At 38.3% G+C, this 72,089-nt stretch overlaps 1 protein-coding gene across 1 annotated transcript; it reads right to left on the reverse strand.

Annotated features, from left to right (window-relative positions):
* Positions 1-34,624: 34,624 nt before the first annotated feature.
* LOC149216362 (uncharacterized) lies at positions 34,625-35,356 on the reverse strand. The gene has a single exon (XM_089389920.1). It carries the CDS (start codon positions 35,354-35,356, stop codon positions 34,625-34,627), a length of 732 nt encoding a protein of 243 aa, XP_089246046.1.
* Positions 35,357-72,089: the final 36,733 nt, after the last annotated feature.

Here is a 72,089-nt window from a genome sequence, read left to right on the forward strand (position 1 = left end):
TTTGTTTCTAAGCTTTGGTAAGTTGCCTTGTTTCTAATCATAGTCTTATAAGTTTTGAGTCAGCTCATCACAATAAGTGTCATTCTCATTTACAAACCCTTCTTTTATTCATGGTGTTAAAGGGTCTCTAGGTCATTTCATGCTTTAAGAGTTAGGTCATAAGGTTAGAAGTCTTTCAAGGTCATATCTCTTTTCCATCAAAGTTTGACAGCCTCATTCCATGTCCTAGAAGCCTCACCATGAGTTTGGAAGTCATATCTCACATTACTTTGGAGAAATTTTCAAACTAGCTTCGAAATCACTGAACTAGGCGTTTTCGTAGCGCGCTACGAAACCCCTGTAGCAGCCTGTTTTAGCAGAAAAACTCTGTTTTCTGCTTTTACTAGTCAATTTCCAAAAGCTTTCCTGAGCAGCTGAGAACTTAATTTTGCAAAATGAAAGAGTCTTTTCTTCCTAACATGCTGCACTACAAAAACCTCTTTCAGTTTCTTCAAATTCGTTCTGAGGTGGGAGTAATTTATGGTTAAACTTGCGCTACGAAACTGCTGAAAGTCAAGCTTTGTCTACTGGTTTTAGTAGTCTTTTTCAAGATCAGCTTTTGGTCACATGAAAGGGTATTTTGGAATTCTAAAGGAGGTTTATCTTCATAAACTCTCCTATTACAATAACCTATCTCAATTTATTCATAAGTGTTTTCAGTTGGGAGATAATAAGCTTTATTTGAAACCCTAATTTCAGAAAACGGATTTTTCCTGTTTGCCACGTGTTTTTCAAGGACAATTTCTGGACAGCTGGAGTAATGTTTTCAAAAACCAGGAGAGGTTTTTGTTCCAGACAACATGGGCTACAAAAACCTCCTTCAGTTTCATAAAATGTGTCATGGATGAAGAGATAAAGGCTCTGTCCCACGTGCCATTTTCAGGGATCCTAAACCTAAAAACAGGGAAACATGTTCCCTAATTTCTAGGGTTTGTCTTCAGCAGTCAGATGACCACGTGGGAGGCTTCATCAAATTAGAATTCATGGAGTGTTAGGTGTCAAATAATGCTTTAAATGTTTAGATAAGTATGTTGTAATCATAATAAGGAGTTACACTCCTAGTTGTATTAGGTCACTAGCACTCCTAGTTAACAGCTAGTTCTAATTAATGGTTGGTTTTATGGTTAGAATAGGTGTCACTAATGAAAAATTCGAATTCTCTTGATGAGGGATGATGGAATCCTAATTGTAAATGCTTTATATAGAGCAAGAGGTTGAATTAGCAAAGGGTTGGAGACTTTTTGGCTCAGCTGCTGCTCTATGTGCAGACTGTGTATATTTTTAACCTAATGCAGATTTCTACTTAGACAACTCAAGATTCATGAAGAGTTCTTGTATGTTCTTGTTATGATGGAATCTTCCAATACTTACATTGCAGTGGTGTTTACTTATGATACTCAGAACTCATCACTGATGCTCTGACTTCCTTCATAGATAAACTTACTATGTTTCACTGTTTTGTATTGTCATTTCTACACTCGAACTCTATAATGCCTTGACTTCCATGCTAGGTAGAATGCTTTGGCTTCACTACTCAAGATTCATGAAGGATTTCTTATATTCAGAATGTGTGTTGTCCTTTCCTTAGTTTTGTTTATAGTGGTATGGATGTATAATCACTCAGAATTCACTGAATGTGCTCTGATTTCCTGTATGCATCTATAAACTGTGTGGTTCCATATGAGTGTATGTTCTGAATATTCAAATGCTGAATACCCTGACTTCATGTTAAGCTGATCTTGTTGTGGTACTGAAACATACTTTGACTCCATAGCCCAATGGTAGCCAGCCTTCATCTTTCAACCTATAAACATATACAATTACAAACCATAGAGTTAGCCATCTATTCATATATTTAATCTATATCATTAACCCTTTGAGAGAGCCCTCTCAGGCTGAGGAGGCTAAGCCTCAACCTAAAGTAGGTCTGAAATAGTTACTTGAAGTCTTCCTGGTCTGCAGCCTTCCAGGGCCTGATTTTGAGATAACATTTTGGTGCGTCTGCCGGGAGCCTGAAGTCTATTCATTCCCGAAATTAAGAGGTTGAACTTCTGAAGGTAGCAGGAGCTCAGACATCTTTTTGAGGCTGCAAAACTACCTTGGCGACTCCACACATCAAATAACAAATTGGAAGGTGACTCCACTGCTAGAAGATCAGTAGCTTGATGAAGTTCCAAGATGAGTTCCACTGCAAGAATGAATGCCAGGTATGCTCCTATGAATCGGTCTCATATCCCTGGTTTTCCAAATCCTATGCCAAAGGTTGATTGGTTAGAGGATCTTCCGATATTCAAAGATGAAAAGAAAGACAATGCTGCTCTTCATTTGGTTAGGTTTCATATGCATGTACGCAGTCTTAAGGTTCACTTTCCTGAGGATTGTCTCATGAGGATGTTTATGACCACTTTAGAAGGAAAAGCATGGTCTTGGTATAAAAGTTTGGAAAATGGTTCATTATATTCTCTTGCTGATTTCCATGATGTGTTCTATGCCATGTATAAAGAATGTCATCCTTCCTTATTGTTGCTCAAAGATTGCTGTAGACATTCTTTAAGTCTTATTCAGTACTTGGAGGATTGTTATGATGATGATGAATTTATGGATGAAGAAATTTTAGAGGCTCATAACAATGCATTTCAATACCAAGAAGAAAGTATAACATCTCATGAAATGCAGCATGAAGATCAGCAGGGGTTTACTTATGAAAATCATATTACATCCTCTGAGATTGATGTAGAGATGTAGCAGACTTCTCAGTCTTCGAGTCATAATGAAGATGAAAATGATTACACACAGCAAGAAGAAATACTGGAGGAAATTTTCTATGACCCTCAGGCGGAGGAAAAGGTTGTTCATTTTTGTGATTCCTTGCAGCAGCTTGCATCAAAGAATGATCTTTATAATGAAGAAAATTACATTGTTTGTGGGCATCATTTAGAAAGGCAGTTGGATAGCATATCAAATAAATTTGGTGTGGCTGAGGATCAGTTGTTTGAAGATATAGAATGTTATGAGAATCATCAAACTAACCATGTGTTTTTTGACCCTATAGCTGACTACATGGAAAAGATTTACTGTTCAGGCTTCCAATTATATGTTCATCTTGAAGAACAGTTACACCTCATGCTTCCTTGGTTATTTCAATATCTGGTTTATTTATGCTTCAAGCACAGTAAGGAGATCCAAGTTTCAGATCAGATTGATGATTGGCTTCATTGGAAGTTTCATGTTCCTTGAGCTACAATTGGAGAATGCAGCTGATAGGGTAGGTAGGAATGTGCAAATAAGCTCAGGGTAGGTTGACTGAGCATCTATTTCAGTAGGTGCAATTTGAATTCTTCGTTCAGAAAACATAAAAGGCTTGAGGAGAAAATTGGGCAGAGGTTCAGAGTTTTCTTCTAGAGGATGGATAGCGGCACTGGAGCTACAAGTTCTTAGTATACCACAAGGGCACACTATCCCTAGTGGAGCCACTGTTATCACCCTAAAATCTTTGTCTCTAAGCTTTGGTAAGTTGCCTTGTTTCTAATCATAGTCTTATAATTTTTGAGTCAGATCATCACAATAAGTGTCATTCTCATTTACAAACCCTTCTTTTATTCATGGTGTTAAAGGGTCTCTAGGTCATTTCATGCTTTAAGAGTTAGGTCATAAGGTTAGAAGTCTTTCAAGGTCATATCTCTTTTCCATCAAAGTTTGACAGCCTCATTCCATGTCCTAGAAGCCTCACCATGAGTTTGGAAGTCATATCTCACATTACTTTGGAGAAATTTTCAAACTAGCTTCGAAATCACTGAACTAGGCGTTTTCGTAGCGCGCTACGAAACCCCTGTAGCAGCCTGTTTTAGCAGAAAAACTCTGTTTTCGGCTTTTACTAGTCAATTGAAAAAAGCTTTCCTGAGCATCTGAGAACTTAATTTTGAAAAATGAAAGAGGCTTTTCTTCCTAACATGCTGCACTACAAAAACCTCTTTCAGTTTCTTCAAATTCGTTCTGAGGTGGGAGGAATTTATGGTTAAACTTGCGCTACGAAACTGCTGAAAGTCAAGCTTTGTCTACTGGTTTTAGCAGTCTTTTTCAAGATCAGTTTCTGGTCACATGAAAGGGTATTTTGGAATTCTGAAGGAGGTTTATCTTCATCAAATCGCCTATTACAATAACCTATCTCAATTTCTTCATAAGTGTTTCAGTTGGGAGATAATAAGCTTTATTTGAAACCCTAATTTCAGAAAACGGATTTTTCCTGTTTGCCACGTGTTTTTCAAGGACAGTTTCTGGATATCTGGAGTAATTTTTTCAAAAACCAGGAGAGGTTTTTGTTCTAGACAACATGGGCTAAAAAAACCTCCTTCAGTTTCGTAAAATGTGTCATGGATGAAGATATAAAGACTCTGTCCCACGTGCCATTTTCAGGGATCCTAAACCTAAAAACAGGGAAACATGTTCCCTAATTTCTAGGGTTTGTCTTCAGCAGTCAGATGACCACGTGGGAGGCTTCATCAAATTCGAATTCATGGAGTTTTAGGTGTCAAATAATGCTTTAAATGTTTAGATAAGTATGTTGTAATCATAATAAGGAGTTACACTCCTAGTTGTATTAGGTCACTAGCACTCCTAGTTAACAGCTAGTTCTAATTAATGGTTGGTTTTATGGTTAGAATAGGTGTCAATGATGGCAAATTCGAATTATCTTGATGAGGGATGATGGAATCCTAATTGTAAATGATCTATATAGAGCAAGAGGTCGAATTAGCAAAGGGTTGGAGACTTTTTGGCTCAGCTGCTGCTCTATGTGCAGACTGTGTATATTTTTAACCTAATGCAGATTTCTACTTAGACAACTCAAGATTCATGAAGAGTTCTTGTATGTTCTTGTTATGATGGAATCTTCCAATACTTACATTGTAGTGGTGTTTACTTATGATACTCAGAACTCATCACTGATGCTCTGACTTCCTTCATAGATAAACTTACTATGTTTCACTGTTTTGTATTGTCATTTCTACACTCGAACTCTATAATGCCTTGACTTCCATGCTAGGTAGAATGCTTTGGCTTCACTACTCAGGATTCATGAATGATTTCTTATATTCAGAATGTGTGTTTTCCTTTCCTTAGTTTTGTTTATAGTGGTATGGATGTATAATCACTCAGAATTCACTGAATGTGCTCTGATTTCCTGTATGCATCTATAAACTGTGTGGTTCCATATGAGTGTATGTTCTGAATATTCAAATGTTGAATGCCCTGACTTCATGTTAAGCTGATCTTGTTGTGGTACTGAAACATACTTTGACTCCATAGCCCAATGGTAGCCAGCCTTCATCTTTCAACCTATAAACATATACAATTACAAACCATAGAGTTAGCCATCTATTCATATCTTTAATCTAAATCATTAACCCTTTGAGAGAGCCCTCTCAGGCTGAGGAGGCTAAGCCTCAACCTAAAGTAGGTCTGAAATAGTTACTTGAAGTCTTCCTGGTCTGCAGCCTTCCAGGGCCTGATTTTGAGATAACATAACCCAACAAGGACCTTCCTCATCCAGATAGCCTCACAATCAGCTTGACTAACAATCACGTACTCTGCTTCTACTGAACTGAGTGCAATTGATCTCTACTTCATTATGTACCAAGAAACTCCTACTGACCCAATACTAAAGATTCCCCCTGATGTGCTCTTCCTGTCAGATGGACTCCTTGCCTATTCTGCATCTGTGAAGCCTTAAAGCTTCACTCCCTCTATCCGTTTGTACCGAAGGCCAAACTAAGTGGTGCCTTTCAGGTATGTCAACACATGTTTAACTACATTCCAATAGAGTTTGGTTGGCTTAACCATGTCTTGGCTAAGCTGGTTAACTTCAAAATACATGTCTAGTCATGTGTTCATCAAATACATGAGTGAACCCACAAGCTGTCTATAAATAGTAGCCTCCATTACTTCACTTGAAGTAGCATCCTCCTTTCTCCAATTACCTGCTAGAGGAGTCCCCATGGATTTGCTACTCTCTATGTAGAGCTTCTTTAGTATCTCATTGGCACACTTTCCCTGAGAGACAGAAAATTCCTCATCTCCTTGCCATACTTCCCTACCAAGAAAGTAATGCATGAGCTCCAGGTCCTTCATCTCGACTTCTCTTGCAAGCTCCTCTTTGCAAGATTTTATTAGCTTCTCATCACATGTTAGATTCAAATCATCGACATATAATACTATAATAAAAAAACTACTTTCAACCAAAATATGGTAAAGGTTCACATCTGATCCACTTTTGGTGAAGCCCATCCCGGTGAAACAACTGCCAATCCTAGTGTACCAAGCATGGGGTGCTTGTTTTATTCCATACATCGCTGACTTGAGTCTACACAGATGCGACTCTCTATTGGTATCAAATCCTTTTGACTGCTCAATATACACCTCTTCCTCAATCATACCATTAAGGAATGTTGTCTTCACATCCATATTATGTGTCTTCTATCCCATCTACGCTGATAGTGCTAGAATAGATCTGATTGAAGAGTACCTTTATACTGGAGAAAATGTCTCCTCGTAATCAATTCCCTCCAACTAAAAGAACCCTTTGGCCATAAATCTGGCCTTGCATTTCTCCACATTTCCATCTACTGCTTGCTTTACCTTGTAAAGCCATCTGGAACTCACCATTGACTTATCTGTTGGTCTTGGGACCACTTCCCAAACATTGTTTCTGATAATGGAGTCATACTCCTCAACCATGGCATCAACCCATATTGGTTGCTGCACTGCTTCCTCGAATGAGGATGGCTCAATCTCTACACTCTCGCTCATCAGAGCCATGTATCCAGTGTACCAATCTGGTGACCTCCTCTACCTATGTTGTGATGTGGGTGCTCCCACATTCTCTCTAGCATCATGCATCAATTTGTCAGCCTCTCTAGTGTGCTTCCTTCCATCTCTGGAAGTCTCTACATGAGTGGGTGCTTCCACTCTCTGCTCCTTTGCATGTGGCTGCTCCACATCATCTTGAGGTTCCTCCTTTGGAGCTAAAAGCCCCTTATCTGCATGTAGCTGAAGCTCCCTCTCAAAGGAACATCTCATGGCCTTCTCTTCAAACTTCACATCCCTATGAACCATTATCATCCTGTTGGATTGTAGGTACACCCGATAGTTGTGAGGTGTATCAGTGTACCCCACAAATATTCCCAACTTAGTTGTTTGCTCTAGCTTTTTTCGTGCATCCTTGGTACATGACAGTAGACTGATGAACCAAAGATCCCGAAGTGTGCCACATCTAGTTTCATACCTGAAAAATATTCTCCTAATGTACTCATCCCGAGAATTTGATGAGGGCTTATAAACAACTGTGTTGCATGCTTCAACCCACAAGTGCAATAGTAGGCCCTGATCTTGTAACATTGCCCGTGCAACTCCCACAATGCTTATGTTCTTCCTTTCATCCACCCTATTCTGCTGTGGGTTATGAGGTTCTATTAATTCTCATCGAATGGCTTTTGATGCACATAATTTCTTGAATTCATTCGACACATATTCTCCATTGTTATTGATTATAAGAGCTTTAAATTTCCTTCCAGTATCTTTCTCGACAAGTGCTTTAACTTCACAAAATTTATCGAACATCTGATCTTTCTTTTGGATGAATAAAATCCATCACCTACGAGAAAAATCATCAACAAATATTACATAATACCTGCACTTGGCCATGGATGCTGTCGAGAACAATCCAAACACATGAGAGTGAACTCGATCAAGGATCACTTGTGCTCGACTGTATTTATCATGAAAGGAAGCTTTGGTGTACTTCCCCAATGTACACCCTTTTCATGTGTCTCTATACTCTAGTGTACCCTTGGAAAGTCCTGTTTAAATTCTCTACATGATCTTTAAAGCTATGTGGTGCAAGTGACCCAATATTTTATGCCACAACTCACCAATGTCTCAGATCTGCACCTTCTTTTCTTTTGTGCTCAAAGCATCATAATATTCTACATCTAATTTGTAGAGGTTCTTCACCTGAACTCGATCTGCTTCACTTGTCCTGAGGCTATGTGACGAAGGAAAGCCTTTACCTTTCTAAATATCACATCATAGCCATGATCCTCCAACATGGCAACTGAAACCAAATTCTTGTTCAAACCCAGTACATACATGACATCTTTTAATATGAGAGGAGAACCATACTCCCTTTAAAAGGTAACAATACCAATGATGGTCGCGCTATACCTCTCGTCATCTCCCATCTCGATGTGCATCTGGAGGTCCTTCTCCTCTAAGTTATTGAAGAACTCTTTGTTGATGATCATATGGAATGAGGCTCCACTATCTAGGTACCACACACTACCCATCATCGATGTGGCCATGCAAGTAATGAGGGTGAAATCTAGTTTGAATTGTGAAGCAAGAGCTTCACCTGCCGCTCCTCCTGAGTGCTTCTTACCGACCTTCTTGTGCTATTAATTTCTGGCATAGTGTCCCAACTTGTGACAGTGAAAAAATTTAATCTTCGACATGTCCTTCTTCTTTCTGCCCTGGCTGGAATCTAATTTGGAATGGGATGACTCCCCCTTCCCTTTCTTCACCTTCCCAGCTAAGGCATAATTCTCCTTGTTGGCTTGAGGGGGCCTGACCCAGGTTCAATGTTAATTAGCCAAACAAATCCCTACACTACTAGCCCTTTTGGCATCAGCTTGTGGAGCATGGATCAAAGTCTCACCTGAAGCAGTATGGGGGGATGCTGGAACCAAGTTTCCACACCCTGAGATGGTTGTGATGTCATTTAATTCCCTCTATCCCTGCTTTCATGTAGGTTGCTTTGCTCTAGGGCCTATGAGATGAGTCCTCTATTCCCGTCTTCAGTACCTCGGTGAAAGGGTCCTATCGACCTTCACATAGCCCTAGCCGGCTGCTCATGTACTTTCGCGCTGCTATGGCAACGCGCCGTACAAATTCCTTAATTAGTCTAAGTGACTTGCTTCTCTTATCAGACAATTATAGTTAACACCGCGTAAGCAGATATTTGTAATTGCGTTCAATTGTTCAATGTAATTGTGGTCATTCGCACATAATATAAGCATTATAAAGGAAATTCATACATAAACTATCTTGATGCATAAACAGAACAAAGACAAAGAAATTGTAGAATATCTCTCTTTATTAATATCTTCCAAATGTTTATAGACTCTGTTCACCCCGCGCACAAAACTGCATGGGTTCACGCACTTAGCTGCAGAGCCTCTACCTACGCTACAACCCAAGATTTAGACTTCTTCCTTCAGAGCTATGACTCTCTTACATGATCTGCCATTGTATGTCCTTAAAACTACTTAGAGCTTAGCTCTTCTTATTCAATTCCATGGTGTGTAGACCATAGCTAGATCTCTTACAACCGAATCTACTTTAAAAAACTAAGGGCGGAATACCCTTTATGACACATAACACCTTCGCGCTCTGTGACCACAAAATGCAAAGACTTTACTATTTTATTACAAAATTTAACTCAAACATGGGCTTTTAGCCCCAAAACTGCCCTTGGGGGATCTCACTCCCAACAGGACCCCAACACAAACATCATGACTCACCCTCGAGTCACTCGGTAGGCACGAAGATCTTTACGCGAAGCCCATCCAGCTCAACCCGTATGACTGCTACCTCGGCCGTGCACTGAGCTACCACCTGCTTCGCATCTTCCACTGTCTTCTCGGTCACTACTCCTACGCTGTCAGCCTAAAGATTTTGTTGCATCGCTTGCAGAGTCACAAGATTGCCTTCAATATTTCCTGTGACTACGTAAGCTTCCTCCAGCCAGGGCTTTAGTTGTGCCTTCAGCACTGCTTCCTTGTGCAGTGCTGCGTTCACCTGCTCCTTCAGCTGCCTGGCCTCCTGTAGCTTGGCTAGCCTCTATGTCAGGGTGACGGTTTACGCTGTGCCCTTAAATTCATCGTAGCATTGTTGTAGCTTACGCACTTCCGTGTCTAGCCTCTATACATTTGGGTCCTCCTGCAAGCTTGTCAGGACCTCAGATGCACAGATATACGAATGAGTTGCAGCAGGATCAAGAACATCAGTGGGTGCAACGTGCACTCACAGATGAAACTGCGCCCGTACAAGTTAAAGATCCATCCGAGCAGCTAACATGGATCACACATGGTGAGCAGTGTTAGTCATCGCATGCAAGGGATTCAGCAACATGCATGTCATTGTGCGCACGCATGAAACCCAACCCATTCAACACACTCACTAGGGTGAAGACAAGAAGCAAGTCCAACTGAAGCTAAACATGTACTTCGACAAGTTGATGCACATGACCACCAGAACACACTTGAAGATCAACACAGACATTATGCATCAGTTTTTTGTCGGTTCAGTCGCACCCAAGAAGACCATGTGCATGTTATCAGACAAGTTGGATGAAGGGGCTGAACCAACGCACCGGTTACAACGAAGGCAAGAGTTCACTTCAGTAAGGTGTCACCATGAGGTGCATGCACACCATCAAGGACGACCAAGCTTGGCATCAGATCACCACCTTCACCATCATGAGCATGTCAAAGACTTGGTCTCATCACAACGGACTGAGTGTCAGTGATATCTTGCATGGCTTGCTCAAGCCATGTTGTCTCACATGAGTACATGTTCATTGTAATGTTGATTCATGTCAAGTGTAAGTCAAATGTCAATAGTTGGATGTAATAGTCATAGAGTAGGTGAAAAGTCATGAGGGTATTTGAACTGCCACAAAGGGGAATGTCAAGGGTCACCCCACGCTTTGCTATAAATAGTCCCTCATAACTCATTGTAAGTGATTTTGGTCAGCCAAGCTTCTGATAAGACTATTCTTGGAAAGAGCTTGGACACTATTGTAACATGCCTTAGCTTCTTCACTGCACGAAGCTAGTTCATCTCTTTGGAGGAGTAGGCAGATATGGCTGTAACGTTCTACTTTTGGGGCTAGCAGGTTTACATGGATGTATTGTATGATTGGGACTTACACTTCTTTATATAATAAGAGCCAACGCGTTTTCACACATGTATTGTATCTATTGTAAGACTAATCTTTAACACTTGTAATGCATGTTGCTTTAACCTATGTTCTACATCTAAACTAATTCATTTGTTGTATTGCATAATCTATTAATGGAAATGTGTTGTATATGTTGTTAATTTTGTCCTGTCCATGTCAACTGCTTTGCCGGACATCAAATAGACCTGTCACATGAACCTTGCTGTAACAACCGTTGCACTCATTCAAACTGATCCATAAGTGTTGTACGTGTTATCTTACCTTGTATGTTGTGACTTCCACATCTGAGTGGGCTACTCCACTAGAAGCTATGTATGTCCTATGTGTTGTGTGTTCCTAGCCGAGTTGGGACTGATCCCTTTCAACTTGGAACTCACCTTCACCCTCATCTCAACCCACCCATGCTAGAACCTCTCATACACCTTCCTTGACTCACTGCAGCGGTCACACCCTTGCTACTGACAGAATTATCTTACTTTCCTCTGAGAAACATCGCAGTCAAGGCATTACCTTACAACCCACTGCTAGGACTCCTACACCAAACGGTCTAAGGTCTAATCAGGACTTCTTACCGGGGAGATACCCTTACATGTTGGTGGTTCCAACACCATCAACATAACAATAACTTTAAGCCACTCATCTCCAAGTCTATTATAGATAACTTCCCATGTCGTTGCTCCTCCATCAACACTGCAAACCATATCATCAAATATGGGCGACATCTCTCTAACCTCAGATTTTGAAACACTCTGTTGCTTCTATTTTTTCTTTACTCTCCATAAAGACATCTCTTTTGAAGCTTCCAAAAAATGAAAGAGAGATATATCATCGTAAACAATAGAGGGAAATTAAGGTTGAAGAGCTCTTTGAAATGACTTGAATCATGGGAAGATTTTGAACGCAATCTCTATATTAAATAGACATGACTTGAAAACATTAACTTCTCTCCTCTAGATGCTAAACAATAATTTCTCTATCAACCTACTTGATATTTTATTAAAACTCAATAACTTCCCACACTTCACGCCTAATTTTCGCATCACAACTTTCAAACGTTGCAACATAGTGTTGTTCGTAGATAATGCGAAATGCGATTGTGAAACATCGAAATATCGCATTTCGAAATTTTTAAGGGATAACATAATGGCATTCTTTATTAAATTGCGGCTTGCGAAGTGCGATCACATATTCTTAGAGTGTTGCAATTGGAAAATCATGTTGAAAATCTGTGATAGGTTAACCCGATAATGCAATATAAATCAAAGCAAAATACTATAACCTACTTCTACTATCAATTTGCGGAAGCTTAAAGATCAAGCTGAACAATATAACCAGAAGAAGAATCAATGGCACAATACACATGAAAATACTTGGCGAAAGTATCAGATAAAAACCCCACACTATTGTATTATCATACATGGTGGAAATACATAGGAATTATACAAAGTCTTAGCTCTCACAGCTAGCCAGCTCTTAGTACAATCCTCACAGATGATCACATGAAATCTTGGCTTCTCTCTAGCCTTCCTCTCTATCCTCCAAGCTCCTATTTCCTTGTGTTTTTCCTTGTGGATGATTAGCCTATTACCAAGTGGAAAAACAAACCTTCAAAACTGCGCAATCCTCAAGGATGAATCCTTGACTGCATGCATGAGTTTTCTCCATCAGAAAACACATGCAACTGATAGTACATTGTCCTTGAACATTAATCTCAATTGGGTCTTTCTCAGAATAGACATGCATGAGTTTCTGATGAGAGAATCTTCAGTTAACTGGAGTAGCACTAGTTGAGTGCATTAATGCATCAACTGAGTATTAACTCACTATTAGTTCCTCAAACAGTTTGGAACTAATTTAACTGAGTAAACTGAGTTAACTAATTACAACTCAATTATAACCCAATCTTATCTCCTTAATTTAAGGGATAACTCTTTCATGGCTTCAGAAAGACTTCTAACTTGAATTTATCCAACTAATTAATTCAAAATAAATTAATTAATTATTTCCAAGTAGCTGTTAAGACTAAATTTGATTTTAATTCACAATTTAATTCAAGGACAAATTAAATTGGAATATTCTTGTTGCCATATTTCAACACTCCCTCTCAACAAGAAAGGGATTATCTGCCACCCTGATCCCGTCTCTATGGAACTTGAATTACACTTTGACAATTCCTTTGTCAAAATGTCAGCATCTTGCTCCTCTGTCTAAATATACTGTAGCAACATGATCCTCCTCACTACACAATCTCTGAGATGATGATACCAGATGTCGATGTGCTTGGACCTATCACGAAATACTGGATTCTTAGAGAGTTTGATACAACTCTAATTATCTCAATAGATCACAGTTGGATCCATCCTCTGATCAAACAAACCAACTAGGATTTTCCGCATCCAGATGGCCTCACATGCTGCCTGACTTGTAACCATGTATTCTGCCTTTACTGTGCTAAGTGAAACCAACCTATGTTTCCTTTTGTACCAAGAAACTGCCGCTAACCCAAGGTTGAAAATCCCTCCTGATGTGCTCTTTTGATTTGATGGACTCCCTTCCCAATCTGCATCAGCGAAGCCCTATAGCTTCACTCCCTTTGTCCGTCTATACCATAATCCATACTGAGATGTGCCTCTAAGGTATCTCAATACATGCTTTTCTTCCTTCCAAAATATCTTGGTATGTTGAACCATTGCTTGACTCAGTTGGTTCACCGCATAGCACAAATTTGGTTGTATTTTCATTAAGTACATTAGTGAACCCACAAGCTACCTGTACACAGTAGCCTCTACCACTTCTCTTGAAGTAGAAATATCTTTCCTCTAGTTATCTGCTAGAGGAGTCTGTGTGGGCTTGCACTTCTCCATGTGGAATATCCTAAGTATCTCGTTGGCATACTTTCCCTGAGACACAAACAACTCCCCATCCTTCTGCCACACTTCCATTCCAAGGAAGTAATGCATAAGACCCATGTCTTTCATCTTGAATTATCTTGCAAGGTCCTCCTCTTAAGACATGATCAACTAATCATCACCAGTCAATATGAGAACATCAACATAAAGTGCGATGATCAACAACTTACCTTTCACCACGATGTGGTACATGTTCGCATTTGCTTCACTCTTTGTGAAGCCCAGTCCAGTGAAGTAGTTGTCTATCTTGGTGTACCAAGTACGAGGTGCTTGCTTCATCCTGTAGAAATTTTGAATAATATGACACTTATTCACAGAGATTATCCCGATTATACACTATTGCAGAATACATGCATAATACATAACCTCCTCTATGTTGATCATCAATTTAGCAGCATCAAAAACAATGAAACATCAATCGCATGCGCACATTAACACAGTATATAACCCGGGGAAAGAATACAACTAAAAACCCCACACTATCTGTATATTATATTGATTGAGAACATGTAACAATACATAGTACAATACTCCTCACAAGTACTCAATACTATCTCCACTTGTTACACACAAAACTAGCTCAGATCTGATCAATCACAACACAAATCTCATCGACTGCTTTGCCTACCTCCACTGCACAATGCAAAGTGAAAATCACGTGAGCACAAGCTACAATTTTCTTGATATTGGCCCACGCTGCACAATCCTCATTGGCATTACTCAATCCATGCATGTGCAAATCTCATGCACAACTGATAGTCACAACTCACCCTTTCACTTACCTCTAACACCTGTCTCTGTTGAATTGTCCATGCACTGAGTTAACTGATGTATTCTTCAGTTGCTTTATGAGTTAATAATTAGTGAATTAATTAAAAATCAATTCACACAACTCATCACTAGTGTATTCTTTAGTTAGACTAAATACAACTAGTTCAACTAAGTCAAACTGAACACAACTCCATCAACTCCACATCCAACTCCACAGAACTCGCATGCGTGAGTTCTAACTGAAGTCCTCCATGCAATAGCTCAACTAACACATAAGAAACCACGTGATTCCTTTTTTCAGCTGCATGTGCCACATCCGTAGCTCAAACTGAAGTGCTCCAAGAGAATAAGATAATGTTTAGAGTCCAAATATTACTAAGGGCTAATAATATTTGACTGTTTCTATTTTTAGCCTGGCAGTCTAAAAATAGACCCTGATCACTCCGCTGTGAACCAAAAATAAAAGTCCATCTATTTTTCCCAACACGACCAATCATCCATAAATAGCATCCTGCAACTCATAGACCATGATCCATATGTCTAAAAATAGACATAGTCTAAAAATAGACTGTGCGCCAAAAATAGCTTACGGCCCACTTAGTGAAGGTGACTCCTTTCCACTAAGATCCATTATCTTGTTGCATTTTCAACACATCCCATACAACGATCTTGAGTCGGCACACATGAGACTCATGATCGAAGGTCTCAAAACCTTCCGGTTGCTCTATGTACACCTCTTCCTCAATCTGGCCATTTAGGAATGCAATCTTCACATCCATCTGATGGATCTTCCAACCCATCTGTGCTGATAGTGCCAACATAGATCTGATAGATGAGTACCTTGCTACAGAAGTAAAAGTATCATCATAGTCAATCCCCTCGACCTGTGAAAAGCCACGGGCAACAAATCTTGCCTTATGCTTCTCCACACTACCATCAACAGCTTGTTATAGCTTGTAAATCCAACAGGAACTCACAACTGAATTGTTATCTAGGCTCAGAACCACATCCCAAACACTATTACGAACTATGGAGTCATACTCCTCCACCATAGCATCAACCCAAATCGGTTGCCACACTGCTTCCTCAAAGGAAGATGGCTTGGTCTCAACACATTCCCCAACAAGGGCCATGTATCCAGTGTACCTCTCAAGTGACCTTCTTTGTTTGTGCTGAGAAGATGGTGCTCCCACATTCTCTTTCGCATCCTCCAACAATCTGTCAGCTTCTCTTGTGCGCTTTCGTCCATCTCTGGAAGACTCTGCTTGAGTGGATGTCTCCACTCCTGAAACCTCTGCATGTGGCTGCTCCAAATCAATCTGAGGCTCCTCCTCCTTAGGAACCAATAGTTCCTCCATAGCCTGTAGTTGGAGCTCCCTCTCAAGGGAAAATCGCATGGCCTTCTGCTCATCAAACTTGAGATCTCTGCGAACCACTGTCCTCTGACTAGTAGGCAAGTACACCCCGTAGTTGTGAGGTGTATCAGTGTACCCGACAAATATTCCCAACTCTACTATCAGCTCAAGCTTCTTCTGTGCATCCTTTGTCACATGGCAATATACCGATGAGCCAAAGATCCTGAAGTGACCTACATCTGGTCTCTTACGAGAGAAAGCTTCCTCTGGTGTCTTCATCCCAGGTATGTGATGCAAGCTTCTATTCTGCAAATAGACCTTTGTGTTACATGCCTCAGCCCAAAACTGAAGTGGTAGGCCTTGGTCATGCAACATTGGCCGTGCTGCCACTACAATAGTTCTGTTCTTCCTCTCGCCCACCCCATTCTGCTGTGGGTTATGAGGTGCTGTCAACTCTCTTTTAATTCCCTCCGTTGCACCGAAGTCCTTAAACTCTTGAGAGACATATTCTCTACCATTTTCGCTTCTCAAGGCCTTAATCTTCTTCCCTGACTCTTTCTCAACCAAAGCTTTGAACTCACAAAACTTTGTGAAAGTTTGGTCCTTCTGCATGAAATAAATCCAACATTTACGAGAATAGTCATGAATGAAAATCACATAATACCTTTGCTTCGTTGTGGATGCCGTCGAGAATGGTCCACAAAATTAGTATGAACTCACTCTAAGATAGCCTCTGCTCGACTGTCTCGATCATGAAAGGAAGATTTGGTGTACTTTCCCAAGGTACAACCTTTGCATGTGTCAACTTGCTCAAGTTTACCTTTGGGAATTCCTGTAGATATCTTCTGCATTATCTTTAAAGCCCCATGATGTAAATGGTCCAACCGCCTGTGCCACAACTCGCTAATGTCTTGGCTTTGCACCAATTCTGCTTTCGTACTCAATGCTGCATAATCATCTACCTCTAGTTTATAGAGATTCTTCACCAGAATCCCTATCCTCTTGGTCTGACCGGTGGCTATGTGTCTTAGGAATGTCTTTCCTTTACTAAAGACAACATCGTAACCTTTATCCTCCAATATTGTGACTGATGCCAGGTTCTTCTTCAGTCCAGGCACATACATCACATCTGTCAAGGTGAGAGGAGCTCCATGCTCCCTCTGAAAAGCAACTGTGCCCACTCCTAAAACACTATACCTTTCTTCGTCACCCATCTCTATGTGCATCTTGAGGTCTTTCTCCTCCAAGGCACTGAATAAAGTTTTATCACCAGTCATGTGGAATGAGGATTCACTATCAAGATATCAGACACAACTCGTCATCAATGACACCATGCATGCGATGAGGGTAAAGTCCATTTTGAACTATGAGGCCAATGCCTCACCTTCCAATCCTTCCAAGGATCCCCTCTTGGACTTCTTCAATGGGCAATTAGTCGCATAATGTCCCATCTTGTGACAATTAAAGCATCTTACTTTAGACATGTCACCCTTCTTCCCTCCATGCCAAGAATTTGATTTGAAATGGGAAGCCTTCCCCTCCCCTTTCCTTGCCTTACTTTCTAAGGCAAAATTTTCTTCATCATCATTCTTGTATGAAGAACCATCTTGTGTGCTCCTCCTGATCTCCTCCTGTATAAGATCCAACCACAGTCATTACCAATCCAGCAATTTTTCCCTTCCATTCATAGAGTACTGGTAGCTATTCCAACTCTTTGGAAGGCCAAGGAGAGCGAGGCTCACCATATCATCATCGACAGTAGTTATTCCCACACTGCCAAGCTCATCTTTGCAGGTGGTGAGCTTGTTCAGATATGTGGAAATAGTATCGCCATTCTCCATCTTGATTCTTCGAAGCTTATCCTTGAGTGCCAATTTCCTATAGTTGCTACTGTTCTAGTAGAGGTCCTTCAATGTCTTCCACATTGAAAATGGAGTATCCTTCCCATGGAGACTTGAGACAATATGGTCTCGAACTCCCTCAAGGATGATTTGTCTCACCTTCACCACACACTTCTTCCACTCAGCCAACTCTTGTGCATTAGTTGAAGCTGGCTTTGGGATTTCTTGATCAATGAATTCCTTCAAGCCATTTTCTTCTAATACAGCCTCCATTCTATCTTTCCATACGATGTAATTTGGGCTATCTTCCAAGTCATACTCGAGTCTCAAGCCATAGAAAGCCATTAGCCAACCTTGAAGTATGATATGAATTCGATTTGCACCCGCAACCTCAAACTTCAAACTTTGAATTCTCTTCTCAATATACTATTCACAGCTTTGATACCATGTAGAAAATCTATGATAGGTTAACTCGATAATGCAATATAAATCAAAGCAGAATACTATAACCTACTTATACTATCAATTTGTGGAAGCTTAAAAATCGAGTTGAACAATATAACCAGAAGAAGAAGAACCAATGGCACAATACACATGAAAATACTTTGGGGAAATTCTCAGATAAAAACCCCACACTATTTTATTATCATACATGGTGGAAATACATAGGAATTATACAAAGTCTTATCTCTCACAACTAGCCAGCTCTTAGTACAATCCTCACAGATGCTCACAAGAAATCCTGGCTTCTCTCTAGCCTTCCTCTCTGCCCTCCAAGCTCCTATTTCCTTGTGTTGTTCCTTGTGGATGATTAGCCTATTACCAAGTGGAAAAACAAACCTTCAAAACTGTACAATCCTCAAGGATGAATCCTTGACTGCATGCATGAGTTATCTCCTTGAGAAAACACATGCAACTGATAGTACATTGTCCTTGAACATTAATCTCAACTGAGTCTTTCTCAGAATAAACATGCATGAGTTTCTGATGAGGGAATATTCAGTTAACTGGAGTAGCACTAGTTGAGTGCATTAATGCATCAACTGATTGTTAACTCACTATTAGTTCCTCAAACAGTGTGGAACTAATTTAACTGGACTTAGCTCAGTTTACTGAGTTAACTAATTGCAACTCAAATATAACTCAATCTTATCTCCTTAATTTAAGGGATAACTCTTGCATGACTTCAAAAAGACTTCTAACTTGAATTTCTCCAACTAATTAATTTAAAATTAATTAATTAATTATTTCGAAGTAGCTGTTAAGACTAAATTCGATTTTAATTCACAATTTAATTCAAGGACAAATTAAATTGAAATATTCTTGTTTCCATATTTCAACAAATCACCGTGGGGGCTTTATCGCATATCGCATTTCGGGATTTTCTATAGGGTGTTTATAATTGTCACATGGAAAATTGCGAGATGCGATTTGCATAAAAATTTAAGTATGGGTTCCATTCTAAAGGTTTAAGGCAAATTTTTAGAGTTAGTGCTTATTTTCAAAGGCTAAAAATTTAAAAGGGTCCCCATTTATATGTCAAATACTAACTATTCATCCCTATAAATGGGGGGTTGTTACATAGTACAACAATTGGCGATTCACTTGGGAGGACCAGCTATCTCTGATTGGTCTTTTGAAATCTCTAAAACTTTCAAAATTAGAAGAGTTATAGGAATAATAATTACATGAATTACAAACTAAACAACATTTCTCTAAAGTCATAATTACTCACTCAATTTAATTATTAAACTACTTTACTCTTGTAATGATAAAAATATAAATGTTTGCATCAGTCTATACTAAGATTTAAAGAGATATAGTAGGTATATTCTACATATTAGTTTTTATCGTTTACTCATTTACCATAGATAGAGCTTCTGCTACCAGCAGGCATTCATAGCCTTAGTAGGCTTATCTTTTAACCAACAATTATTCATGTTTCATCTGAAGCAATTTTCAGAATTCAAAATAATATTCTTTTGTTTTATTTCTCATTTGGATCTTGTTTTTTTCCTTTTATGTAATTTTTCTTTTTAAGTTTCTTAAAAGACATTGTCTAGGCTTGGTAACCCAATAATGACAATGCCATTCACTAGTTGTAACTAAACTGAACAAGCTGGCTCTTGATGAGACCCCTTGTCCTTTGATTGATTAGATCATTGGCTATTACCCTGTTTTGATATGCAGTATTGGTAATATCAGTTTAATTATTCCCCTATGATCATGGTAACAAACTCGTAATAAGACTTATTATCTTTTAAGTTTTTCATATTTTATAATTACACTCTGAAAAAAAAAATAAAAAAAAAATAAATAAATAAAAAAAAATATAAAAATAAATATAATAAATAATAAATATAAATATAAATATAAATAAAAAAAATAAAAAAATAAAAAATAAAAAATAAATTATCAGATGGGGTGAATCATGGGCCCTTTTTAAGAGTTTTGGATTATAATAATAGAGTTTTGAGACACTGAGTTGTAGAAAGTCCTTATCAGGTTAAAGTCCTTATCAGGTTAAAGATTCTTTTCTTAACTGATAACAAAACATCTATACTTTATAAAGATAAGAGCTTGTTCATAGAATAAGTGTTTTTAGCAAGGTCAAGTTTTTCCAAAGAAATAGGGTTCATTTTGATACTCAAATGCTCTAATTATTTCTTTAACTTTTCCTATTTATAGAAGCAAAAAATCGAAATAATCTCAGAGACTTTATTTTGAGAAGCCAAAAGTAAATACTATTTAACTTTTATTTTCCTAAGAATCTTAAAGACAATATGATACAAAATTAGAAGAGGTTGTCTTTTAGGAAAAGTATTTTTTCAAAATTTGCCCATTAATGGGCAAAGAATCTATTCTACCTAACAAGTCTTGTGAAAGAAATGTTGATGGACAAATTTTCTCAATGATTTGGAATGGTCCAAGCCACAGTCTTTGGAATTTGGTGTGTTTGTTGTTTTCCTCGTGTGCTTTGTCCTTTCAAAACCAGATCACCTACTTCAAAGATTTTATGACTGGCAAAGGTTGTATCAAAATAGGTTTTGACTAACTGTTGATGATGGGAATGGGTGGCTTTAGCTTTTTCTCTTTCTTCTTCAAGCTTAAGGATCTTAAATTGTCTTGCTTGAAGAGAAGAGGAAGGATTTTCATTAATAAATTTCACTAGGGCAAGAGATGGGATTGCTATGTTTGTGGGGAGAAATGATTCTTTTCCATAAACTAAAGCAAAAGGAGAAGAACCAATTGAGAACTTCTGTGTTATTCTATCTTCCCAAAGAGAGAATGTCAATGCCTTATGCCAATTCCTATAATTTTGGTCTATAGTTTGCTTGATGATTATGTTAAAGTTTGTGTTTGTTGATTTGGCTAATCCATTACCTTGTGGATAATAGTTGGCTGGATACTTCAATTTGAAACTTCTTTTTAAGGAAAATTCTACCATAGTATTCCCAGAAAAATAAGATACATTATCAAACATTAAAGATGTAGGTAAGCCAAACCTAGTGATTATGTATTGATCAATAAAGTCTGTAATACTTTCTGCGTTAGCTACCTTTAGTGGGATATCTTCTACCCATTCGTAAAATAATCAGTAGTTGTAAGGATGTACTTGTGTTGCTTGGAAGAGTTATGAACAATCCCACCAATTATATCTAATCCCCATTGTTCAAATGGTTGTTGGAAATTCATTAGCTGTAAAGGGAATGTTGGTTTCTTTTCATTTCCAGTTGCAGTTTGACAAGTTTTTCATTTTCTTGCATAGTCATGTGCATCCTTGAATAGTGTTGGCCAATAATAACCTGCATGTAGGATTTTGTGAGTTGTGGTGTTTCCTCTGAAATGACCTCCACCTAGTCCATCATGTAACTCCTGCATAGCCTTTTCAACTTCAAGGTTTTCTAGGAACCTTAATAATAATGAATCATAATTTTTTCTAAATAATACATCATCAATTAATTCATACTGATTTGATTTCAACCTTAAAGAACACTTTGTTTTGTAATTGAGATGCATAGGAGCATATCCATTCTTTAAATAAAACTTCAAATCAGCATACTGTGATTGTGCATCATTGAGGCTTACCTCTGATATTTGCACTTCATTACCTTGGTCTTCTTCTGTTGATAAATGGGAAGCTCTAGTTAGCATTCTGCAAAAACCTTGGCCCCTAACAATTTTAGCTGGTCGGATTTCTACATCGTACTCTTGAAGTGCAGTGACCCAATTTGCTCTTTTCTCCCCCACTTCTCTTTGAATCAATAATTGCCTTACTGCAGGGTAAGGTACTACTATTTTTGTATGAGTTTTGAGGAGAAAAGGTCTGAAATGTTTCAAGGTTTTAAAGACAACAAAAGCTTGTTTCTCAACAATTGAGTAGTTTAACTTGGAACCCTGTAAATTGGAACTGAAAAAAGAGATAGGTGCCTCAATGTTCTGATCATTTAGCTGTGTTAAAACTGCTGCATATGATGTATCAGATGAAAATGTGTACAATACAAAAGGTTTGAGAAAGTCTGGAGTTATTAAAGAAGGAGAATTGATAATGGCTTTTTTGATTAACTCAAATTACTCTCTTTCATTTTCACCCCATTTAAAGACTGCATTCTTTCTTATCATTGACTGAAGGGGTAAAACAATCTAAGAAAAACCGAGAACAAATCTTTTTACAAAATTAATCTGGCCTAGGAATGATTGCATGGTATTTTTGTTATGTGGGAGAGGAATCTTTTCAATTTCTTGGATTCTATCAGGATCAATATAAATTCTTTTCTTGGACACTATGAATCCGAGAAGCTTGCCTTCTACTAAGGAAAAGTATGATTTTTTGAGATTTAGAGAAATGCCATATTTCTTGCATATTTTAAAAATATTCTTTAGGTCATTCAAATGATTTTTTCTATTCATAGAGTAGACTGTAATGTCATCTAGGTAAATAACAACTGATTTATTAATCACACCTTTAAAACCAATATCCATGGCACATGAAATGTAGCACCTGCATTGATAAGGCCAAAAGGAATCTTTTGATAAGCGTATGTCCCCCACTTGGTCCTAAATGTCATCTTTAGTCTGTCATCTAGATGTGCAAGAATCTGATTGTATCCTGAAAATCTATCTAAAAAGGACATTAACTCGGAGCCTGCAAATGATTGCAATATTTTCTCCATGGTAGGCAAAGGAAAGTTATCCTTTTGACAAGCTCTATTTAAGTTCCTAAAATCAATACAAATCCTAATATCTCCATTCTTTTTCTTGACAGGAACCATATTTGATACCCATTTTGAGTGTCTAACGGGAAAGATTATCTTTGCTTTCAGAAGTTTGTTTAATTCAGATTTGATTTGGCTTTCAAGATTTGGATGAATCTTTCTAAGTTTTTGTTGAACTGGTTTCTCATTAGAGGTCATCGGTATAGTGTGTTGAATTACAGAGGTATCATAGGTCTTGAGATCTGAATAATCCCAGGCAAAGACACCTTTATATGTTTTTAACAATTTGATGAATGATATCCTTTCTTCGAATGATAAACCAAGACCTAGGTTAACGTTTTGAGGTTTTTCAAATGTGCCTAGGTTTACCACTTCAAATCTCAAAGTAGAACTCTGAGTCTTGGAGTTGGTAATCTTTTTAAATCTGTCTTTCAAATCATAGAGATCTTCCATTTTGACTACAAACTTTGGAATTGGATTTTGATCTTGTTTATGGTTGATTTGCAAGTCATGTTCGTGTTCATCTATGATTTGTTCCTCATAAGATCCTTCTAATGTAAGGAAATCAATTATATCAGCATCATTATTAAACACTCTCCAATTTGTTACATTATCAGGGATGGATGGTCTAAAAATTAACTCTATAGAAAATCTATCTGGACTAAATTCCTCTGAAGGTATAAGCTTAGATGCTACATTGGCAAGTAAATCAGCACTTGCATTTTGTAATTTGGGGATTGAAGAAATGTTAAAAGTAGTAAAGTGAGAAGTAAGATTCTGGGCTAGGGATTGATAATGTTTGAGATGCCCAGACACACAATGAATTGTGTTTCTTAACTGTTTAATAACTATTTCAGAGTCTCCATATACTTGCAAATATTTGACATCAATGCCAATGGCTTTGTATAACCCTTGAATTAATGCTTAATATTCTACAGTATTGTTAGTGCATTGAAATTCAAGTCTACAGTCTAACATGGTTTTCTCTCCTTGCGGGCTAATTAAGATACATCCAACACCTGCACCATCTTCAGACTTGGAACCATCAAAATAAAGAGTCCAAAATAATGAATTATCTACAAGTTTACTAAATACATCTATACACTTGGAAGCATCTGTTTGCAAAAAAAATTCTATCTGAGATACTACAACATTATACGGAAAGGGAGATCTTTTTGCGCTAAAGGATCCCGAAAATGACTTAGCTGAGTAATTTTTGATGATATTGTTGGTGAAGGCTACTGGTTCATTGATTCCCTCGAGATCAGTGGCTGTGTACTTCATGAATTTCTCATGGTCTACTTTTATTTGGTTAGGTTTACCATTGTATGGAAACCACATATGAGACGAATCAATTGCAAAGTATCTGTGTAACTTTTTAGACCAATCCCTACTCAAAATTAAACCATAAAATTTAGGGATATCAACCACTAGAATATCGATTACCTGTGAAACTTTTGGGTTGGAGGAAATCCTGATTGAAACTGATATCATTTCTCCAAGTACCTCTACTTTTGTCCTATCCAATTGAACTATGTGTACAACATATTTTTGAGGTGTGATATTTAATTTAGTGCACACAGTTCTTGGCATGATGTTTGAAGAGGCTCCTAAATCAATAAGGAAATTATGGACGTTTTTGTTGAAAATCTCATAAGTAAGAAGAAATGGAGGAGTATGAGAGATAGATCTATCACCTATTAGAACTAGGTCTGTGGGATTTACTTTGTTTGAAGATGAAGGAGGCTTTCCCATATCTTTAGTAGCTTGAGTAACTACAATGGCTGGTAAAGGAGCTATAGGAACTACTTTTAACTCTCTAAGTAAGATTTTTTGTTGTTGTTTGAGTTTAGTCAATTCATGTAATGAAATATTTTCTCTCGTCTTTTTCATATTTCAAATATATTTTATTCCACTGTATCCGAGATTACAAAAGTTTTAGTAGTTGGAGGATCTAATGGAATGGAATCAGTTTGAGTAGTCTTATATTTCTTACTTACTGTTTTCTCCTTTACAGGGGTAGCAACTTTTTGTTTCTGATTTGTTTTTGACGTATTAGTAGAGCTTTTACTTCTTGTAGTTACTAGCATAGCTTCTTCTTCCTCTTCAGTTCGAAGAATAAAATCCCACATTCCATTTAACTCAATTTCTTCTTCAGTTTTTTCTTCTTCTTCGGTTGCTAAATCTTCTTCCAGTTCTTGATCGGATTTAGCGTTTGAAATAGTATTTAGTGGCTAGGATGTAGAAGAAGGATTTCTCTTGAATGGACAAAAATCTTTCTTGGGAGCAGATGATTCTGCAACCGGTTTCTTGATTTCGACCATTTCATTTGACATGGTCTTTAGCACCTTTTGAAGGGCTTCAAGGTCAAAAGGGTACTTTGGAGCTTTCGTTGTTGAATCCTCCTTGAATGTCACTTTCTTTGATTTCCTTTCTTCTATCTATGATCCCTTTTCTAAGGCAATAATTCTCCTTTCTACAGACAACGCTTCTTTCATGTTTTCTACAAGGGTATCCTTATTGGCTTTGAATGTCTATCTCTCATTGCCATTTCCTCCAAATGGTGCAATTAATTATGGACATCAATATGGGTGTTAGTATGGAATGCTTCTGCAGCTTCACTGGCTTGATTTTGAACCCAGTTGCACCCATGTGGGCTCCTACCACCACCCCCACCTCTACAACACCACATTCGATGTCACTGCATAGTATTTTTCCTACCACTTCAAACATATTTAACCCTCAAATGAAACCAACAAGTATTTCCCTCAATACTATCAAGATGCTACAACTATGAGAATAGAACCCGCACACTAGCTTGAACACTATATAATTGACCACCCAGACACAGGAAGCATGACACTAAGACACCATGTCCTGTGGGCTGCAAGGTTCAAACTAAAACTACTACAAATTTGTTCAAACAAGGGACGTTTCTACCAACTAAGGAGTTTAGAGACTCTTGCACCACTTCCAGGTTACCAAAGCTGCTAAATATTTTCAAATGACTCCCTTTACCATAGACACAAAACATAACAATATTCACAACTTTATCCACACAACTTGAAGCTTTATGGGGTTTAACATATACACCCACAGATAATACCAAACAATTAAAAACACATTTTTTCCAAGAAAACCAAGAATAAACCCCTCCCACTAAGATAATTCATTGATCCCTTCAATCCAAAGGCCTGATAAACCTAATAAATGATAAATTCTCAACCTGGGGAAGAAGGTAGGAATGTCGTAAGAGGGCCCTCAAAATAATAGCACCCTACATTGTAATAGCAAGAAGCAAACATAGATAGATCCCACTCCCTTTGTTAACTCAAACATGGTGAGAGTTGGGCAACCCAAGCATTTTCCAAACAAGATCCAAACCAAGAAATTAACCAAATAAAGCTATAAAAAATGAGACTAGATGACCATGTAAAATCCCAAACATTAGAATTCTATATAAATCCAAGGAGATTCAAACAGGGCAAGGAGAGAGGGAGTCCAAAGAGAATATGCCTCGACATCTGCATGCACAAAAGTTGAGTTCGACCCCTAAACACCAGTGTCAGTGATTGATCCCAAATCTAGAATCCATTACCACTACCCAGACATAACTTAGATATAAATTGACCCCTTGATCCTGGTTCCAAATCCAAGTAGGTATAAAAAACAACACTCCCAAATGATAGAAAAATTATTAGTCCTCCAACAAAAATGACTCCAATACCTCTGCAAACTAACTAACACAAGTGATCCTGAATCCAGACACTTTCTTAATTCACATCACATGCAATGGTGTACGTAGTGGTGGCCACACTTCCCTGAGGATTTAATGTCATACATTATCAAACCGCCTAAGGTGCGGGACACAAATCCCTACTAGGTTCATATTTATATTATTCACCCCCATCGAGGAGGCATGTATTTCTTCTCTACTTAGACCTTGACTGGTTGAAGTGTCTTCATATTATTCTACTCAAGTCATCCAAATCAACTTACAAAAGATTTAGGGGCCAATCATTGTTTAATCTACTCCCTTGATGCGAGAAACCCTAATTGGTTAAGAAATTTGTAGCTCAATTTCCAATCCTTTTGCTATGGGATGGAACCAAATAATTGAAATCCTAGAATAGACGATTGATTCAATGAGTAATATTTGCAAGGTGTCAGCTCTTCAATATCTTCTCACTAGGAGTGTCCTAGATAAGCTTATAGGTCGTTCTAATGGCTAGATTTGATTCCTCGTCCACAATGAGTTTTGAATACCCCGCAGAAAGAGATATTGAGAGACCTTTTTCTAAGACAATTAACTCTATTTCATTATTATTGGAAAGCTCACAATCTGAGGCATAAATATTTAAAACTTTATTTCTCCAGTCCCTAAATATCCCTCCAAACCATGATTCCCCCATATTCCCTTTATAAGCACCATCAACATTCATCTTAACAAAGCCTTCTTGGAGTGGCACATAAACCATGGGGGAGGTGGATAGGGAAAGTAGACGTTTCCATGATACTAGAGATAGAATATTCAGAGAAACATCTAACTATCGCAAGATTGTATCTTCTTGAGGTTGCACTTGTCAATCATCTAGATGCCAGGGTTTAGCTAGAATGGTTTCCCTTATATTTTGTCTCTACCCATCCCAAATTTCGCTCATAGGAAGTTTAGCAATTTTGAAATTACGTCAGTTACGCTCCTTCCAAATAGACCACATCATGAAACTAGGAGCCAAGGTCCATGCTCAATTGACCACCAGACTAAAGATAGAGGGTCTCCATAGTTCAATGGTGACATGGTCTCAATAATGTTATTATGGGATTGGTCAATATATCCAAATAACTCTAGGATATTCAACCATAAAGAATTTGAGAAGATACATTTTTTGAGAACATGCTCCATATTTTCTCCTTGTTTTCCACACAAAATATAGAAGGATTGGTCATTAGTTCCCCATATTTGAATTTGATCCCAAGTCAGGGTTCTCCTACATCCCACTAGCCACAAGAACTGAGATATATTTGAGTAAAGGTGACATGTCCGTCTATTTCTCCACAACATCTCATAATTCAACAAGTGATGTCTGTCTAAAAGGGTATAAGCCTCCTTCACGATGAACAATCCTTTAGTTCTATAGCCCCATCTCAAGGTATCTATTTCATTGACGATTGGTATCTTCCTTGATCATAATTAGTGTTCCATCACATTCCATCGTTCAGTTTCTAGGGATTTTTTCCAATTGTCTCTTCCCTTCCAAGTTCTCCATTGGTCTTTTTCATTTCCTTGCTTCCAAAACTCCGTAACATTATATGAGCTTTCTTCAATTGTGAAAATCATAATGGTTTTCAAATCATTCCTAGTGTTTAGTTTAGGTATTTGTTACCATGCATCCTATCAGAAGTGGGTTTTTCTTCCATCCTTTATTTCCCAGAAAATATGTTCCTATATCAGATTTCTATTATGTTGGGTAAGGTTCCAGATTGAAGATCCCAACGAGAAAAATTTTGCTCTCAAATTCTCCACCTGAGAATTAAAACCTACATGTTTTCTATTCCATACCTATTTCCACAAATCTTCCCCTCCTTGTACCCATCTTCATCAGAGATTCACTGCCAAGGCTTGGTTGAGAAGTTCAGGATCTCAAAGCCCCAAAACTTTGGTCAGTGTTGGTTAGCATGGGTATTTCCAGGCTACCAGAGCCCATTTCCTTGCCTTCTAAGCTCCACTCCATAAACATTTTCGACATATGTCAGAGATTATGTTGAAATCATTTTTAGGAGAAGCTAACCCAAATAGTTGATGTATCAGTATCCATTGGAGTATTGATTTCATATGACTAATCTACGAACCATATTTAGAGATCAGAAATCCCATCCATCAAGCTTTGTGGTAAGTTTTTAAATTATCTCCCTCCAACAGTTCATTTTGGGAGAATTAATAAAAAGGGGAATTCCCAAATATTTCACCGGCAGGGTGCCAACCTTAAATCCAAAGATCCACGCCAGATGGGTTTGAACAACGCCAGGGGCATTAAAAAATAAAATATTATATTTTTCCTTGTTCATATCGGTGCCAGATGCCTCCATTTTTTCCTCCAACATGCATTTTAACTTCTTTATTTCAAAAAGACACCAATATTAATTCACTAAGAAAAATATATTCATAAAGAAGAGCCACATGGTGGCATGTCATTTCTTATTTGCATACATGACTTGTGTGCATCTAGTTTGTTTGGTTGAAATGTTATGTGTGAACATGAAATTATTTGAAATAGAAAGGCTTTATTGACAATTTATATATTTAAAATTCCATTTATATTTTTTATTTTGAAAGTGTCCATAGCTTTAAAATAATTGATTTTAGATAACAACAAAAGTATATCAAAGCTTATGCAAAAAGTACATCGAAATGGATATAAGAAAAAATTATTCTAGAGAGATTTTGTTGAATATTTATTTGAGTAATATTGCAAATAATTTGAGGGTCGAATACCAAATACCAATGCGATTACTTGTGAAATGAAATTAAAATAAATAATAATGGTTCACATGGATATGATATGGCAGCAAGTGTCCAAGTGAAGAGAGGAATGTTAAGCGTATTTTACTTATAAATTGATTAAAATTTCTAAAATTTTAAATTATTAAATTTACTAGTAGGGTCAAGTTCCTCGCGTTTTTAAATAATGAGCCTCACTGCTCCTTTGGAACTGATCAATTGGCTAGCTGCCCAAAACATGAGGTCGAGGTCAGGCTTCCTCGTTGTGCCCCGTTGTGCCAATTTTGAGGTCAAACCTGACTATGACATCAGAGGTCGACCTTCTCTCTTCCTTTCATACTCAGCTACACACCCGACTCCTATGACACCCAACCTCAATGCAAGCAATGCATCATATGAATTCAATCCACTACCACATGCACACAAACATTAAATGTTGATGAATCCTCACATATTGTTTAGAATATTAAACACATTATTTATCTCGATGCAACGAGGGTTTATATCTTTTAAGTTGAAAAATAATGAGCAGGGTTCAAGAAGTCTGGCATATTTTGTTGTAACTGCATGGAAAATTTGATTCATCGTCTTAGCACAAATATCCTATTGTCTCATACTAATTGTTCATGTTATTGATTCATTTTAAATTATTTAACATGATGCTTCTACTTTCATGATAGGTGATGAGGAGGTATATAGGGGGAAGGAAGTGGGTGGATGTCGTTAATAATTAACTAGATAAATTTGGTGCGAAGATGGATACAACATCCATGAATGCCTTGTTGGATACTCTTTGCAAGGAAAGAAGAACTAAGCATGGGCAAGACATTTTTTTGGATTTGAATTCGTTCAAGTCGAATTTGAAAGGAACTAAATTCTTCCTTGCAGGCTAAAACCCTAAAAAATGTGGCTCTTTGACACACAGGTCAGAGAGGCGGATTGACCAGAGGTCAGGGTTAGCTTGCTCTTCTGCTTGCCACCAAGAACGTTGACTTCCGACTTTCGATGGCACCCACACACGAGGTCAGTTGCAAAGAGTTCGGAGGGCCGCCCTCCGATCATTGGCCCACAACTAATGAATAAGTCATTTCTGAGCTTAGGCACGATGGTTTTATTCACCCTTCTCTCATCTACCGATTGCGACTTGTACAGATGGTGAAGGCTCTTCAGTTCCATTACGATATTCTTAACATCAAGGCATAATTGTAGAGGCATCTGGTATTGAACAAATTCACAAATATCCTTCTCCAATTGGTGAATTTTATAAGAATATCTGAGATTCTGATAAATATTATAAGGGTTGGTTTCTCACAGTTCTTCACCAATTCAACGCCATCCAAGAGACCAATTCAACGCCATCCAAGAGAATGCCCAGAAATTTCTCATATTTGGTATTTTTCTCATTCTTGGGTGCTTTTATATTCACTATACAGAGCAGTTGAATTGTTTGAATAAGGCATGCAAGAATCTCATCTAATTTATTGCTTGACTTCTTGCAAAAAAACCCATCCAACACATGAAATATGTGGTTTCCTTCACTAGCTTGTGGGAAGGACAAAATTTTACGCAATGTCACCAAAACAAAATATGCTTCTTTTTTCTCCTTTGAATAGATCTAGTTGTTCAGATTGCGATATTTATTTGTGGAAGATTTGTTCACCTTGGCAACACTGGCTTCGTTGACCTTTGCAAGATGCTCATAAATTTTTCATACTTGATTTTTTTTTTTCCCCTGGGAAAAAGTCGTAATTTTCATTAAGGTTAAGAAAATTACATTTTGCAGATGCCGAAGCATATTCAAAAGCAGGCTTAAGCCTGTCGAGTTCATTTTATAGCTGCTATATACAAAAAGTCTCCACGCAGGGAGCATGCAAATAAGTCAGAGCTATGTTCAAAATTTATGCTGGCTCTTCGCAGAGAGCAATATATACTGCTGTAATAAAACAAAAAGATGTACTGTTCAGCTGTATCTACATACTGAAAAAAGCAAAAAACTGCATGTGAATATAGGCTTATAGCCCATCATTCCAATTGTTCGTCAAAAGGGCGATGATAATACTGATAAAAAGTGCCATCGACTTCCTCTTGGATCCACCAGTCCTCCCCTATTCTGTGCGCTGCCTCTTTGGAGAGCTGATCTGCAGTGGTGTTTTGTTCCCTGTAGATATGATGACAGACAAAAGATTCAAAGGAAGTGATCAATCTCTTTGCTTCGTCAAGAATATGTCTCAAAGCAAAAGCATGACAATGAGATGCATTATTGAGCCAATTGCAAACAACTTTGGAGTCACCAAAAATCTGTAAATGTCTGCATTGTTTGAGGATAGCAAAATGAATGATGTGCTTGGCTGAGATGAGTTCTGCGAAGTTGTTTGTGCCTCTGCCTAAGTTAATTTGAATCTTGTAGCAGTGTCTGTCGTTTATGTGTAGTATGGCTCCCCCCCCGCAACCATCATCTTGGGCAGAGCCATCAAAAAAGGCCCAGGGCTTTGTATAATCAATGGGGATAGGTGTGAGAGTTCTCGGTGGGTTGATGAGGTCCTCATCAGGTAACAAATTATAATCAGCCACTGTATGAAGAATGATCGATGGCCAGTGTGGCAATTTAAGTTGGAAGATAGATTGGTTACGGGCGATCCATATAGCCCAACAAATCAGCAGAGGTAGGTTCTTGGCCTTGCCTGTATGCTCTAAGCACCAGTTGGACCAAGCCTCCTGTAGGGTGTTCCCATGCCATTGCTTCAAATGCGGGATATGAGATGATATTGACTGCCAGAAGTTGATGGTCGAGCTGCAGGATAGGAACAGGTGCTCTGTGCTCTCATCAGCATTAAGACATAGATGACAGCGAAAGGGTCCATAGAAGGATCGCTTCATGAGATTAGAACCTGTGGGAATTTTATCAAAGATAATATTCCACATCAGAAGTCTCGTCCTGGGCGCGGCCTTGAATTTCCATATCGACTTCCAGGTGGGATGGATGTCAGGTGGTTTATGTGGCTCCATAAGTTTGAGGTATCCCAACTTGGGTGAGTATACTCCATGTTTTGCATGTGCCCAGATAATCTCATCTGGTCCTTCCGTGAGTCTGATTTGTGCTTGTGTGAGAGCAGAAGTATATTCCTTCCAGTCATCAGTCCATTGGTTAGGCAGGTTTAGAGCTCTGGCTGATAACCAAGCCTGCTGGAGGAAAGAGGAATTTGCTTGGTCACCAATGTGTTTTATATGTGTGATGCCTCTGTCATGGAGATAGTGGATGAGATCAGCTGGCAATCTGTGGGTATTCCCGCATCCAACCCATGGGTCCACTCCAATACGAACTGCATTCCCTTCTTTTATCCGCCAAGTGATGCCATCTCGAAGCAGGGGAATTGAGTCAATGACAGCTTTCCAGATGTTGGAGAAATGATTATTGTGTCCATGTCTAGTACAAATCCAATCTAATATGGACAGAGGCTTAATGTATTTGGAATAAGCCACCCGGGTCCAGAGACTATCTGCTATGAGTAAACTCCATCCGAGTTTGGCCACCAGTGCTTTAGAGAAAATAGCCAGCCTCTTTATGCCCCATCCTCCCCAGCTCTTAGGCTTAGTTATGGTCTCCCATTTCACCCATGCAAATATACGCCCCGGCTGGTGTCCTTTCCAAAGGAATCTGCAGCATATGCTCTGGAGCCTGTTCAGGATGCCCCTTGGAATCCAAGCAAGGGCCATCCAGTACACAGGTGTGGCTTCAATGACCGCTTTGATGAGTACAAGTCTGCCCGCTCTCGAGAGGTATTTGTGGTACCAGACTTGTAGCCTCTTCTCTACTTTGGAGATAAGCCATAACCAGTCTGCAATTTTATAGCCAGATGGTTTCAATCGAAAACCAAGATACTTTATTCCATCCGATAATTCCAAGGTGACAAAAGGGAAGCGCTGTGAGGCATAGTTGATTTCATGTGCCGAGCAGCCAACTGATGTAATAGTGGATTTATTATTGTTGATCTGCATCCCCGTGGCCTGCTGGAAAAGAAGGAAGGAGTTATGTAAAGTGGAGGAGTCACCGATACTGCCATTTAGGAAGATGAGAATATCATCAACGAATAAGAGGTGAGTAAGGAAGAAATTATCCACTATTTTGATGCCAGTGATTAGGTGTCGATCTCTGGTGGATAAGATTATCCTACTCAGTCCTTCCATAATAAGGAGAAAGAGCAGCGGAGAGAGAGGGCATCCCTGCCTGAGCCCTCTCTCAGCAGTGAAAAAGGGAGTAGCTTCTCCATTAAGGAGGACACTGTATGATACATCAGTGATGCAGCTCATCATCCATTTGATAAAATCATATGGGAAACCAAGATGAGTAAGCAACAACCTAAGGTATAGCCAGTTTGTTCTGTCAAATGCCTTAGAGAGGTCTACTTTGAGTATCATTCCTTTCTGCTTCTTGATCTGAAGAGTATGCATGAGCTCCTGTGCTGTAGCTATGGCTTCATGGATTTGTCTATGATGTAAGAAGGCAAACTGTTCAGAAGATATGTGCTGTGAGAGGATGGGCTTGAGGTGGTTTGCAATAATCTTAGCAATGATCTTGTAAAGACAGTTACAGAGTGATATGGGGCGGAAATCATCAAAGGAGATCGGATCATCAGTCTTAGGTATGAGGGCGATGAAGGTGGATTTGATAGCTGATGATATCCGACCTCTTCTCCTGCTGTCCTCCACTATACTCAATAAATCATGGCCCAATATGTCGAAAAAAGAGATGTAAAATTCAATGGTCCATCCGTCAGGGCCAGGGCTTTTATCCCTTTTAAACCATTTCAATGTGTCTTCCAGCTCATCCATGGTCACCTCCTTCAGTATCTCTTCCGAATTGTCCTGGTCCACATATCTGGGAAAGAGTTCAGCCACTCTCATGATCTCCAGTATGTTTACATTCCCTGGCGCCTTGTAGATGCCTCTAAAGTGTTCAGTGGCAAGCCTGGCCAAATTCTGCTAGTTAGAGATGGTGAGGCCATGATCATCCTTTAATTCCCATATAGTATTGATGGCTTTTCGACCATTGGCAAATTTGTGATAGAATTTTGTGTTGTTGTCTCCCTTAGTGAGCCAAATAGCCCTGCTTCTCAATCTCATGCTTTCTTCTCTTTCCTTCAATATTTGAGATCGTTTAGCAAGCAGTAGGTTATACTGTTCCTTACTCTCCGGAGTGTTGAAAGTTCCTGATGTAGAGTTTTCATACTCAGTGATGATCCTTTCTGCCTCCGTGAGGGTGTGGTTATCCTGGATCCGCTTCTGATGTGCCCATTTTTTAGTAATCTGCTTGAGTTCTGTTAGCTTCCTGACAAAACCTGTAGAAAGTTCCTCTTCTTCCCGGATAGGGTTGTTCTGCCAGTATTCATGGACCAGCTGAATGTATGAAGGATCTTGTAGCCAGGAAGCATTGAATTTGAAGGGGCTCTTAATTTTGCGAGTAAGGCCATCTGCCTCCAGGAAGATAGGTCTGTGATCTGATAAGCCACCGGATCCTACCCATTGATGAGCTCTGGGTAGATCATTGTATAATTGTTCTTTAATGAGGAAGCGGTCGAGTCTTCTGGCCAAACTCTGATCTCCACTCCTATTATTTGTCCAGGTATACTGTAGTCTAGTAGAGGGGATGTCCACCCAGTGGTGGTCCTCTAATATGGAGGAGATGGTATCAGAGAGAGTATCCACTTGTGCCATATGCCCCCAGGATTCACATTAGCCCAGGGAGAAGTTTAGGTCCCCCCCCAATATAATGTTATCTGCTTGAAAGAGCCCCCTTTCAAGAAGGGATCTCCAGAATGTAGCTCGATCAGAACAGGGTCCATAGACATTTATAATGCGGAGGTCCCTCTCAAGTGTATGATCATATATGTCAAGGCCTATGAACCCTTTGCCTCCCCAAAAATTGCAGATGTCCACTGTCTTGTTACAAACCCCTATTTCCAGGCCTCCAGATCTTCCTGATGCATCAAGTGCATGGAATGTCCAGTTCGGGAGCCAAGAGGTAAGAGAGTGTATGAGATGGTCTGCTTGACAGAGGGTCTCCTGAAGAAAAATAATATCCAGTCGATTCGAGGTTAGCAACCTCCTGAGCGCTAGTTTTTTGGCTGAACTAGCAAACCCTCTATAGTTGAATGCGAGGAACTTCATGAGGGGGGAGGGGGAGGGCCATCCTTCGCTCTAAGGGCCCCAAAAATGGTTTGTTGTCGCCCGAGGGTGACCTCCTCATCCGCAGTATGCCTTGCTTTAGTAATACGAGATGGACGACCTCGTGAGGTCTTGTGGAAGGTGGGGGGAGTAATAGGGTCAAGTCCTACTACATCTGGGCCTCGGTCTTTGATTCGAGGACGAAGGGAATAACGGGGAGATGGCCTGGATAGTACCGAGGTCGAAGTGATCAAAGTGGGGGGAGCCAAAGGAGGAGGGGGCGGGATCGAGCAAGTGAGTGATGAATGAGAGTGAGTGAGTGATGAAAGTGTTACAGGAGGAATAGAGTGAGTTGAGACCGATGTAGTGCAGGATGCATAAGATGACAAAGAGATAGGAGGAGATGACATACCCGTAACCGCTGAGTCCGCCGGAGGGGTCAGTGTATGCTCCTGAGCCTCTGAGGACGTTGGCGGTGCCGGGGTAGGTGCTTCAGTCTCTATACTTGCAGGCCCTGATCCTTCCTGAGGTGCATCATCCCCTTGAGTGCGCTGATGAGTCTCAGGAGGCTGTACCGGATGTTGTTCCAGTGGGGTCGACCGGGTGATATCAGCGACCTCTTCCTTCTCATTCCTTTGCGATTTCCGAAGAAGCGGGCAATCCCTGTAGAGATGCCCAACTTTGTGGCATCTGCGACAGCGATATGGGATACCCTCATAGTCGATAATCTGCCGTCGTGCCGTATCTTTCCACTGAATAGTGATGTACTCATATAGTCCTCCCCTAGTATCCATGTATATGAGAATCCTGGCATAAGCCATCATGCCCGTCTGTAGATAGGACTTGTCATAGCCCATATAAGTTCCGAGTGCATTGCCAATGCGTTTGAAAATTTCTTCAGACCAGTATTGAAGAGGGAGTCCGGGCAGTCGAATCCAAATAGGTCCGACCCCAATCTGTTCTGTCTCAGGATCAAACAAGGGTGTCCATCGCTTAAGGAGCACAGGCGCATGGTCAAAGTGCCAATGTGAGGACAGAACCCAGTTTGTGTGATCGGCACGCGCGAACCTCAGTGCAAACCATCCCCTCACAAATGTCTGCACAAAAGGGATATCTACCAAGTGATGCCCCCAAATCTCGGTAGCCCATGCCTTCAATCGTGCCGCCGTATAGCTGCGACCCCTGATGCGCCCGACCAAGACCCGATCTGCAAAATCCATCGCTTCGCCCCACTGTATGTCCTCTTCCAGTCTGAGGAAATAATCAACTTCTCTTGATTTGAAACACTTTGATTTCCTTCTAGGGCCGCCGGGAGGGATAGGGTTCTGCGGATGTCCAGATGCCGGAGGAGAGAAATGAGATGGTGCCGAGGGATGGAAGGTGGCAGGGATACCAGCAGGGAAATCGTGAGTAAACCCAGTAGGGGGGCCCGAGAGCGGGGGTACGGAAGTAAAACAGCCTGATGAGGGACCGAGGTAACCCAAGGGGCCGGAAGAGGATAGAACCAGGTTAGGGTTGTGAGGAAGGCGGTGAGATGAACCGACAGTCTGAGGGGCTAACCCTGGGGTAGGGTTTAGGCTGCCAGCAACAAAACCTAGGGTCGCCGGGGAGTGGGGAGGCGTCGAGAGTGCCGGCCAGGTGGGGGGTTCATCCGGGAGGACCACCGGCAGAGATCTGGAAGATTCACCATGCGAGTACTGTGAGTAAATCCCAGAGAAGTCATCGTAATACATACCTTCTGAGCTGGCATTGGGGGTTCGCCAGATGGAGACCCCCTCCAAAGGGTCAGCAGAGTAATCAACGGTCTCCAGGTCCTCCATAGTCATCTGCGTCTCGGAACGGTGAGCACTTTGCGGAGCAGTGAATCCCGGCGAAAACGACATGTAGCGGTTGTAGGTTCGATGAGAAACCGCCACAGTTGAGTGCGTTAACACAGCTTCAGGTAACGTATAACCCCCGAGAGTCGTGAACCCGGACGGCGACAGGAACGGTAGTGTAGCTGACGGAGGAAGTGCGCGATGGAGAGTAAACGGAGCGGCGAGTTACCAGCGTCTGCAGGGTTACAGAAACCCTAGCCTAACCCTGAACGCACGATAAACCTACGCGGCTTCCGCATCTTGTCCCTATCTTCACTGTCTACACTTGTTTTCCGCTCATACCTGATATTTTGCTCATTTTTCGGTTTTTTTAGATTTTTTACACAGGGCGACTCAGCGTTTTGAATAAGGTCTGCAAGGAATGCTACTTTTCTAATGTCAAGATGCCAAAACCAACTCATGGAAAATTTTGGGAAACTATAGAATGGCAGAGGGACGAGACGGCTCATTTAATGTGAGCTGACATTCAACATAATTGTATCGTACCTAGACTGATCTGTCCGATCTCAGAATGAATTCCATCGTCAAAACCTGTAGTTGGGATGATCAGTCCGGTCTCAGAATGAATTCCACCGTCAAAACCTGTAGCTGGGATGCGGTGGCAGGCTAACATCACTCGAAAATTTACAACAAAAACATAAGGTTAGCTATTTAAAATTTCAAAATTTTCTATAGTACGAACAAACTAATACAACTCCACCAATCATAGATGTTATTGCGCAAGCAGTGACATAAATAATATATTCATAAATAATATTTGTAAAATATTTTATTCCTTAGGATGGTGATGTAAATGTGAAATTTCATGATTATTAAATAAATGTGTAATTTCACCATTATCAAACATAAAAATAAAAATAAAAAATAGTGTAATAATTCAAAAAAAAATGCTTTCGACATTTTCATTATATATTTATTTAATTTTTAAAATTAAATATCATGTATCAAATATTTTCAATTTTTATTAAAATAAAATTTAAAATCTGTATCACAATTCAACATTTCATAAATTTTAAATTATGTTTCTCAAAAAAACAAACTATATTTCTAAAATTATAAATATGTCAATTATGTTTTCAACTACACCATTCTTTAAAACTTTATTTAATCACGTTGTTGTTAATTCCTCGGAATTTTATTTGCTTTGCTTTGTATACATGACAAAATGTAAAGAGAGAGATTTGTTTGCTTTCCTTGGCATACATGACAAAGTAAAGAGTGAAATTTGTTTTCGTTCCATGGAAAATGACTTCATCTCCTTAACATTTAATAGAAAATAAAAATGACTTCTATCTCCTTAACATTTAATAAAAAATATTTTCTAGATAAAAAAATTGCAATATTGAAGAATTTGAGTTTCTCAATATAATATTTTATCAAACATAAAAGGGTCTTTATCTACTAGGCTTCCACGTTTGATTTATATATTGCTTTAGATATTTTACGAGACAATTTTTCACAACAAATCTAATAAATTTATGTTGAATATACAAAATATATATTATGAGCATTAATTTCTTTAGACCTTTGGATTGTTTAAGTTGTTATTTTATGCAAGTAATATAGAAAAAGAAAAAAATAGAGAACAAATAAAAATGCAATCACTAACAATCATAATAATACAATATATGACCTAGGAAACCCTTACCTAGCTGGAAGGTGAGGTTGCTTTACTCTATCCCATTTTTTGAATGGAAATTAATGCAAGTACAAAGAAGTGATATTTGTGGCCCGTGGGCTACTACAACACAAATCCTCTCTCTTTGCTCTATCTCCCTATCGACTCTACACCACTTTGATCATGTTTGGAACAAAATGCACTTGAATAGAATGGACCATTTTTTCCTCCTAGTGGCTTGGTTATAACATAATCTAATAGCCTAATAGTGGTTAAGTGTTATTCCTTCAACTTTTAACTATTCGACATTGGGTTCAATGTACCTCATGTCTTTCATGACATGGAATAACTACCTCTCGTGGAGCCTAACTCTAGTGATTATAGCATAGAATAACACCTATGGGTTTTGGACTAACAATAATTATGAGTCTAACAAGTTGTATCAAAGCAACTGATCTTGAGTTCAAGATTCACTCAGCTCCCGATGGGGGGGACTATTGTTAGACATTAGGTTCAGCACTCCTTGTGTGTTTCACAACATGGACTAACTGCCTCTCATGGTTCCTAACTCTGGTAATTATAGTGAATATTAATGCCTATAGGTTTTGGTCTAATGGAAATCATGAGTCCAACACAAATAGAATTAAAATATTGATTCTTTTAGGGCCTTCTCCATCATGATTGCATGGCTAGATCCTTTTCCTTGAATAATGGGGGCTAACATGGCATCCTCTCGAATCGTGGTGGTCAAAACAAGAAGATCAACTTTCGAGCAACATATATTTTTCATACAGGCTCTAATTGAGGCAATTCTTACATTGTTGGAAAGAATGTGTTTAGAATAGCATTAGAGGGTGAAACACTTAAGTGGAAAAGTTTTACCCCCAAAAAAGTTTTGTTTGATGCTTCAAACTTCTTTTGAAATAGTTTAGTCCTTAATTTTCCAAAACAAGACCTATCGATAAAAATCATACTCTGAGCCGATTCATCCACATTTTCCTTTCTAAAAGCATCAATAAGGATGGAAAATAATATAATGATCCTTTCCAAATCATACCTCCTCATTTTGGGAGGGTTTTGGTCCCCAAAATATTATACTAAATGAGATGAGGGAATTTCCCCTCCACCTTCTCTTAGGTGTACCATTTAGCCTTGCCTAGAAACTATCCTTTCAACCGAATATGCAAAAGGTCATGCTAATATTGTCTTGTAGTTCTGGAAATATTTTATATAATTCTAAATCCTCTACAAAAGGTAAGACCTATTTATCTTCTTGATCTTGTATGGAAGGCTCATAGAGTTTCAAATCCTCTACATTCATCACTAAGAAAATGCACATGTATGGGGTTAGATTGAGTCTATAAGCATTATCTCCCACCTTTTCTAGTATCTCAAAGGGATCATATTGCATATCCTTGATTTTCCTATGAGGACCCTGTAGCTGCTCCTTATTCAATTGTAACCATACTTTGTCTCCCACCTTGAAGGACTTCTCTTTTTAGAGTTGATCATGCATGGCCTTGTATTTTTCCTATGAATTTTGTAGTGTTTTTTGTACACGTAAGTGGATTTTATTGATCTTCTCAACAAAATATTATGCCCTTAATGCATCCCCTATAAGATCCTCCCCAAGTCCTTCTTGTTTTCCATATCCAATATTCAAATATGAAGACAGAAAATATCCAAAACAAGTTTCGAATGGGGACTTACCAGTAGAAGTGTGGACTGCCTAGTATAAGAGCGATGTGCATATACCAGATTTTGTCCCAAGCCTTTGGATGCTTCTAATTGTAAACCCTCAAAATTTCCACCAAAGCCTTATTGACTACTTTCATTTTCCCATCTCTCTGTGGATGGAATTTAGTAAATCTATTCAAATTTGTGTCCATCTTCTTCCACAATGTAGTAAAAAATGCATTTAGAAATATTATATTTGTTAGAAATTATGTTCCTCGACATCCAAAGTGCACAAAGCTTGTCCAAATGACAAGTTTGATGCTTCTTTCTACTCCTCGATATCCTAAAGTGCACCTGAACCAATCCAAAGAAAAAGTTAGTTTCTTCCTTCTTGCCAATAATATTTTTATAGGATATTAGAAAATGCATCTTACTAAACTTGTCAACTCCCATGAACAAGTAATCATGTCCCTTCTGTTTTATTTTTAAACTCTCACAAATTCCATGGAAACACTTTCCATGTATGAGTGGGTATAGGAAAGGAATGATATAGACCCTATTTCCTATTACTAGGTTTGTTGGTATAAGAAAACATGTATCCTCTTATGGACCTAGCTACCTCTTCTTGCATCCTAAGCCAATGCACATACCTTTGCAAGTTAGCCAATGTCTTCCCTACACCAAAGTTCCCTACAACCTTGGAGGCGTGAGCCTCTCTAATTTAATTATTTTCACTCGCATTCAGGAACACATAATTTATCCAGCATGGAGAGTAACCCATTTTGGAGATGGTAGTCAATTATGTTGTCACTGTTGTGCACACAAATCTGGCTTTGCAATAGTTCAAACACCTTCATGAATTCTTCATCCTTTGAATATGCCTCTTTGTATGCATCATGTGTAAATGGCTACATGTGCATAAGAGTTCCCAAAGTTGTGATCTTTGATGTTGCTAGCCTTGAAAGCATGTCATCCAAATATTTTATGTTGGCCTTCTTGTACCTAATCACTAAATGAAGTTGTCATAGAAACCCCATCTACTTGTAATGTTTGGCCTCATATAGCTACTATGAATCTATAGGTAATGTATTGGCTAGTGATAGGTATGGAGTACTATCTTCTTTCCCATCAGATAGTGTTTCCATTTCTTCACAGCTTGCATCAAGTAATCGATCTCGTCGTAGGTAGGGTAGTTGAGAACCACCCCATGAAATACTTTAGAATGGTAGAATACATTCCTTTCTCCCTAAATCACGACCACTCCCATAGCATACCCATTTGCATATATCTCCACTTTGAAGGGTTGCTACAAGTTTAGTAATGTCAGAGCTAGTGCTTGAATGGTCTTCTTCTTTAGCTCCTCAAAGGCCCTTTGTTGAACCTTCCCTGCTAGAAACTATTACCACTCATTGTTATGACATGGAGTGGTGTTACCACTAAGGAAAACATGGCTATGCATTTCCTTAGGTATTGTGTTGCCCCATTGAAACTCCTAACATTACAAACATTAGTAATCATTAAGCACTTCATGATGCCCTCCATCTTGGCAAGATCTATCTTTAACTGTCCTCCACCTATCACATACCACAGATACACCAAAGACTATTGTGTAAAATTACACTTATTGATATTTTCCAGCAATTGATACTTCTTTAATGTCTCTAACACTTACATCAAATGTGAGATGTGGTCTCCCTAGTTGGCATTGTATACCAGCATATCATCCAAATATAAAATAGCAGATGAATATATAAAAGGGTATAGTACATCATTCATGAACCTCATAAACTTAGTTGGTGCATTGCATAGGCCAAATGGCATGACTAACCACTCCTACGAACCTTTCCCAATTTTGAAGCTCATCTTCCTGGTATATTCTTATCTAACCTAAAACTAGTGATATCTTGACTTGAAGTCCAGCTTGGTAAATTATTTGGCTTGTTGTATCTGATACAACGGATCATCTATCCTAAACAAGGGTTACATGTTCTTGAGCATAATTTTGTTTAATTTACCATAATCAAAACACATCTACCAAGTCCCATCCTTCTTTTGCATAATGATGATGGGAAACCCACATGGTGAGGTGCTTGGTCAAATGACACCCTATTTCAACAATTTATACGAATACTTCACCTCACTTGCTTCTGTAATGAACTACTTGTATAGCCCAATGTTTGGCAACGAGGAGTCTAGCAAAAACTAGATCTAGTACTCCATTTTTCTCTTAGGTAGTAGCCCTCTAGGGTCTTGCAACACACCCCTACAAGCCTATAGAAACTCTTTAATTTATTTTTTATGTTTGTTAGTACACCCCTCTAGGGATAACTTTTCTCTCACTTACTCTTCTACAAATTGACTTTCTCTTAAAAGAAGTAAAACATATTTCTTGCTAGAACTAATAAATTTCTTGGCTTGGTTGGCACTTTCCAACCAAATTTTGTACTTACCCTTGTGCGTGTTGATGCTAAAGTATTTTCCATCCTTTATTAGGCAATATTGGTTGGCTCTTTGCATAAACATTGTATCTTGCATGTACATATAGGGACTTCCAAACACCACTCCACATACATCAAGGGGAACTACATCTAATTCTACTTCATTAATAAAATCAACACTGATAACAAATATGGTCTTTCACTATTTGGTTACCTTTATTTATGCATCCTTATCTACCCATCCCAATGGATATGGGCTTGGATTAATAGGAAATTCCAATCCCAATTTCTTGACCAACTCTGTTATAATAAAATTTTCCTATGATCCTGAGCTGAATAGAGCATCATTTTTTTTTCTTCTTGAGCATCATTTTTTGTCTTCTTGACTTGTAACTTTATATGGATAAATACAGACATTGCCTTCTCTTCCTATTGTCGAGGGCTACTCAAATTCACCCCCCTCTACACTGATGTAAAAGCATTATTCTCATCCATGTCTGAGTTGCTTTACACCTGGTTTCTTGAATTTGTGGATTTTTCTTCTTAGTAGCTTTCTTTTCATTGTTCACGTTGAGCTCTAGATGTAACTTCCAACATTATGACTGTCAATGTTATGGTGGTTGCAGTGGTTACTAGGATATTTACACTAGTTCATTATGGCTAGTCTTTTTGTCTCTTCCCCTTTTTATCTTCTTTGCCCCTCCTTGGAAGCTTCTCGGTGCTCCTTCTACTTTGACTTGCATAATTTCCCTTTCTTCTAGCCTATGTTCTTCAACTACTATGCTTGTATGCAAGCCTTGTCCATCGATCTAGGTTTTAAAAACATCATTTTTCATTCACAGATGATCATGTAAACCCCCCATATAGTTTTTGAGTACTACATCTGGTTTCCTTAAGGATATACCTAACATTATGGCAATATTTTTAAGTTATGTGGTGTAAAACTAAACTCTCTACGCTTGCATCTTCTTGAAGTAATGCAACCAAATCAAATATTTCTCTACATACCCAATATAGTAGAACTAATACTTTATGAGAGTTTTGAAACCCTCCCACTTAGTCATTAGAGGATCTCCCTCCAACTTTAGGGTCTCTATGTGGTTTTCCCACTAGGTTAGGGCACGACCCTCTTATTTCATCCAAGAAAAGAAAAACATAAGTTCTTCCTCTATAACATGAACATTAAAATAGACTTCTAATTGTTGCAACTAATGATTTAACTTTAAAGTTTTAATCCTTACCTTGATATGGCTTGATATTAACCTTCCCTTCCATATGAATGGGGACTATGAATGGTTAACAACACTCAAATTGGGTTGATCCTTTTCAAGTTCTTTCTTAGATTTCCTCTCCAATTCTTCTTGATCTGTAGATTTCCTCTCTAATCCAACCTCTATGTTACAAACTCTAGTTTCTTTGAATAGCCTAAGCTTTTTTGTTAAGGAAACCATGAGGTGGTTCACATTAAAAGTTATATCTATGACTTGTGTTTCCATCCATGTATACATCTCCTTTGTGAGATCTAGAAGGTTATTAACATAATTTTTTTGAATGGCTAGGGTTTATGACTTTTGGCTTAACATGTTTGGATTCCCTGCACTTCCCCACAATATACCAAAAGAAACCTAGTCTGATACCAATATGATCCATAAACTACCATGGATATTGCACTGGAGAGTTTTTCACCGTAAATCTAATAAATTTATACTGGAAATCTAAAATCTATACTATGAGATTTATTTTACTTAGACTTATGGATTTATTGAGTTACTTTTTTTTATGCATGTAATACATAAAATTTAGAAAAATAGAGAATAGATTAAAATAAAACAAATTACAACCTTAATAACATAATATATGACTTGGGAAACCCTTTCCTGAGAAAACCTAGCTGAAAGGTGAGGCTTCTCTACTCTCTCTTTCTATAAAAGTAAATATATGCAAGTAAGAAGTGAGACATATGGCCCATGGGTTGCTATAATGCACAGACCCTCTTTGTTTTCTCTCTCCCTATCCACGCTTAGCTACTCTACTCATCAATCGAATAAAATGCACACAAACAAAATGGACCCACTTTTCCTCCTAGTGATCTGTCTATGACACAACTCGATAACCTACTAGTGGCTAAGTTCAAATCCTTCAAATCTTAACTAGATTTACAATATTAACTCTTTTAGAGTATTCTTCATCATGATCATGTGCTAAGCCCCATTTCCATGAATAATGGGGGCTGACATGGCATCCTCTCAAATCATGGTGGTCAAACCATGAAGGTTAACTTCTAGGTGGCATAACATTTTCATATGGACTTTGATTGAGGAAATTCTCATGTTGTTAGAAATTTATCTATGTGTGTAATACCATTGGGGGATTTGTGTTTAAAAGGAAAAAAAATTCCCCAAAAACATAATTTTATGCCTTAAATTGCTTCCAAAAGGTTTCAGAACCCAATTTTCCAAACTAGGATCCACTGGAAAATATGGTCTTATGAGATTATTCCTCCACTTTTTCCATTCTAAAAGCATCAAGATGGATGGAAAATAATATAAATATCCATTCTAGATAAACATAAAAAATGTAAGCTTCATTTTAGATACATAATCCTTAGGGATTGATCGAAATAGTAAATATTTTATGAAAATATGAAAATATGAAATGTTAAAAAAGGAAGAGACATCCAGTCTTTGAAGTTAAAGCCAAAGTTGTGTGGATGTATATATATATATATATATATATATATATCAAACACTAAGGACCTACCTATAATCGTAACAGCTTGGTGGGATTCCATTACATTAGTGTCTATTGACGGCTTCTGAATTGAATCGCTTCCCTTCACATGCCTGAGAATAGATATAATCTCTTGTATAGGTTGTTGAAGATACTAGCTTTCCTCTCACAGTGGTCGAGCATGCTTTCGCATCCTCTTCGAAACAATCCTTACTAACTAAGCGCTTCTTTAATCTAAGTAGTATAGATAGGACCTATTTCTATAGGTGATCAGGTAATAAGCACATAAGGTAAGGTATAGGGGTAAGAAGGTGGTTATTAATGCTAAGTAATCCCTCCCATGCATAGGTTTTTTTCCTGCCAATTGGGTTCTTCCTTCCCCTATGATGCTTGATTAGAGAAGACCAAGCAGGTTTAGTTGTTACTACTAGTGTAATCATATTCACGTAATAAAGCTTACTTATCCATAATAGCTTAGATGTTCCCTTCTCTACCACTTCATTTGGGGGTGTGATTTCCCGGGGGGGTTTACATACAATTGCAAACAAGGAGTAGAGAAAGGATGGGAGTAGATAGTGTTAAAGACGATAAGTTTGGTACAAATAAGGGCAGTTAGAGAGAAGCTAGAAAAGAGAAAACATATTTATATAAAAAACAAAGCTGCCTATTAATTATTCCAACTAGAAATCAAAGCCCACAATCTATCCAGGCAAGGTTGACTTCCCTCAGACAGGTAAAGTGACTCGAGGAGGCGAGTGGCCTTTTTGGTTTAACTAGCGGGATGGGGGGGTAGCCCAAAAGATGGTAAATTTATATATATATATATATATCTACATATATATATATATATATATATATATATATATATATATAGAGAGAGAGAGAGAGAGAGAGAGAGAGAGAGAGAGAGAGAGAGAGAGTTGGGGAGTTTAATATGGTATCAGAGCCAAATTTAGGTACTTCAACCCTACTCAAAGTAACTCCGTTCCCATCTACATCCCTTATTCAAACCTTCCTTCTCTACTCATTATTTAACCTATTAAATTCATTTCCTCTACTTTCACAATCTTGGAATTCCAATGGTGAAAAATGTAGTCATCAATCTCATTTTTCTCTACCATTTTACCAAACCACTTACCTCTCTCCTATGTGTTACCTTCCCCTTCACCAAATTCAAGTTCTTCCAGTAGAATTAGGTTGTGGACATGACCTAACATAGTGAAGGATCTTAAAGTACTCTGAAGGGATCCCCATTAAATACATTTTCATCAAATATGGGGAAATCCAACAATTATGTTCATGAGATGCTTGGAGGAAATAATCTCAATCGCCTTAACAATTTTCTTGTTGGTATGTAAGTCAAGATTCATACGAGATAAGTACCTTTCTATTATCTAATGTGATTATTCCATCTAGCAATCAAAGTCCATAATCTAGTCAAGCAGGGTTGACTTCCCTCAGACAGGTAAAGTGACTCGAGGAAATGGGTGGCCTTTTTGGTTTAACAAGCGGGACAGGGGGGGATAGCCCAAAGGATAGTAAATATATATATATATATATATATATATATATATATATATATATATATATATATATATATATATCTATATAATGAGAGAGAGAGAGAGAGAGAGAGAGAGAGTTGGAGTTTTCATCATTCAGCGTAATATGGTATCAGAGCCAAATTTAGGCACTTCAACCTTACTCAAAGTAACTCCATTTCCATCTACACCCCTTATTCGAACCTTCTTTATCTACTCATTATTTAACATATTAAAATCATTTCCTCTACTTTCACAATCTTGGAATCCCAATGGTGCAAAATCTAGTCATCAATCTCATTTTTCTCTGACATTTTACCAAACTACTTACCTCTCTCCTATGTGTTACCTTCCCCTTCACCAAATTCAAGTGCTTCCAATAGAATTAGTTTGTGGACATGGCCTAACCTAGTGAAGGATCTTAAAGGACTATGAAGGGATCCCCATTAAATGCATTTTCATCAAATATGGGGAAACCCAACAATTATGCTCATGAGATGCTTGGAGGGAATAATATCAACCACCTTAACAATTTTCTTGTTGGTATGTAAGTCAAGAGTCGTATGAGATAAGTACCTTTCTATTATTTAACATGACTATTCCATCTAGCAATCAAACCCCGCAATCTAGCCAGGCATGGTTGAATTCCCTCAAACAGGTAAAGTGACTCAAGCAGGCGGGTGGCCTTTTTGGTTTAACTAGTGGGATGGGGGTGTAGCCCAAAAGATGGTAAATTTAGAAATATCTATATATCTATATATATATATATATATATATATATATATATATATATATATATATATATATATATATATATATAGAGAGAGAGAGAGAGAGAGAGAGAGAGAGAGAGAGAGAGAGAGAGTTGGGAGTTGTCATCATTCTGTGTAATATGGTATTAGAGCCAAATTTAGGCACTTCAACCCTACTCAAAGTAATTCCATTTCCATCTACACCCCTTATTCTAACCTTCCTTCTCTACTCATTATTTAACCTATTAAAATCATTTCCTCTGGTTTCAAAATCTTGGAATCCCAATGGTGCAAAATCTAGTCACCAGTCTCATTTTTCTCTGCCATTTTACCAAACCACTTACCTCTCTCCTATGTGTTACCTTCTCCTTCACCAAATTCAAGTGCTTCCAGTAGAATTAGGTTGTGGACATGGCTTAACCTAGTGAAGGATCTTAAAGGAATTTGAAGGGATCCCCATTAAATACATTTTCATCAAATATGGGGAAATCCAATAATTATGTTCATGATATACTTGGAGGGAATAATCTCAATTTCCTTAACAATTTTCTTGTTGGTATGTAAGTCACGAGTCATACGATATAAGTACCTTTCTATTATCTAATGCGAGTATTTATTCGCATTTTTTTCCTAACACACCCCATTTCATATGAAACCTATGATCTAGTATTCTAGCTCCCTGTTATTTGCTATGTAATAAAGTTGCGAACTTGTTCGCAATCAACTCCCTAGCTCAACTCTCACACTTGTCTCTTCAAACTTGTCTTCAATAACTCAACTTGTTAATTTTACACTAAAACACATACCCCACAATATTTCAACGTCTCTTCCCTATGTTCCCAACTTCCCCCTATTGCATGCAATTGCACACAACCCAACAACAGTTTCTTGTGGCCATTGTCAACATCCCAAGAGGGAGGAACTAGTTGAGGGGAGAAAATCAGTGTTTTTCAAGATATATTGATTTATTTTTGCTTCATTTTGGGATTTTGTATTGTATACCTATATGATAATTTATCATGGCATAATTCATCTTAAATTTAAACCCATAGTGGATTTTATTTAATGCCATATACCTCTAAATACAATTTTAATTTGGCTAGTTAGGTATATAAGGCAATACAGATATTATTCCCATTAGATATTTTATTATTACATATATTTTCAATCCAAGTCTCACCTCAAAAAAATATTAATGAAGATGCATTTCCTCGTCTCCATTGTTGGTGTAGTGGTAACTAGCAAAAATAACTACAAATAATGGTCAAGAAAGATCAGACATAACCTCACTTTCAATAATCCATGGAAAGGCATCTATGAAGGAGAGGACGAGGATGCACCCACCAAGTCCACATTAGATCGGGATCTAGCCATTTTGAAGAATAAGGACATCAAATCATATGCCCTAATTGTTTCTTTTATATGTGAAGAGGTGAGTCACCATATAGTTTTAATTGCAAATTCTTATGATGCACTAAAGAAGTTGTAAGATCTATATGACTCACACTCAAAATTGGAAGTTGTTTAGTTGATGGTCAAACTCTTCAATCTTGAGTTTAAAGACGATTAGCTCTTGGCCTTAGCCTCTGAAATCAGAGCCATCATGCATGATGTAGATGTGGCTGGAGTTAAGATGGACATTCCTCTGATAGAATTTGTTAAGTCCCTCTATCATACATACTTTAATTATCTTGAATCCCTACAAGCTAGTGAGAAACTCAAATCCATTGCTTTTGGAACCCTGGTGGAAAAGTTTACAAAATGAGAGAAATATTTTGGGAAGAGGAAGAAAACAACTCAGTCCCCCAAACAAGTGGTGTGCCTTTCTAAAAAAATGGAATAATTAGTCACATGGTTCTCCTAAAGGAGGTGGAAATAGAAGAGGATGTGGAAGAAATAATTTCATAGGAGAGGAGGTAGATACCATAAAGGATAAATATTTGATATTCATTGCATTTGCCACAAAAGAGATGGACATGATGTGACAACATGCAGAATCCTCTAGCTCAAAATCAAAGACAATAAAAATATAAATAAGGAAGAGGTAAAACATCATATACATCTAAAGGTAAAACAATTGAATATGCTCATTGCAATATTGGAGTAACTGAAGATATGTTTCACACTTCATTTTCTTCTTGGATAGATGCATGGATACATAAATATTTTTTGAATATTTTAATTACAATATAAATGGAACAATGTATTTTATCAAAAAAATCAAATCTCAAGCCTTTAGGATTTAACACCATTACGCTTAAATTGCTTGGACTTCCTAATTTTCTTTTACATGATGTACTCTACCTTCTAGTATTGCAAAGAAATTTGTTGTCCCTTTTTCATATTCTTTGGAAAGGCCACTCTATTCATGTGTTCAATGGAAAAATAGATATTAGGAAAGTATCTGAAAACATAATTGTCATTATTACAGTAGAGGAGGAAAGACTGCTAAATCTAGAATGAACATCTGCTCATGCACAAAACTTTTCCTACCTCTCCCAACACAATGAAGGTACATTTCCATCCAATCTTCTATGGCATGTAATATTTTGACATCTTAATTATGACAATCTCCATTTACTAAAATTAAAGGTGTTTCTAGTTTTCCAACTATTCCAAGGAAATTGAAGCAATGTGACGTTTCCACCCTAGGAAAGCATAGAAAACATTCATTTCATGATCCTGCCTCTTGATGGGTCCCATCAAGAGGTATATTTTGAGGCTCATTGTGTTATCCTCCAACCCTTCAACTATTTTTTCTCAGATTAATTTAAATTTCTTAGCCACAATGTGCTTAGTTAGAAGACTAAATGGTGCTTGTCATATTTCATGGCCTAATGTGGTTAATATGCAAGAAAAAGAAGCATTTTTTGAGACATTTACTATGCAGGGGCACATTGGAGGCATCTAGAGAGAATATAGGAGGCTTTTCCACTATATTAACTCTCCAACTCGACTTGTGTCCCAATATTCCTCACCAATAGCTCGAAGTCCACTTGCAACTGATGAACTCGGCTACATGTGGAGATCTAAGGGGACTAGATCCGCCAATTTCAAGATTTGGAGACAAGCAGTCCTCCTCTTAAGGGAGTTTCCCCTTAGTCACTTTTTGTATAAATAGACAAGCCTAAGGGCTCATTAGGATTCGAACTCAGGAAGCTAGGAAGACATATTGAAGATAGAGTACTTGAGACTATTGTCTCCATTTTGAGATTATGTACTTGCACTCTATTTTATGTTAATGAAATGTCTTTTGTTGGTCTACATATTAATTAGCTTAGGAGGGATGAAATTGTTGGGTTAGGGCCCAACTCAGAGGATTTAGTTCCTCTCATGTATTCTTGCTTTATTCTTGCTCAATTTTTTGCATTTCTTTCCTTCTTTAAGTAGGAATTAGATTGAAAAAATTGTAATTGCAGGTTTGATCACCACCTCTCATGTGGGAAGTGTGGTTGGACAGTCTACAACAACAAGCCAAAAATATATGTTTATGCTTCCTTGGAATTTGCTAGGATTTGGATTGAAATCCTCTTGCATGCTTGATTTTTGCACCTTATAAGCTAATTTCGTGACTTGGAAAATAAATTATATGCATGTTTTTGGATAGAATAGATCTTGAAGAAATAAACGTTAACTCATATTTTCCACCTTGATTAATTTTTTTGCAATATTTATTAGTAGATGTATGTTCTTGATTGCTATTTTTCAGGGGTTACCAGTGAATTGTAAGATTGGTACACTCATCCACATCCACTTAGACATCATCATCCTTCTCCTGGACACCTCATACTACTCTCAAGTTATGCCATTGATATCTTCCTTACAGGGTTAATGAAGGACATTGTGGGAATGAATTTTTGTTCAAGATGGGCTTCTGAGGGGTGAAAATCTTGGTAAAATGCCTTGCACATCCTTCATTCACCCTCATCCACCTTCCCCCACCTTCAGAACACCTTCCTTTCCCTCACCTTCCTTGCCCTAAGAAATCTCTTGGACCCAATCCTGCGGCAAAACAGGGTAATCCTATAGTAAAACAGGGTTTCCTATAACACCCTCTAGCAGCCACGTAGCACTACTCAAACTTAGCCAGATTTTCCCTAAGACCTTGAATTTTTAATTTTGATCTTTAATGATGATCCCCAAGCTTTGAATCCATGATTATGGAGACCCAATGACCACTCAATACCCCTCCTTGCTTCATTGCAAGCAAAACAACAAATAGAGTTAGGAAGCAATTTTTTCACATTTGAATCACAATGAGTGCTCTCTTATGTAGTGAGTAAAGACCTTGTTTCTAATGTTAAAACCATCCTATACTTAGTGACGTGAAGGGAAATATCCAACGCAAATAGATTAGACTTGGTTTTTGAATTTCCTAGTTATGTGTTGTAGATTGAATTCCTTCCTTCCAAGCAATTTGCAATTAGATTAATAATTTCCATTTTGCAAGTAGAATATTGATTTCATTAGTTTCAAATATAGTAACATGGTTTATTTATGAAACTATGGTAGCCTTAACCTTTCCTGCAGTTACAATTAGTCTCTACATATAATTAACGATACTTCCATTTCTGCAATTAGGCTAATACTCCTTTCCTTTATATTAGGGCATTTTTTCTTGTCTTTCCACAAAAAATCTCTTTGTAGATTAGTTGAAGGAGTGGTCTCTATTGGCCTTGATCTGATCCAATGATTGAGGGTGACATGAGTAGAACTTGACCCACTGTGCATATAAAATTTTCACCTCTAAGTTGTACGAACCACAGGTTTACAATTCCAGTTGAGAGTCTTGGGAGTTGCAACATCCTTGATGCAATACCAGGGCTCATCACTTTTTGGCGTCGTTTTTGGGGAGGTGTTCAAGTAGGTGTTATTGATACTTATAGGTTGTTTGCTTTTTCTTTATATTTTGCATCAGTACTATTGATTTGAATTTTAATTTTTTAAAGCGGAAAATTTTTAAAAAACAGGGCTAGTTCTTTCATTCCTTGTAGGAGTAGCGATAGTTAAGGGAAATTACTACCAAAAATCCCCACCCCTTCAAGTAGCCAACCATCATTCTTCTTTGGCGACTGTGAACTTCCCTCTTTGACTACAGGGCAGTTAGAAAACCCTCTAGGTGAGGAACTTAAATTTTTTTAGGAACCCATATGAGAAGAAGAGCCCACCTTGCCTACCCAAACCATGGTTGAAAACAGAAAAAATGAGATCTTTCCTATCTAAAAAACCAATGGGGAGGCTGGAATGAAGAATATAAGCCTTGGCTCCCTTCCATTTTTCCATGGCCTAACCTCTGGGACCCTAACACCTTCTTGCTTGAATTTTTTGTTATCTGTAGGACCTATGATACCTCTGATGAACAAAAGTTGAAGTTGTTTCCATCCACCCTCAAAGATGCAACCTTGTGTTGTTTTATGGCTTTCCTAGAGGCAGCATCACTACCTGTGCCCAAATGCAACAATTCTTTAATGAAAATTATAGGGATTACTGTAGGTACAAAGAAACAAATGAAGAAATATTTAGGGTGGCATTAGGACCATATGAATCTTTAGAGGACTATGAGGAAATATTCCAACTCAATTATAGGAGGGCTAACTGTATCCTTGACCCTGAGCCACTCAAGCTAGTTCTTCTCTAAGGGATCAAGGGGGATGTAATGGAGACCCTCAACATGTTGTCTGGAGGAGAAATATATCGATTTCCTTATGATGACATCAAGACAGTATTCAGGGATCACTCTGGGGCTGTTAGGAAAAAGGTTAGGTCTAGCCAAGGCTTGGTTAGTTCATCTCCCTCTACATCAACCATCAAACATGAGATATGAAGCATGTTGGAGGATTTAAAGAGGGAAATATTACATACCTTTTCCCTACAAATGGACACTATGCAAATTAAAGGAAACAAGAGGAAACAGAAAGTGCACTAGCTATATTTTTCCCTAGATGCACTAAGAGACATCCTATAAATGAGTTCCCAATTAATATCATTGAAGTTTGTGTTGTCTATGAAGAAAACCATGAACAAAAAAATGTCCCTCTCTGTCAAGCCTGAAAGTTGTATACCCAAGGGTAGAAGGTGGTTCAAAGAAACTCTACTTCATTAACAAAAGGATGCCCCAAGTTCCTCGACCATATCAACAAGGTATGAAAGGTGCACATTATCCTCCTTATAATCCAAATCAGAATGCACCTTTCCAGCCTTGGTACCCTTCCACTCATCCATCATGGCCCATACCCTCTCCTTGGCTTTATACTCCTTAATATCCTCCTCAACCTATCAACCCTCCTGTCCATCCATATCCATCTCAATCCCCTCATGGGGAAGCTCCTCACAAGGATGGAAGCCTCAAACAACCCAACCTCTTGTTTTAATGCCTCCCCCTCAACCTCAACCACAACCATAACTCCCTCACCATAACCCACTTAATCAACCTCTAATGTTTTCCCAAGCCAATTTGAACTCAAACAACAAGTAGGCACGACAAGTCTACAGTGGGGAGACATCTTATCGTGCTTATGTTGTGGAAGTCCAAGAGATCAACCTTCAGTATGGGAAGGTACTTCCAGATGTTCACCCAGCTTCTCCACCTGAATATTTTGAAGAACAGAAGGAACAAAGTGTCCCTTAAGCCAATGCACCTCCTTACCTTGAAAGGTTGGTCCACCCTAAACATCGCACCCCAAAAGAGGATCAACTTTTGGGAGAATTAAAGACCTTATGTGTTAAAATACCCCTTCTCGAGGCCATCAAAGATGTCCCCATTTACAACAATATTATCAAGGAGGAGTGATTTAAAAGGCCTAGGAGAATAAGAAGAGATACCCCCATTAAGAATGTTGATGGGAATTTGTCCAATTTGATGCTTGGGAGGGTAATCTCCCCAAAGTACTTAGATCCTGGTAGCCTAGTAGTGGATGTGCACACAGATAGCATTATGGTCCCTAATACCTTGATTGACCTTAGAGCTGCAATCAATATGATGACCAAGGAAACCATGCTCAAGCTCAACCTTGAAGGGGCCTTAAGGAGGACCACTACGGTGTTACAACTTTCAAATAGATCCACAGTAGCTCCTAAGTGAGTTATTAAGGATGTGATGCTCTCCATTGACCCTTGGGAGTATCTAACTGATTTCCTCATCCTCCAGCCAAAAAATAAGTTTAATGGTTACTCTCTCATCCTAGGAATATCATGTTTGGCCATTGTTGATGCCTATATTAGTTGCATGACAAGAAACATGACCATCAAGAATGGGCATCTATAAAAACAACTTGTGTTGTATCCTCCTTCTCAACCTTTTATTGGGCGTACTTTCCCTTGTGGTTAGAGGATGAGGATGAGGAAGAATTTTATCAGGCATCCCCCTACCTAGTCTAAACACTATACATTGTTGTAGGAGGGACACAGCATGATGAATATGACCCTATTGACCATATCTTACAGAACCAACCTCCCACTGCCATGCAAGGTGATGAACTGGTGCAAGAATCTGAGAGTAACCCATGGACTGATTTGTGCTATGTTGACCCTAATCTAGATCATGTCAAGGTCGTAGAGATTAGCCCATCCAAAACTCTAAATATCAATCCCTCTCTCTCAACTGAGCAGGAAGAGAAATTATGCAATGTGTTGAGACAACACTCAGATGCTTTTGCTTGGGACTATAAGGAGATGAGAGGTGTGCATCCCTCAATTTGTACTCATCATATCTACATCAAATATGGATGCAAGCCTGTGTTCCAACCCCAGAGAAGGATGAATCAATCTCTTAAGGAAATTTTGAAAGAGGAATTACAAAAGCTACTAGATGCAGCGTTCATATACCCCATTTCAAATAGTGATTGGGTTTACCCCCTCATCATAGTGCCCAGGAAAAATTGGAAGTCTGGGATCTGTGTTAATTATCAAGAACTTAACAAGGCTATGAAGAAGGACCACTTCCCTTTGCCTTCCATTAACCAAGTCCTGGATGACCTTGTAGGGAAGATATTATTTTCCTTCCTAGATGGTTTTAGTGGGTACAACCAAATACAGATCAGCCTTGAGGACCAAGACAAGACCAAATTCACATGTCCTTAGGGTACTTTTGCCTATAGAGTCCTTTCATTCGGTTTGTGAAATGCACCTGCTAACTTCCAGAGGGAATTTTTTAGTATATTTTTTGACCTTGTCCATGAAACTATTGAGATATATACATGGATGACTTCACCCCTTATGGTTGTGACTTCAAAGAAGCTCTTTCTAACCAGTCTAAAGTCTTAAAGAATTTCATTGAGATGAATCTTTCATTAAGTCCCAAGAAATGTGAAATTTTTATGAATACAGGGACTGTCCTGGGCCATTCAATATCCAAGGGAGGGTTATAGGTTGACCACAACAAAATTGACATAATTAAAAGGGTCCATATCCCTAAAAAACAAAGATATGTTAGAAGCTTCCTTGGATTGGTTAGGTACTATAGAAGGTTCATTAAGGACTTCAGTAAATTGGCTTCACCCTTGTTGGGATTGTTAGCTAAATATTCAGAATTTTGTTGGACGGATAAATATCAAGAGGCCTTTGAAGTGCTAAAGGAGAGGTTGACCACTGCACCCATCCTTAGGGGTCCTAACTAGGCATTTCCTTTCCATATCCACACAAATGCATCAGATAAAGCTATAGGAGTAGTCTTAGAACAAGTGGGAGATAAATTTCCCTATGTTATATATTTCATTGGTAAGAACATTTCTAAAGTTAAACTAAATTAAATAGTCACTGAAAAGGAACTCATGGTTGTGGTACACTCTTTGAACAAGTTTAGGGAGTACATCACTGGATATCAAACTTTTGTCCACACCAATCATGCAACCATCAAGTATTTAGTGAATAAACATGATTTCATTGCCAGGATAATTAGATAGTTTTTATTATTGCAAAAAAAATGATTTAACTATTGTTAACAAGAAAAGGAAAGAGAATGTGGTTGCATATTTCTTGTCAACACTGAACTTGCCTACAGGGAATGAGGAGATGGTAGATGATCAGCTCCTAGATGAACACCTATTTTCCATAGCACTGCTATCCCCTAGGTTTGTTGATATAGAAAACTACTTGGTTGTTGGGATGTTCCCCTCCTAATCTATCCTCCAAGGAGAAGGGCAACATTATTAGGAAGATTGCCCCATTCACTTGGATTGGGAGAAATATTTTCAAGTTGGGACGAGATCAAATTTTGAGAAGATGTGTGAGGGAAGAGGAGGTCTTTGTCATCATATTATCATGTCATGATGGACCTTTTGGAGGCCACTTTTCTACTAATATAACAATCTTCAAAGCTCTACAAGTTGGTTATTACTAGCTCATTCTACATCAAGATGAAAAAATGTGTACCACGAGGTGTGATCGGTGCTAAAGGATGGGAAATCCTGCACCTAAGGATGAAATTCCCATACAACCTCAAGTGACTATGGATGCATTTGAGAAATGGGGCATGGACTTCATTGGGCCCATTGATCCCCATCAAGACAGAAGAAGTATATCATTGTGTGCGTTGATTACTCGACTAAATGGGATGAAAAAAAGGCAGTAAAGGCAACAACTAAGTATAAGGTGGTTGAATTTCTAAGGGAGAACATCATTTACAATTTTGGTTTTCCAAGGGAGTTGGTCATTGATCAAGGGACACAATTCACCTCAAATATGATTGCAGACATCATGAAGTAGCACCACATCAAGCAAAAGACATCCACTGCCTATCACCCTCGGGAAAATGGGTGAGTATAGGTCAAAACAGAGCCTTGGAGAACATTTTGCCTAAGGTTGTTAGCAACAGTAGAAAGGATTTGGGAGACAGACTTATAGAAGCTACTTGGGCCTACAATACCACTTGGAAGACCACCACTGGAATTACCCCATTCGAATTAGTCTATGGAAAGAAGGCTCTGTTGTCCATTGAATTTGAATACAATACCCTAAGGATGTTAGCTCAATTAGAATTAGACCTCATTGCGGCATAGCAAGAGAGCATGCTCCAAATAAATGGTTTATATGAATTCAGATTACAAGCTCTTTTATACATTGAGGTAGTTCATCTAGAAAGGAAGATTTGGCATGACAAGAACATTAAGGGAAATACTTTTAAAGAAGGTGATTGGGCCCTACTGTATGATTCAAGATTCAATGATTTTAAAGGAAAATTAATGACAAGATGGTTGGTCCCTTATCTAGTGTAAAAATGTCATGAGAATGGGTCTATCCAAATTACAACAATTGATGAGGAAGGTATCCCCTTGCTTGTCAATGGTTATTGGTTGAAAGTTTACAAAAGACCTATGTTGAAGGAACAGTTTATTAGTTCAATGAGCATGGAGATGAATGTGATTGGGAGGCTCACAACTCTCAATTCAACAAGATTCTAACCAAAAATAAAAAAAAATAAAAAATACAATAAAGGGCCTAGGTGAAAACCTCCTCTGAGGCATTTGGGGCAAGCATGCAGATTGAAAGCCTCTCTAGAGGCAGTTAGCATGTCTCATAAAAAAAGAGGAGGAAAAGAAAAAAAATAAAAACACAAGGAAGAGCCCTTACATCAATTTCACTAACATTTTTCTTTTGCATGACTTCATACAATCAAGGGGACAAAAATTGAAGGGACAAATTCCACAATCCATTTCTCCATTCCCCTGGCCTAACCACTACAATTCCATGATCATTCATCCAACTCCCTACATCTCTCCATCACCTAGCAAGCAACCGCACCCAATTGTGTCTCAATCCTACAATGCTACAGGATTGTCTTGAACTTAGAAAAAGGGGTCAAAAGTCATATTATTCCTTGAGAAATGCTAGTAGATGTCCACCCAGCTTCCTTCACACCTCATCCACTCCACTTAGCTAACTCTATCCTCAATATTCCACCAATGACCCTGAAATAACACATAAAAAAAAAACAAAAAACAAAACAAAAACAAAAAAAGGACTCTGCCTCCACTCTTTTTCACAAACTTTCACCACCATCAAAAGTGTTTGTCTCTATCCCTAGGCTTTCCATGATTTATCCAAGTCCCTAAATGCAGTATTATGTTTTGAGAAGGAATTGTGTAACTAATACATGAAGGAGATCAATCTTGTAGCAACCTACACATATCCAACAAAACCATAGACAAGGGACTGTTTCAGCTCCATAAAGAATATTTAGCCACCCTAAAGCATCAAGAAACCACCCCTGAGGCCTAGACAAGTCACACCATCCCTAAGGAGAAGTCACAAGGTCACCAATCCACTCCAACAACATCATATTGAACACTGGAAAAGACTTACTTGAAAGGGAGATTTCATCAATCAAATACATCATCATGTTGTTTTGTGTAAAGAGGACTTGTGCATAAGAAAGATAATGGAGGATAGCACCTTTAGAGAGTAGTTGATCAATCATTTAGTTCAGCAGCAGCATTCACGCATCTCAAGTAACTCAACATAACAAGTAGGCTCAGGTATGACTCCGCTCATCTCTTCCTTATGCGCTAATGGTAAAAAATGTGTTTAATGGTAAGAATAGAGTTTTTATGGGTTGGAGGTGGCCAAGAAACTTGACCACCTTCAATTAGTAAACTAAAGTATGCTCATCCATCCGTGCAATGAGGAAAAGTCCAAATAGGGGGAGTGATAATTACGAGGAGTGGGGAAATGGCTAAAAGGGGAAATACATGCAAAGGTCATGTCACCAAGCACGTTGAGCCCATTACCACAAAATGGAATAAAAGGACAAGGCTCAATTTCACCTGTACCAATGCTCATACCCAAAATCAATTAGAGAGGCCCATCAAGATATTGGAGTTCAACCTATATGATACTAAAGGTTGCCTAGGGTGCTACATAAGAGCTACAGAGTTGGTATGTAAGTGCTACAAGACTGGACACCACTGCTAGAGGAATATCAATATTTCTATATGAACGCAGAGAAGGTGCTACATGATTAGGCCAAAAGGTGGAAAGGAGCCCAAACCACCTATAATTTTTCCCCAAACCCTCTTGAACATAAATAAGTCATCTTAGAAAGGATAAGTGGCATCCTCCCCCCTCACTTTCCATACAATTGTACAGTCAATTTTGTTTGCTACAAGCATCTTGTAGAAAACCCTTATAGAGGTAAATTCCTTTGAAATTTTTGCTTTCTTATATAAGAAAGACAAGGCGAGAGCAGAGGAAGTCTCTCACTAAGGTAGGGGGTATCATTCTTCTCTTCTTTGACCAAACAAGCATCAACCACCCTATCTCTACCTCTACACCCTAGACCACTCAGAGGAAGATCTTGAAAAATTCCCTTCATATAATTTAAGGAAATGGTAGTAGAAGTGATGGGAGGAGGTTTCAATCGAAGAGAGACCACAGACACTAATAGAACCATTTAGCATCCTCCTGTGAGAGACATTTTTCTAAAGCACCATTGGATGGGGTTATTTGAAAAACTGAAGGGGTATGATGATGAGATAACACATGAATGTGTTGTTTGTCTCACAAGAGGGAAGAGATTAGACAGAAGAACAAAGGGAGTGGCAAAACATAGAAGCAAATGCAAGGTTCTATCCACAAGAAGGCACACCATATGAGATGCCTTGGGATGTCAGAGAGGCCACCAGGGCCATGAATGAACTTCACATCAATGAGTAAGTTGCTCATAGAGTGAGAAACACCTTCAGCAAGGGGGTGGTGATGGTTCCCATAAATAGGTATATTTTGAGGCCCATTGTGTTATCCTCTAGCCCTTAAATTCTTTTTTTCTCACATTAATTTACATTTCTTAGCCATAATGTGCTTAGTAAGAAGAATAAAGGGGCTTCTACTATTTCATGGCCTAATGTGGTTAATATGCATGCAAAAGAAGCATTTTTTGAGACATTTAATATGTAGGGGCATGTTGGAGGCATCTAGAGAGAATATATGAGGCTTTTCCACTACATTAACTCTCTAACTCTACTTGAGTCCCAAGATTCCTCACCAACAGCTCGAAGTTCATTGGCAGTCGGTGAACTCAAGTGCATTTGGAGATCTAAGGGAACTAGATCCACAAATTTCAATATTTTGGAGGGAAGCAATCCTCCTCTCAAGCGAGCTACCCGTTAATAACTTTTTGTATAAATAAATAGGCCTAAGGGCTCATTAGGACTCAAAAATGGGAGGATATGAAGAGTTATTGAAGGTCTAGTACTTGAGATTGTTATCTCCATTTTGAGATTATGTATTTTCACTCTATTTTTTGTTAATGAAAGTTATTTTGTTGGTCTACATCTGACTTAGCTTAAGAGGGTTGAAACCATTTGGTTAGGGACTGTTGGGTTGTGTTATATTCTTTCCACGTAGTTAACAAGGGATTTGAAGGGCACCCGTAACCCCACTTTATGGGGTCTGGGGCATCACCTCGGAAAATTTTGGTTTTGGACCCTATGTTAGGTTGGGCGGACCCACCTATGGTTTTGTGCATGATTTTCGCACATGTTTTTCGAACGCGATGGTTTTCGGTCCATGGTATTGGATGCTTCGGCATGTATAAATACATATTGTAACATTGAAAGGAACATAATGAAAAATCAAGTTGGTAGTCCCGGTTTTGGGATCCAAGGGAAAATCTCTATGTATATGTGTTTTATGTGTTATGATCTCGCATTGTTTATTTTCTATGCTTTAGAATTCGTATGCAGGTAATTTTTGTATGGGGTTAAAACCTACATTTGGTATCAGAGCAGTTTTGGCTTCAAGGGGACGCCTTTGTTGCCGAGGGGTTTCACTCGGGCCTGTGGTAGACCCTGTTCAGTGGGAGATCTGCGAGATCAATTCTGGTGGTGAAAGAAGATGGCGAATAGTGGAAAGATAGAGATCGAGAAATTTAATGGTGAGATTTTTGAGTTGTGGAAACTCAAGATGGAGGATCTGTTGGTGGATAAAGACCAATGGATCACGATAGATATGGATACTAAACCAACGAGAGTGTCCGATGAAGAATGGAAGAAGTTGGATCGGAAGGAAAAGAGCACAATACGATTGTGTGTCTCAGATTCAGTATTGTTGAATGTATCAGGGGAAGCTATGGCGAAGGCTTTGTGGGACAAGTTAGGGACATTGTACCAATCTAAGTATCTAGTGAATAAATTGTTCTTGCAGAAAAAGCTGTATAACCTGAGGATGAAAGATGGAGACTCGGTGACAGAGCATCTGAATTCATTTAATAATGTGGTAAGTCAATTAGCATCTGTTGATATTAAAATTTTAGATGAAGATAAGTGCATTAGTTTGTTGTGTTCTCTACCAGATTCGTGGGATAGTCCGGTTATTGTAATAGGTAGCAATGCAACTGCCTTGCATTTTGATGAAACAGTCTCATCCTTGCTAACGGAGGAGATGAGACAGAAAAATATGGAGAGCCAAAATGGTGATGCCTTGTTTGTACGAGGGCGGACCCAGAACACAAACAAAAATAAGTCATCAAGTGGGAGATCTAAATCTAAAGGGAGATCTAAATCTCTAGGAAAACCTGTAAAGGTGGTGTGCTGGAAATGTGGAAAGGAAGGGCACTATAAAAGGGAATGTAAATCTAAAGCCCCTGACAAAGGAAATGGATCTGATGAGGCTCCTTCTGCAGAGGCGAAAACCACCTCAGATGAAGGTGGGGATGTGTACTTGGCCTCTTCAAGTACACATGTAGATCATGAGGCATGGTTGATTGAATCAGGTGCATCCTTTCACTTCACTCCCCATATAGAGTGGTTCTACGAGTATGAGAAATATGATGGTGGTGATGTCTTCTTGGGGGATCACAGGAAAGCTAGAATCGTTGGTCGCGGAAAAGTAAAGTTGAAATAGCAAGGTGGAAGGGTTAGAACACTTCCAAGTGTTCTACATATTCCCGCATTAGCCAGAAATAAGATTTATGTTAGCAAGCTGTATGATGCAGGTGTAAAAACAGTGTTTGAGAATGATACCTACAAGATGGTTTAGGGAGCACTGGTATTGATGCGGGGAGTTCGGATTGGAGCTCTGTACAAGCTGCAAGGTAGCACTGTTATTAATGGGTGCAATAGTTCTGTGGTTCCTGGAAGTGGAGCAAAAAATCTAGTGGTCTCTAGAGAGAAGACCATGTTGTGGCATCAAAGGCTTGGACATGTTGGAGAAAAGGGCCTTCAGATACTTCATGGTAAAGGTATGGTAGAAGGTATGAGTAATATCTCTCTAAATTTTGATTTCTGTGAAAATTGTGTATATGGGAAGCAAAATCGGGTGAGTTTCCCCTCTGGTAGTAAGAGGGCGAAACAGATATTAGAACTTGTGCATAGTGATGTGTTTGGACCTGTGAAGGTTCCATCACTGGGTAAGTCTGTGTACTATGTATCATTTATAGATGACTTCTCAAGGAATACATGGATATATTTCCTTAAGAAGAAATTTGAAGTCTTTGACAGGTTTAAAGAATTTAAGGCTCTGGTGGAAAACCAGACAGAGAATAAGGTAAAGGTGTTGAGGACAGATAACAGTGGAGAGTTTTGCAGTAAGGAATTTGAATAATTCTGTAAGAAGTGTGGTATAGCACAGCAGAAGACTACTCCATATACACCACAACAAAATGAAGTTGCAAAAATAATGAATAAGACATTGATGGAAAGGGCAAGAAGCATGCTCAGTTGTGCCGGGTTAGGACAGGAATTCTAGGCAGAGGCAGTGGATATTGCATGTTACCGGTAAACAGGTCACCTTCATCAGCATTGGAGGATAAGACTCCACAAGAGGTATGGACTGGTAAGAAACCCTCTCTTTCACATCTGAGGGTATTTGGATGTGATGCATATGTACATGTTCCAAAGGAGAAACGAACCGAGTTGGATAGTAAATCTGAAAAGTGTATCTTTATTGGGTATAAGGATGGTTTAAAGGGTTATAAGCTTTGGAACCCAGTCACATGGAAGGTTGTGTACAACCGAGATGTGGTGTTCAGAGAGGTGAAAGATGTTATTAAACTTGAAGTCCAATGAAAGGAACCTGAGAATATAGAGTTTGAGCTTAAGGAGGAAGAATTAGACTCTACAGCAGAGGAGGAATCAGAATATGAAGAGCCACAAACTCTGGATGTGAGAAGATCAATTCGAGAAAGAAGGCAGTCTGAAAGGTATAGTCCATTTGCTTTATGTTCAAATTTTGCTTTATCTATTACTGACGATGATCCCAGAATTGTGAAGGAAGCAGTAGATTCAGAGGATGGAAAACTCTGGAAAGAGGCCATGGTTGATGAAATCGCATATTTGCACAAAAATGAGGCTTGGGATTTGGTGGATTGTCGGCTGGAAGGAAACCCATTGGCAGCAAATGGGTGTTCAAAAAGAAGACAAATGTAGAAGGAAAAGTGGAGAAATACAAAGCTCGGTTTGTAGCAAAAGGTTATTCCCAGGTGCTAGGAGTTGATTTTGGTGATATTTTTTCTCCTGTTGCCAAGGTAACTTCTATTAGATAACTTTTATCTGTTGCTGTTGATTTTGATTTTGAGGTAGAACAGATGGATTTGAAGACAATATTTCTTCACGAGGATCTGAATGACAAAATCTACATGAAGCAACCTGAAGGCTTTGCAGTGAAGGGTAAGAAAGAACTGGTATGCAAGTTAAAGAAGTCTTTGTATGGGTTAAAACAATCAACAAGGATGTGGTATCAAAAATTTGATACATTTATACGGGGACTTGGCTTTACTAGAAGCAAAGCAGATCACTATGTGTATTTTAAATTAATTGGTGACCATGTTATTTATCTGGTCTTTTATGTGGATGATATGTTGCTAGTTGGAAATGACAAAGAAATTATCCAGGATTTGAAGACCCAATTTTCCTCCAAATTCGACATGAAAGATCTTGGTGCTGCAAACTATATTTTGGGCATGGAAATTAAAAGAGATCGGGCAAAGAGGAAGCTCTGGTTAAATCAGAGGAAGTATGTCGAGACAATACTACAGAGGTTTAATGTGCAGGATAGTAATTTGGTGAAGGTTCCTCTTCCTGTAGGAATGAGGTTTCTGCTAAAAAATGTCGCAAGACACAAGAAGAGGAAGAGGACACATCCCATGTTCCATATGCAAGTGCATTCGGTAGCCTGATGTATGCAATGGTTTGTACTAGACCATACATTGCACATGTGGTGGGAGTATTGAGCAGGTTTATGTCAAAACCAGGAAAGGAGCATTGGACAGTAGCGAAATGGTTTTTCAGGTATTTGCGTGGCACTTGTGATTATGGTCTGTGCTACCAAGGAAGACCAAGATTGGACAGAGTGTTGGATGTTTGTGGCTTTGTTTATGCAGACTGGGCTGGAGATCTGGATCAGAGAAGATCTACACGTGGGTATGTGTTTAACCTATTTGGAGGTGCAATCAGTTGGATGAGTAAGAAACAATCTATAGTGGCACTATCAACTACAGAGGCAGAATACATGGCAACCTCTCATGCAAGCAAGGAAGCAGTTTGGTTGCAGAGACTGTGTTCAAGTATGGGGTTAGTATATGAAGCTATAAGGATAGACTGTGATAGCCAAAGTGCAATTTTCTTGGCAAAGAACCCTGCATATCATTCAAATACAAAGCACATTGATGTTCAGTATCACTTTGTGAGGGATATGAGAGAACACAAAAAGATGTTGTTGGTAAAGGTGGACACTTTGAAGAATACTGCAGATGCATTTTTTTAACAAAATTTGTGAGCTCTGAGAAGTTCTCTTGGTGTACAGAGACAATGGGCATTTTAGGGCTGGAAAAATGAACAAGCTCTCTTGTGGCCCCCTGTGGAAAGAAAACCACAAGTGGGAGAATGTTGGGTTGTGTTATATTCTTTCCACATAGTTAACAAGGGGTTTTAAGGGGAAAATTTTGTTTTTGGACCCTATGTTAGGTTGGGCGGATCCACCTATGGTTTTGTGCATGATTTTCACACATGGTTTTTGGACGCGATGGTTTTCGGTCCATGGTATTGGACGCGATGGTTTTCATTCCATGGTATTGGACGCGATGGTTTTCGGTCCATGGTATTGGATGCTTCAGCATGTATAAATATGTATTGTAACATTGAAAGGAACATAATGAAAAATCAAGCTCGAAGTCCCGGTTTTGGTATCCAAGGGAAAATCTTTGTGTATATGTGTTTTATGTGTTATGATCTCGCATTGTTTATTTTTTTGTTTTAGAATTCATATGCAGGTAATTTCTGTACAGGGTTAAAACCTACAGGGACCAACCCAGAGGCTTTAGTCCCTCTCATCTATTCTCCATTTATTCTTGCTCAAGTTGTTGCATTTATTTCCTTGTTTAAGTAGGAATTAGATTGCAAAAATTGTAGTTGTAGGTTTGATCACCACCTCTCTTGTGGGAAGTGTGGTTGGAAGGTCTACAACGATAAGACAAAAATATATGTTTATGCTTCCTTGGAATCTGCTAGGCTTTGGATTGAAATCATCTTGCATGCTTGATGTTATAAGCCATTTTGTTACATCTTGTCAATAGGCCCTTTTAACTAGATCAATCAACATGATTTTACCCCTTTTAATCACCCTTGCACAAATCCCTAAGCATGACTCTCCCTAATCCCTAAATTTATTCCTTTAACTACTTCATTTCAGTGCTTTTAAGGCCTAATGCACCCTACTACCTTAGGATACTACATTCACCAATAGGTTGACTATATCTATAAATGCATTTATCACCAGCAGGTTGACCCTCTCTAGACTTGCGTTGATCACTAATAGGTTACCCCTTGTTGTGGTTGCGCTGATTCTAGAAATTTGGGAAAATTAAAAAGAATCTCGAAGCTTCCTCTTCCATAAGCTTCCAGAGTTTGTGCTAACCATTTACCTCGGATGAAAGTCTCAAATATTATCCTATCCTACCTTGGATATTTCATTCCTTACCCATTGAGCTCATCCTCCCATTAGGAGTGGATATCAAGCCTAGATTGGTAAATGGATAAGAATTTCTAAACTACCATCCTCTCCTATATATTTAGTGTCATCTACAAGATAGAGGTTGGCTTTTGGATATTAATTATACCCTCATATTTTTGTTGTAAGAGTCATTATATTATGTATTAGGGTGACATAGAGGTACACTTTGTGACAAGGAAGGACAAGTAAACTTGGAGGAGCTCTTCTAAAATATCAACTTTATATTTGGTTGTAACTCTCTCCATTTCTATTAATGCAAAGAGTTCATTGTTTTCCTATATCTGATGTTATGATTTCATATATTTTAATGCCATTTTGATCCATTGAATAAATTGATTGGATGATACTACATAGATGTCATAGATTGTTGGCTTGTGTTTTCTAATTGTACAGATTCTAATTATACCGATCAGAGCTAGGATCAGAGCATACAATCCAAGAGAGGAATGAGGCTTACGACAGATTCCAGGTAGGATTCATCTCATATTCCATTTAATTTAAGGGAAACATTGGTTTCTTTGCTTATTGTTGTTCTAGACTAGGTCATCAAGTCTAGGGAATATACTCATGTCCGCAGTCATATATTTTGTATAACAAATTAGTGACCATACTGGGGATCAATGTATTCCCTTGGTGGTTTCCTTGTCCTTAGTGCTTGTTTTACCTCTTCTTCAGACCTTCACTATCTGTCTTAGTTAAGAATATACCTAGGAAGACCTTTCATTTAGTTTAAATTGCTTGCAATTTTTGTGCAGAACCTTGCATGCTCTAATCAACACTCCCTCTAGTCTAGTGACAAAGCATTGAAATGCTAGTGAGCCTTCTCTATGCCTGCGTTGCAGAGCACTGGTGCCCTTTTAGCACTTGTGTTGGTCCCTATTCATGCACAAATTTTCTTTTGTCTGATTTTCTCTTTGTCCAACTTTGTTCTAGCTACTCTTCCTTGAGTCACTGAGTGTCTTGTGGTCTCTCAGAAGCCTCCATTTGGTTTTATTTTTGTTTTGAGTGCCTTTGATAAGGATTTGTTTAGATTTTTCATTGTTATTATCATTATATCATCAGAAAATTGATTGCTTGATCATTGGGTTGCTTGAAGGAAATGGTGTTTCAACCATCATTCTGAAAAGTGTTTTTTATTAGTCATTAGGTGAATATCTTAGTTTTCATCTTAAAATTAACTAAAATCAAAAAGAAAAATCTTATGCATCATGCATTGTATATAGAGCTTTGATTTTGATTGTAATAGTGAAGTTGAGGAAATTGATTGATTTCGTTACTTGTTTGTTGCATTATTGATTGATTTCTTCTTCCCTTACCTTGTTAGACCTTTCATTATTAAAAGGAAAATGAAATGAGTTTATTTTATCATATTAGTTGCATCATAGGTGTGTTCAAGTGACATCGAGTTTTGAGCCTTGAAATTGAAACATAATTCAAGATCAAATCTAAAATTCACCTCAATTAACCTAAGGAGCATTTGGAACTTAATGACACACTTAAAGGTTTAGGCTAGAGACATGTTATGGTGCCTTTAAACGTAGGAGCTGTCATTTTTTTCTAGAGTTGCATTCTGGGGTTGATATCTTGTTCCATGTACATAAGTGTATAGGATCATTCTCTCTGTACCTTATGGTATATTAGATGGTGCTCCATTCATGATAAGTATATGTGAATGCTCTCATTGTACAGTTATGCATTAGACAACACTACTATAAACTGCGTCCCCACATACCATCGAGTATATTTCAGAAGTCCACCATAGGTTTCTATCCCCACAGTAGGTAACTGAGTCGGTCGCCTTATATACTATGATACATTGAACACAACATTCAGGGAGATTCCCTACCCTTACATAAATCATTGGTTCTCCAAGGTGGTATATTGTGGTTCATAGTTGCTTGGTAAACCTTTTTTCCTAGTTACCCCTTTGTTTGATTTGTATCTTTAATTTCTAAAATCAATTAACTGACTGCAGAACAACATCCTCCCTGTGGAAAAACTCCTTAGTGGAACTTAGGTTGAGACTAATGGCAACAGTTCCCAAGTCCACTAATCAAGGAAACCCCTCTCACAAAAATTCTTCTCCTTTTCCTTCTTTTGGAAATATTTGTGCTCCTTATATGGAAATGTTATCCCTTCCCGGATTTACCATTGGTTTGCCAGTTTGTTTGTCTTTGACCCCTATGTTTCTTAATGTCTAAACTACTCCTCAACCAAGTTCCCCTCCACCTGAACAACATCAACCTCAAGTTGATCCTAAATTTGAGAATTTTCCTTCTTTGTAACACCCTCCTCCCACATCTACCCAAGTAACCATCCAACCGGGGTAGACATGCAATGAGAAGTTACTATGATATGATTTGACTCCCTATGTGTTAGTTAAGGAAGTGGAATCGATGAAAACACACCATAAAGACCTTCCACGTTAGCAACAAAACTCCCAAGAGCCATCCCAACCACTCAAGTAATTAGCACCTAAGAACAACTAAAGTTTTAGACCATTAAACCCCCCAGATGCTCCCTTCATATGGATAAGCATGCATCCAAGAGGCTCCAGACGCTCCCAAAGAATGGGTATGCATGCATCTAGGGACTTTTTGGCCGAGTGTTATGCCCGTGTCTCCTGAATTTGAGCCACTTTTTTAGGCCAAGAGCCCATGTCACTACCCAGAACTAAATGACACTTTCAGAACTGAAATATAACAACTAAACAATGATACAAATGCAATTAACTGAACAAGGACTTGACTAGACCCCTACTAGCCATGATAGGAATTTCATCAAACATGTCATAGTTATGTAATCTGCAGGTTTAAAAAACAAATCTGAGCATATGGTTATCATACTAATTTGAGAATCGTTAAGAAGCATTGATGCCTCAACACATTAGCTGCAGTTCCATCCATTAGGCCATACATACATTGTTCATTCATTTACAAGCAAAAACATGATATGGGCCAAACATAACCACTGTCATATTACATGTTCATAACCAGCATAATAGACATTGAAATACCAAGGAAAAACAACCATATAATTCACATATGAACCAATATAATAGTCATGAAATAACAAGGAGAAATAACTTCATATTAATGATGCAAAGTCCAACTAGGTTTGGGACTTCCACGAACCACCTGACCGTAGACATGGCTGAGCCAAATCTCTCTTCAGTGAGTCACCCTCGTGCCATATTCCAAGCATGAATGTGGTATCTCATAAAACACATCAATCGAAAATTGTTCAGGGCTTCCAGAGGCCAAATTACATCAACCCATCAAATAGTGATTCCACCTCATGGTCGAACATCACAAAACCATCAACATATTGGTATCTACCCAAGGCTTTCAGGGCTCTAGAGCATTTGTTCCAACCAAGGCTTCCAGGACTAATAACTCAACCCAAGTTAAAGGAAACATGAGAACCAACCAAAAAAACAAATAAATGAACCCATAACACCATGGCTATTGTTAGTGTCAATATCTTCATCCCTCCATCAGTGATCAAAATTCTCTTATTGCATTGCATTTTAGGTGTCTCATTCGATCAGTTGCATTCCATTAGGTCATGGATCATCTGATGGCGGTGGCATATTATCAATTTTCCCTCATGGTCTTTACCTGCTGGCCTATTTTCACAAATTCAAGTCATTTACAGTCATTTTCTGTCTTTACATTTGTAAAAGCCATTTTTAGGGTTTTTAGGTCTCATTAAGTCTAGGGTTTGTCATTAAAGTCTTGTAAAAACTTGGTAATGGTAAACATGCACATGAGGAGGTCAAATAAGGTCTCAGCATCAAAAATTTCAATAATGACATTCTCAGTGATTGATTTTAAAGTTTTTCTTCTATGTATATAATTTTCATGTAATTTATATTCTTCCTATATGTAATAAGTCTGGAAATGCAGCCTTGGTCACCTTGCCAAGCTCCTGCACTTCAGGTCCTGCAAAAGAGTCAAAAATTCAAAGCATTAGTCCATCAAAGTCAAAAAGCAAGTCAAACTACCAAAACAGAGTTTTAAAGAACAAGTGAAAAGAAAACTTTAGAAAAGTGGGTTTTTTGAGAATTCTTCGGCGAAAATCACATACAGAAACATTTGTCGACGCGTTTCCAGTGTGGTTCATCGTCAGGACAAGTTAAATGAGCAGATCTCGTTTTGCACATTAAATAGACAGGGCAGAATATCCCATGACCCAATTTTCCAGACAAGATAATGGCTAAAATGACAACAACTAGATTTGACCGGGAAACGGCTAGTTTGACTTTGATAAGGGGTAAAAACTCTATTTATTTAAAAAGGTTAATACGGTTATAAATGTAAGTGGACTATTATATATAAATTACCATAAATTAAATTTATTATTATTATTATTATTTTATTTTATGATATATATATATATATATATATATATATATATATATATATATATATATAGATATATATATATATATATATATAATAGTTAATTAAATTTTAATTAAAAGGACTTATATAAATATATAATAAAATAAATTAACTTAAAATAGTTAGAATAAGTAAAACACAAAAACTGTATTAAATTAGAATTGTTAGATATCCAGGTTCTTATATACATATTAGTTAGTTATAAAAATTAGAATAAAATAAAATAAATTTTATATTTATAGTCCAAAAAGTTTTAAAAATTATTAGAAATTAATTAGTGATCTATTTAAATAGTATGTTAGTTT

This window comes from Pinus tabuliformis, chromosome 1_1 (genome assembly GCF_031772625.1).
Source record: "Pinus tabuliformis cultivar Carrire ecotype Pingquan chromosome 1_1, CPIR1, whole genome shotgun sequence".
NCBI classification, from domain to species: domain Eukaryota; kingdom Viridiplantae; phylum Streptophyta; class Pinopsida; order Pinales; family Pinaceae; genus Pinus; species Pinus tabuliformis.

Coding starts and splice junctions, on each gene's coding strand:
- LOC149216362 (XM_089389920.1), bottom strand. CDS start 35,356: ATGGCACAAGTGGATACTCTCTCTGATACCATCTCCTCCATATTAGAG.